Genomic DNA, 63,766 nt, shown 5'->3' on the forward strand with positions numbered 1-63,766 from the left:
CAATACACAAAAATAAACTCAAAATGGATTAAAGATTTAAACATAAGACCAAAAAGTATAGAACTCCTAGAGGAAAACATAGGCAAAACACTCTCTGACATAAACCACAGCAAGATCCTCTATGACCCACCTCCCAGAGTAATGGGAATAAAAGCAAAAATAAAGAAATGGGATCTAATTAAACTTAAAAGCTTTTGCACAACAAAGGAAACTATAAGCAAGGTGAAAAGAGCCTTCAAAATGGGAGAAAATAATAGCAAATGAAGCAACTGGCAAAGAAGTAATCTCAAAAATTCACAAGCAACTCCTGCAGCTCAATTCCAGACAAATAAACGACCCAATCAAAAAATGGGCCAAAGAACTAAACAGACATTTCTTCAAAGACATACAGATGGCTAACAAACACATGAAAAGATGCTCAACATCACTCATTATCAGAGAAATGCAAATCAAAACCACAATGAGGTAGCATCTCATGCCGGTCAGAATGGCTGCTACCCAAAAATCTACAAGCAATAAATGCTGGAGAGGATGTGGAGAAAAGGGAACCCTCTTACTCTGTTGGTGGGAGTGCAAACTAGTACAGCCACTATGGAGAATAGTGTGGAGATTCCTTAAAAAACTGGAAATAGAACTGCCATATGACCCAGCAATCCCACTGCTGGGCATGCACACCAAGGAAACCAGAATTGAAAGAGACACATGTACCCCAATGTTCATCGCAGCACTGTTTACAATAGCCAGGACATGGAAGCAACCTAGATGTCCATCAGCAGATGAATGGATTAAGAAAGCTGTGGTACATATACACAGTAGAATTATTCAACCATTAAAAAGAACACATTTGAATAAGTTCTAATGAGGTGGATGAAACTGGAGCCTATTATACAGAGTGAAGTAAGTCAGAAAGAAAAACACCAAAACAGTATACTAACACATATATATGGAATTTAGAAAGATGGTAACAATAACCCTTTGTGCAAGACAGCAAAAGAGACACAGATGTATAGAACAGTCTTCTGGACTCTGTGGGAGAAGGCAAGGGTGGATGATCTGAGAGAATAGCATTGAAACACGTATATTATCATATGTGAAACAGATCGCCAGTCCAGGTTTGATGCATGAGACAGGGCGCTCAGGGCTGGTGCATTGGGATGACCCAGAGGGATGGGATGGCGAGGGAGGTGGGAGGGGGGTTCAGGATGGGGAATACATGTACACCCATGACTGATTCACGTCAAGGTATGGCAAAAACCACTACAATATTGTAAAGTAATTAGCCTCAATTAAATTTAAAAAATTAAATTAAAAGAAGAGCTATACAAAAAAGATCTTAATGACCCAGATAACCACAGTACTGTGATCACTCACCTAGATCCAGACATCCTGAAATGTGAAGTCACGTGGGCCTTAGCAAGCATCACTTCGAACAAAGTTAGTGGAGGTGATGGAATTCCAGTTGAGCTATTTCAAATCCTAAAAGATGATGTTGTTAAAGTGTTGCACTCAATACACCAGCAAATTTGGAAAGCTCAGCAATGGCCACAGGACTGGAAAAGGTCAGTTTTTATTCCAATCCCAAAGGGCAATGCCAAAGAATGTTCAAACTACTGCACAACTGCACTCATCTCACACGCTAGTAAATCCTCAAAATTCTCCAAGTGAGGCTTTAACAATACGTGAACCGAGAACTTCCAAATGTTCAAGCTGGATTTAGACCCCATGGACTATACAGTCCATGGAATTCTACAGGCCAGAATACTGGAGTGGATAGCCTTTCCCTTCTTCAGGGGATCTTCCCAACCCAGGGATCGAACCCAGGTCTCCTGCACTGCAGGTGGATTCTTTACCAACTGACCCACAAGGGAAGCCCAAAGGCAGAGGAACCAGAGATCAAATTGCTAACATCCATTGTATCATAGAAAAAGCAAGAGATTTCCAGAAAAACATCTACTTCTGGTTTATTGACTACACCAAAGCCTTTGCCTGTGTGGATCACAACTGTGGAAAATTCTTGGAAGAGATGGGAATACCAGACCACTTAACCTGCCTCCTGAGAAATATGTATGCAGGTCAAGAAGCAACAGTTAGAACTGGACATGGAACTATGGACTGGTTCCAAATTGGGAAAGGAGTATGTCAAGGCTATATATTGTCACACTGATTAAACTTATATGCAGAGTACATCATACAAAATGCCGGGCTGGATGAAGCACAAGCTGGAATCAAGATTGCCAGGAGAAATATCAATAGCCTCAGATAGGCAGATGACACCACCCTTATGGCAGAAAGCAAAGATGAAGTGAGGAGCCTCCTGATGAAAGTAAAAACGAGTGAAAAAGCTGGCTTAACACTCAAAAAACTAAGATCATGGCATCTGGTCCCCATCACTTCACGGCAAACAGATGGGGAAACAATGGAAACAGCTAGAAACTTTATTTTCTTGGCCTCCAAAATCAGTGCAGATGGTGACTGCAGCCATGAAATTAAGATGCTTGCTCCTTGGAAGAAAAGCTATGACCCACCTAGACAGCATATTAAAAAGCAGACATTAACTTTGCCAACAGAGGTCTGTTTAGTCAAAGCAGTGGTTTTTCCAGTAGTCATGCACAGAAGTGAGAGGTGGACCGTAAAGAAAGCTGAGCACTGAAGAATTGATGCTTTTGAACTGTGGTGTTGGAGAACTTGAGAGTCCCTTGGATTGCAAGATCAAACTAGTCAATCCTAAAGGAAATCAGTCCTGCATATGCATTGGAAGGACTGATGCTGAAGGTGAAGCTCTAATACTTTGGCCACCTGATGCCAAGAACTGACTCATTGGAAAAGACCCTGATGCTGGGAAAGATTGAAGGCAAGAGAAGAAGGGGACAGCAGAGGATGAGACGTTTGCATGGCATCACCAACTCGATGGACATGAGTTTGAGCTGGCTGGACTGAAATGTACTGAGGGAGACACAGCAGGGGCAGGGCCTCAGGAGAGCTGGAGCTGATACACAGAGGGCCTGCAGGAGGCTAAGAGGGCTGGGTGGGAGAGAGGGCGGACCAGAGCGAGAGGATCCTGGAGACGTCTGTGGACGTTACAGAGGGCTGAGGATGGTGGAGACAGAGAGCTGACAGAACACCGCTTAGAAGAGCTAGAGCGTGCCTGTTTGATAGGAGCAGGGTGGGGTCTGGAAGTCACGAAGTATGAGGCCTAGATGCACCGAATGGGCGGAACCAACGGAAGTGGCCTATAAACACAAGGGCTGCAGACCGAGATACCCTGGGTCTGGCTGGAGACCAGGTCCTGCACTGGCAGGTGTGTTGCTGCTGGTGGCGTGGTGGTGGAGTCTCTAAATTCAAGGCTAGATAGAGCCCTGCTGTGACATTGAGAGCTACAGGCACTGGGCCAGCTGCCCATACCTGGCACTGATTCCATCAAGGAGTGCTGCAGTTCTACCATCAAGGATCAGTAGGTCCTCTTTGAGGCCTTGGGAGGCCTGAGAACTCAGCATTTGCACCCCCAGGGAGTGACTTTGTATAAGAGAGAGAGCATTTCCACCTCTGTGCAAGGGACAGTTTGTGTGTCTCCCATGAGGCCATCTGCACCCCAGTGGAGGCCTCTGCCCCACACATGTAGGTGTTTGCACACAAGAGACAGTGTTTGGGGCCAATGTCTATCCAGGAAGTTCTCTTTCCCATAATCCCCACCCCACCCCCAAATGAAAACTCATTTTCTGGTTATTCTGTGGTACTCTTAAATACTGACAACACTGAGCATTGCAGAGCACAAATATGGCTGTGGTGCAGAAGAAACTAAAGGTACCTTCTTGAAGGAAGCTGGGTCTCCTGGATCCCTACTTCCATCCCAGGTCCCTGATGAAGCCACATGGAGGGGGGAATTATCTTCACAAATGTGGGGCCTGCTATCTAGGCAGACTGTTCATTGTGAGGTCAGATTTCTCAGCCTTGGCAATGAGGACGTAGGGAAGAGGGCTCAGAGGTGCCACATGCTGAACCACCACCTCCACCCCAGCAATCTGTGGTCACTCCTTTTCTAAGCCCATTCCTCTTCTGTCTGCTTGTGATTCACCACTTGGCCCCCACACATCCTTATTCATGTACTATTCCCATCTTGATTCATAGACCCCCTCCTACTCACTCATCCACAAACCTTTATTAGAGACGACTCTCTGTGTGACTCCAAATGCGATGGTTCCCACATCCCTGAAGAGGGCTCTACCCTGTCCCAGGGAGCGGCTCCTATGGGTGGCTCAAGGAGTACATACACAGGCATTTTCAAAACTGGCTTTAAATACTCATCAGAGTGCCATGCAAAGGGATTGGGGTGAGAGCATGTGAATGGGGGTTGGGGTGCCCTGAGAGAAAAGGGACCCATCCCTCAGGGCAGCTGGGGTGCCCCACCCCCAACCTGGGATAAAGGAACAGATAGAGACCCTCTCGAGGGTCCCATGGGCCAACTGGGAGCCAGCCCTCCCTTCGAGGTAGATCATCGGGGAGGGGACCGAGGAGGAGCTCCCACAGTGGCGGTGACAGGTGGTCACTTCCTCAGTGGTACTGCTGATAGCTGGGGTAGCCTGGGCCTGGGGTACCCTCCTTAGAGGGCAGCTGGCCAGGGTCCTCCAGGAATGGGGGCGCTAGAAAGGAGATAAACAGGTAAATGTGAGTGGAGGAGACAAGACAGAGCATTTCCCACCTCTCCCTGACCAGCTTCACTGGTTACTCACCATTGCGGAACTGCTGGGCAGTATAGCGAGTGAGAAGGATGCCAACACCCTCGATGAGGGCCAACAGGATGCCCCCCATCATTGCCGAGCCCACCATGGCCAATGGGCCACCTGGAGAAAGGAGGGGACAGGGAGGTGGAGAGTGGTGAAAACAGGCAGAGCAGGGTGGAAGGGGCTGGGGCCTGGGGTTGGGGCACTCACTGCGGGCAGCCAGCACAGCCCCGGTCAGTGCTCCACTGGTGATGGAATTCCAGGGATCTTCCTTGCCCCGAAGCCGCACCAGACCGCAGTCGATGGTGGAAAATAGGCCCCCCCACACAGCGAAGCTACCTGTGGGGGAACCAAAGCCTAATCAGTGTCTGCAGGTAGTCCTGAGAAACCATGGCTCAGGGACTCCCAGGGCCTGAATACTGTGGCAAAGAATGGGGAGAATAACCAGACATAAAGGCAGATGGCAAACTCCTAGAAGACAATGTCCACCTGCCCCTGTGGTAGCTCCTTCAAGCTCTTTATAATCCCCATCGGCACTCCCTTCACCTTCATAGGGAGCAGATACGTGGTTCCAAGCAGACTTGTCTGCTTCAATGTGGCTTTTTTTTTTTTTTTTGGCCCTGTCATGGGACTTTCAAGATCTCAGTTCCCCAACCTGGGACTGAACCCAGGTCACAGCAATGAAAGCTCAGAATCCTAACCACTAGGCCACCAGGGAACTTCTGTCTATATGGCTTTTAACAGAGCAGCTCTGACCTTCGTAATTACCACATAGAATTGGAATCTGACCTGGGTTTAGGAGAGAAGGAAATGGGTGAGGAGAGCCAGTTAACAATGATAGTTATTTACAGAAGTCTTACCATGTGCCAAGACCTGATCTACACACTTCATGTTACTGACTTCTGAAAATTTTTATTAGTTAATATTATCAAAGTGCTTAGCAAGCAACCAGCACTTAGTAAGTACTATGTAAGTTACATAAACTACAAAACTGATTGAGGTGGTTACTGCTTTTATCATTCCCATGTTACAGGTGAGGTTCAGAGAGGTTCAGCCACTAGCCCAAGGTCACACAGACATCAGGGAAGAGCCAGGGCCTGGATCTAAACTCCAGAACTCACCCGTATGAAACTGCCAAGAAATATCACTCCCCCGGGAAGCCCCAGGCAGAGTTGGGGCTAGAATCTGGACCCTCAACTTGCAGTCTAGACTCCAAGGAGCAAGCATTCCCAACTCTGTTATCACACCTGTCTCCCCAAACCTCTCACCTCCAATCTGAGGGGCTCTGATCCTTACAGCATTGACACTGCCTCTCAATCGGTGCCGCATTCCCTGAGGGAAAGTGAGGAGGAAGGGAGTCAGAGCAGGGTTCAGGTCACTGGCAGATAAGGTTTCTAATTTTTAAGAGAGGAATGGAGGGAGGAAACCTGTTAGGGGCCTCAAGGGTACAGATGTGGAGAAGTGGCCAAGAACTAGGGCCCACTACAAGTGCTCTCAGAGCTAGGATAGGAAGTTATTCATTCATTCAGTACTTAGCACCGATGTGCCAAGCACCATGGTATATGCAGGGATACAGCAGTGAACAAGGTAGACCTGGCCCCTACCCTCTCAGAGCTCACATTATAGTGGGAGAGACAGATCCTGAATAAGGATTCAGATAAACAAGATAGCTTCAGGCAGCAATCAGGACCCTAGAGGAAATGAGATAAAGAGCTATGACAGTGGCTGAGAGGTCAGGAAAGGCCTCTTAAAGGAAGGGGGCATTTGTTCTGAGACCTTGAGGATGAGAGGGAGAAGCCTGGACAAAGATTCAGGAAAGAGAGTGCCAGGATTTGAGAGGAAGTACAGGGCTAGAGAAATTGCAGAGACCTTGGCAAGTGGATAGCATTTAAAGTCATGACATTCGATGAGATCTCCCAAGAAGGAAAAAGGGGAGTGTTGTCAGAGAGAGAGAATTGATTATGTTACATTAACAGCATGTGCTCAACTTTAAGGCTGTCCTCCTCCTGCCAGTTAAACTCCTGTCACTTCCCTTTTCCCAGGCTTCCCACCCAGAATCTGACTCTAGGTAAAATCTGACTGACTTTGCACACAATTAGGTTTTGGTTTTATGACCCTTTTGACAGCACAGCATTTCCGAGGAGCTCCAGCAAGGTGAGGGTCAGAGGTCATGTTTGCAGTTCCCCCAAACTCCCAGATCCTGGAGCTAGGCCTGCCACACAGTAGGTAAGCAGACACCAGAATGAATAAGTGCACATGACTGGCAATTCCAAGCAGTTTCAGAACAGTATCCCATGTGGTCAGGGCAGGACTTCAGCAGCACCCAGGGAAGGCTAGGACTCACGACAGGGGCATTGCGGAAGCCCTTAATGGCCTGGAAGACTCCACCGCCGATAACACCCATAGTGAAGGCTCCACCGCAATCATCCACAATTCGCCATGGGCTGCAAGCGGGAAGGGGAGGATGAGGTTAATGTGAGCGCTCCCTAATGCCAAGTCACAAGATCTCTTTCCAACTGGGAGCAATACGTCACCCAAATGAGAACTAGCACTTCAGATAATACTGGGATTATTTCTCCCCTCATTTAAGCAAAAAATAATGTGAAGAGGGGAAAACATCAGTCTTGGCCCTGTCCGCCCCTCCCCTTCTCAGCCAACCAGGGAATCAACAAACTGCTTGACTACTGTCAAAGATTAAATGAATTAATGAGAGGGCATTAATTAAAGAATTGGCACGTTTGAATTACGCTACAGGTGTTGCAGGCACTGTTCCTTAAGCAGAATGGGGTAGCACCCCTCTTTCCGATAATGAGCACGTCCAACAAAGCCACGTCCTCTTCCCTTTTCACCCTCGCACAACTGGGGAAAATCAAGCACATACAGTGCGGAGGACCCATCACCCCTCCATGACCACAATCATGGTCAGGCTCATCCAGGCCCCGCCAGCATTAACCAAAGCGACCTGGGGAAAACCATGCGTTTTTCCAGGGGATTTCCGCTCAACACCGCACCACCCCCTGGCTGGAATGGATTCGACCAGCGTGTCTTTAACAGAGGGGCTGGGAGGTACGGAATCAAGGGAAACGTGGAGTGGTCCGTCCTGCACCAAACCTTCTTCTGCAGGCACACAATTGTGGCCCCTTTTAACGGAGCCCGAGTAAGAGAAACCAAGTGGAGAGGAGCAGAAGACAACAAAAGTCTAAATGTGTTCCGAGTCTGGGACGTGGCGCTGTGTGGCCCGTGCCTCCCCCACCCGCCTCCCACCGCTGGCCGTGGCGCCGCAGCAACAGTCCCGACACCTATGCCCCTCGCTGTACCAAGGTTCCCGAGCATACTCCTCCATGGCGCCGGCGTCCGGCCGCGCAGTATCGCTAAACCCTGCCCGGGCCACACCTCCACTGGAAACGTATACAAGCGCCCGAGCTTTCCACCTATCCCAGGGCAACGGTTCTGTTGTTTCGCCAGACTTCAGACCAAAGCGTATTCTCATTGGCTAGGTAGGTTTGCGTCATCTTTTCACTGCGTGAGCGTCGTCCAGTTACGTCTAAGCTCGGGGAGAGAGAAACTCATTCTGTGCTTTGGGAGAAGAGAGTCGTGTGGTCCTGGCGCTCATAGAGACGACGAGAGAGAGGTGGCCAGTTGGAAAGTCGTCCACTGCTTGCGTGACTGTATTGGTAATTTGGGGTGGGTGCATTTTTTGGAGCTGGAGAAGGTGTTACACTGTGCTCCCCCATCCCAACGCTTTGGTTCCTCCCACCCAGCAGTCTTTGGGGGACGTTGGGTGAAACCATTTTGGGTAGTGGGGGAGCCGCGCATGGCCCCTTGGGCGATGGGCGGAGCCTGGGCCTAGGACGGGAACCAGGTGCTGCAGCCACTGGCCTGGGAGAGCGGAGTTGGTGAGAGTGTTGGTGATATTGCTGTTTACAACCCCTTCCACCTTTCAGCGGGTAGGGTCTGTTTCCCTCCTAGTGTAGATGGGGGTCCAGATTGAGTACATGCTGCGGGGAGGTGCTTGGTTACTCTTGTAACCAGATTCAGTCCTCATCTGAGCTGTTTTTCAGTCTGTCTGTCCTTCCGTAGGCCTGTCTGCCATCCGCTATGCCGCTGCCCGTTGCGTTGCAGACCCGCTTGGCCAAGAGAGGCATCCTCAAACATTTGGAGCCTGGTGAGAGAACTAAGAGAAGAGAGGCCTACCATGTGCCCGACTTGACAGGCACTTTGTTGTGGATACTGCCGCTTGATATCTAGCATGGGCCTATTGTGCACCAAGCAGTGGGGTGGCAGGCATTTCCTTGTTAACAATACGTGTTGAAAGTGAAGTCGCTCAGTCGTGTCCGACTCTTTGCGACCCCGTGGACTGTAGCCTACGAGGCTCCTCCGTCCATGGAATTCTCCAGGCAAGAATACTTGGACGGGAGTGGGTTGCCATTTCCTTCTCCAGGGGAATCTTCCCAACCCAAGGATCGAACCCGGGTCTCCCGCATTGCGGGCAGATGCTTTGATCTCTGAGCTACCAGGGAAGCCCAACAAGACGTGTTACTGACCCGTATTCCTATCCTATGAGGAGGAGGGGAGGTGGGGTGTGGAATAAACATTTCGTCCTTAACACTGACAGTTGATGTGTATTTTGGGGTCTTCTGTAGCCAAAGTTTAACCCATCAGTTAATTCCTGGAAGTGTAATAAGGATAGTAATAGTAAGCTGACACCTATGGCAGCCTCCTGTCGGCCAAGTATAGTCGCAGGGTGCTGATACTTTGTTCTGTAACATACTAGTAGATAACATTATTTCAGACCTGCTGTGGAACTAGGCACTGTGTGAGTTGTCCATACCTTATTGTTCACCATGTCAATAGCTGACATGTATTTTGAGTCTTCTTAAGTGCTTATCATACACTGTGGTTAACAGTATATAAAGTAATGATAGGATCTATCATTTAGGCCTACTGTGCTGCTGTTGCTAGTATTTATACCTTATTTATCAATAATAGTAAAAGCTGGCATCTATTTTGGGCTAAGGTGTGCCAGGTACTAGAAAACTCATCTTATTTTCACTTTATTGATAAGTGACATCTATTACAAGCCTATTGTATGCCAAACAAAGATCTTTGGTTATTAATAATATTGATAATGATACTGATATGGTATTTATTTTAAGGCTGTTTGCTACCAGGCCCTGTACTAACTGTATGTATCTTACTAACAATATTAATAATTGTAGCTGACATCTATTTGGGGCCTATTGTGTGACAGGCACTATGCTGTTGCTGACATATACATTTAATTGTTAACTATATCCATGGGTGAAATCTGTGATAGGACTACTGAGGTCCAAGTACTCATACACCTTTCTTTATTCTGTTGATAGTAACTGACAACTATTGCAGGCATCAGGAACTGAACAGATTCAGAGAAGTGTTTGGATAAATCCCTTGCTGTCCAAACTTGCTAGTCAATATATAGGAGTCAGAAACCCCATATTTGCCAGCCGTGGAAGCTGAATAGATTTGGACATATTTTTAGGTAAACCCCTTGCTGTTGAAACTCATTTTATTCAAATTTGCATAATACAGTGTCACATACTATTTGAACTCAGAAGCTGAATAAATATGGATACTTTTTTAAAAAAATGTATTCCTGTCTAAAGTCTGAAACCAGATAAGTTTGGGTAGTAGTACCCGTAAAGAGATTTGAGTAAATTTTTTTGGTAAATCCTGATATTCAGATACTTGGATTTGGAACATGAGCAGTATTTGCTCTGGCATGTGAGACCTGGCATGCATACACACACACACAGTCCACGTGAATGTGAGTGTGTCTCTCCAGGCCCTGATTGCAGGATGGGAATCTCCCTGGTTCTTACTGCTGTCCTCTTCCCTTCCTTGTCCTGCCAGAACCAGAGGAAGAGATCATTGCTGAGGACTATGATGACGATCCTGTGGACTATGAGGCTACCCGGTTGGAGGGCCTGCCACCAAGCTGGTACAAGGTGTTTGACCCTTCCTGGTGAGCCTGACGACATGGGGGTGGGGAGGGAGAGCTAACTTCTGACTTCACCCTTCCTGTGCTATCCCTCAGTTCAGTTCAGTCACTCAGTCGTGTCCGACTCTTTGTGACCCCATGAATCGCAGCACACCAGGCCTCCCTGTCCATCACCAACTCCCGGAGTTCACTCAAACTCATGTCCATCGAGTCAGTGATGCCATCCAGCCATCTCATCCTCTGTCGTCCCCTTCTCCTCCTGCCCCCAATTCCTCCCAGCATCAGAGTCTTTTCCAATGAGTCAACACTTTGCATGAGATGGCCAAAGTATTAGGGTTTCAGCTTTAGCATCAGTCCTTCCAGTGAACACCCAGGACTGATCTCCTTTAGAATGAACTGGTAGGATCTCCTTGCAGTCCAAGGGACTCTTTAAGAGTCTTTTCCAGCACCACAGTTCAAAAGCATCAATTCTTTGGTGCTCAGCTTTCTTCACAGTCCAGCTCTCACATCCATACATGACTACTGGAAAAAACCATAGCCTTGACTAGACGGACCTTAGTCAGCAAAGTAATGTCTCTGCTTTTTAATATGCTGTCTAGGTTGGTCATAACTTTCCTTCCAAGGAGTCAGCATCTTTTAATTCCATGGCTGCAGACACCATCTGTAGTGATTTTGGAGCCCCCAAAAGTAAAGTCAGCCACTGTTTCCAGTTTCCTCATCTATTTCCCATGAAGTGATGGGACCAGATGCCATGATCTTCGTTTTCTGAATGTTGAGCTTTAGGCCAACTTTTTCACTCTCCTCTTTCATCAAGAGGCTTTTTAGTTCCTCTTCACTTTCTGCCATAAGGGTGGTGTCATCTGCATATCTGAGGTTATTGATATTTCTCCCAGCAATCTTGATTCCAGCTTGTGCTTCTTCCAGCCCAGCGTTTCTCATGATGTATTCTGCATATTAGTTAAATAAGCAGGTTGACGATATACAGCCTTGACGTACTCCTTTTCCTATTTGGAACCAGTCTGTTGTTTCATGTCCAGTTCTAACTGTTGCTTCCTGATCTGCATATAGGTTTCTCAAGAGGCAGGTCAGGTGGTCTGGTATTCCCAGCTCTTTCAGAATTTTCCACAGTTTATTGTGGTCCACACAGTCAAAGGCTTTGGCATAGTCATTAAAGCAGAAATAGATGTTTTTCTGGAACTCTCTTGCTTTTGCGATGATCGGTTGGATGCTGGCAATTTGATCTCTGGTTCCTCTGCCTTTTCTAAAACCAGCTTGAACATCTGGAAGTACACAGTTCACGTATTGCTGAAGCCTGGCTTGGAGAATTTTGAGCATTACTTTACTAGTGTGTGAGATGAGTGCAATTGTGCGGTAGTTTGAGCATTCTTTGGCATTGCTTTTCTTTGGTATTGCAATGAAACTGACCTTTTCCAGTCCTGTGGCCACTGCTGAGTTTTCCAAATTTGCTGGCATATTGAGTGTAGCACTTTCACAGCATCATCTTTCAGGATTTGAAATAGCTCAACTGGAATTCCATCACCTCCACTAGCTTTGTTCGTAGTAATGCTTTCTAATTTGACTTTACATTCCAGGATGTCTGGTCCTGGGAAGAGGTAAATGGGGGCCAGTGGGGAAGAGATCTGGTGGGGGGGTCTTCCCTGTGGGGTCCTGGAATGGGGCAGGTATAGGCAGAGATTGGGGAGACGGGTTGAGGCTACAAGGAGAGCAGATCTGTGATGACATTCCTTCCCTCTCTTCCCCCTCCCCCCGACTGCCTCACAGCGGACTTCCTTACTACTGGAATGTGGACACAGACCTTGTGTCCTGGCTTTCCCCACACGACCCCAACTCTGTTGTTACCAAATCCGCCAAGAAGCTCAGGAGCAGTAATGCAGGTGAGTTGGCCTCAGGGCCTTCTAGTGGATCAAGGAGGGGCGGGTAAGGTCAGAAGGCCCAGCCCAGGCAGGGGAGGCTGCTGGAGGCCAAGGCTGCTGGAGGCCAAGGCTGCTGGGTTCCGAGGTGGGAGGAGGATCACAAGGCTTTCATGTTCCCAGACGCTGAGGAGAAGCTGGATCGGAGCCATGAGAAATCAGACCGTGGCCACGAGAAATCGGACCGAGGTCATGAGAAGTCAGACCGCAGCCATGAGAAGTCAGAGCGGAACCATGAGAAGTCTGACAGGGACCGGGAGCGTGGTTATGACAAGGTAGATAGAGAGAGAGAGCGAGACCGGGACCGGGACCGCGGGTATGACAAGGCTGACCGAGAAGAGAGCAAAGAACGGCGCCACCATCGCCGGGAGGAGCTGGCTCCCTACCCCAAGAGCAAGAAGGGTAAGCTGGGGTGAGGCGGGGCGGGGAGGCACCAGGGGCCCACAGTGTAAGGAAACCCTCGCTTGGCTTCTCGTGAGTGCCAGGACCTGGGGCCTGGCAACCACATGCTCCACTTCTGGGGATGGAAGAGCTCGGTGACACGAGACTCCTTGTGCCCCTGTGGAATACCCCACTCTGCTATGTACTTCCACAGCAGCAAGCCGAAAGGATGAAGAATTAGACCCCATGGACCCCAGCTCATACTCAGATGCACCCCGGTAAGTGACCACCCCTCAAGATCCCTTTTTCCTTGACTCACTCCACCACTGATCATTCCTTTCTTCCTCATTATCTCCTTTCCTCCTTCATCATTTGTTGGGGGCGAGGGTGTCTGACATATTACACATATTAGACATTTCCACCCCTGACCCTCTTATCACTCCCCAGGGGCACGTGGTCAACGGGACTCCCCAAGCGGAATGAGGCCAAGACAGGTGCAGACACGACAGCAGCTGGGCCCCTCTTCCAGCAGCGCCCTTACCCCTCCCCAGGGGCTGTTCTCCGGGCCAATGCCGAGGCCTCCCGAACCAAGCAGCAGGACTGAACCTCCCCCCACCCCCACCGGGGTTTTTAATAAAAGCTTTTCAGTGGATCTTGCCGATGAGACCTGAGTGCTTCCTTCTCTCTCTCACACTTTTGAGACTTCCCAACCCAAACCAGCAAGATGCAAAGCATGTTTTATTTACAAAAACTCACCTAAGAAATACTGTAGGGATAGTAGGGGCTGGAGGCTGAGGTGGTTGGGTCCTGTCTGGGCCCTCATTTAGTCATGTCAGCCCTGCATGGGAGGGGGTGGTGGGGACAGGGGATTCAGTGTCTACCTCTCCCCACCACTAATACTGATCAGAAAATTTGGTCCTGGCTGGGCCAGGGCAACAAGGGAGAGCGAGGCCAGGCCAGCGTCTTCAGTCCCAGCGGCTAGGAGCCCTTCACCTTGGTGAGCAACCTGTGGTGGAAACGGGAAGGAAAGAAAAACACAAGAGAGCTGGGGTGGGCTGGCAAGTGGGCATCCTGAGCAAGCGAGGGTGACTAGTGAGGCTGGTAGTCCGAGGTTAGTAACAGCCCACGCGGAGAAAGCAGGTCCCCTGGGTCAGAAAGCTACACGTGGACTAAATAAATACAATATCTTTATTTGGCATTGGGTATCCTGACATTTGTTCATTACAGTCCCTTAAAAAACAAACCAAAAAATCAGAACAAATTAATCAAAAATAAAGATCCAATGGCCCTATGTACATATAGCAAAGACAGCCCAGGCATCTCTCATGTGCAAGCACACGCACACACGCACCAACAGATGCACACACATACTCCCCACACACCCTGGGAGACAGTTAAGGGGTTAATAAGCTTTGGGGAGTGCAGGGGGGCAGGTTCCACATGTCAGCAATTTAAAGACACCCTTCCACATGAAGTAAGGGTGCCTCATACAGCCAGTGGGGTATCACAAGTGTGGTTCGCAGCTTTATTTTCCTCTCCGAATGTCTCAGAAAATAACCCTGCATCCAGCAACTTACAGTGTCTTTTCCATGAGACTAGGCCACTTCAAGGACCTCCCTTTTTTTTCCCATACCCTGGATCATTCATCTGATTACACCACAAACCCCCAAACCACTTACAAACCAATGGCTCCTACTGCACCCTCCCCCTGAGTGGGCTGATGCAAAAATCTCAGCTCTCATCCCCCTTCCTCTCTCTCTAGGTGCTCATAAGGGGCCCTTTTTCAAGTCCCTGTGTCAGGGAAGCTGCCCCAAGGCCACAAAAAGACTGAGCTGCTAACGATCCAGTGTAGTTACCAGGGAGGAGAGAAGGCCTCGAGCTATGGGAATCGGAACCCCACAGGTAGGCATCAGTCACTACTAAAGAGCTGAAGAATTTTTGTCCAGTTTGTCCCTACAAAGGTGGAGGGATTGCTGGGACTCTCCCAGGCTTGAGAGACAGGACACCTCTGGCTGAGGGGTTAGACTGGGGCAGAGGCGGCAGCTCTAAAAACCCCTGGCTACAAGGAAGGGTTCATGTGATGCCCCTGCCCTAGTCCCACACCCTTCTGGAAATTTCAGTGACCTGGAAGAAAAAACCCTTCCAACCCCAGAGGAGCCAGGCCCCAGTGGCAACTTGAATCCTGCAGATGCCCAACACCCTCCACCCAGAGTCCCTCCCTGTCTCCCCCCCTCACTGCCACCAGCCCTCACTTCACCAGCACTGACTTTGGCAGAAAGGGCTCCGTGCTGAGGTCTCCATGGTGGGAAGACAGCTGTGGTGGCGGTGGCTGCCCGGGAGGCTGCTGGTGAGTGCAGGGCCCGGAGGTGGGGGCAGAGGCAGAAGCTATGGCTTTGGCTGCACCTCGGGGCAGGCTGTAGAGGTAGACGGCACCGATGACCAGCCCTGCGCCCAGGGCAAACAACGGGTCCACATGGAAGCCAAAGAGGCGGATGGAGGCAACAGTGGACAGCACAATGGACAAGGAGGTGGCAAAGCCCTTGAGGATATTGTCAGCATACTTGACGACAACAGCCACCAGGAGCCCACCAAAGGCCTGGTTGAGCACCACACCCCAGACGGCAGGTGTATACCCAAAAAAGAATCCGCGGTGGGCTACGGCTGTGCCCTCAGCCCACCAGAGCCCCACCAGGCCCAGGGCTGTGCCAAAGAGGCCCAGCTGCAGGTTGCGCAGCCACACGGAGCCTGAGCTGCCTTTGAGGATCTTCTCAAAGTAGACACCGGCAAAGCCTGAGGAGAGACAGGAAGCCACCACAGCCGCTAGGCCCACCCCAGGGTTCTGATCCAGTGGCCGTGGACCCCCGCCGCCAGCTTGCTGTGCCTGGACAATGGCGACGCCAGTGAAGAGGAGCAGCAGGGAAGCCCATTGCAGCCGGGAGAGGCTGCGGTTCAGCATGAGCACGGAGAACAGTGCTGTGGTCAGGATCTTCAGCTGGTACGTCACCTGTGAGCGGCATGCAGAAGGCACTGAGGGCTGATCCCAACCCCAACATGTGCACATGGGGGATGGCGCCCACTGTGGGCCCCCAGGCACAGTGGAGGCACAGGCAGAGTAGATGACCGTAGAAACAGCAAAGATATCCAGCCGCTGGCCACTGACTGGGATGCGACTACATAGCTCTGAGGTGCCTCTCAGAAAGTACACAGGAGGATGGCTGTGCAAGGATGCCCAGACCACAGCCAAGTCCACATTCCAACCCCGTGTCCCAGCTGTGTGAAATGGGAGGAAGCACTTGCCCTGAGTCCTGATATAATCATCTGTAAATACGACTGATATATTTGAAGTACCTCACACAGCAGGTAACCAATGAATTGTAAACATCCTGATGAGGGAGGTCTTGATAAATACATATTGATAAAAAGGAACCCGTACATATTGATACAAATGAATCCATACATATCGATACAAAGGAATCCATACATATTGATACAAATGAATCCGTTATGAAATAACATCAGTAAACATTTACACAGAGGCTACTGTGTGTGCCAGGTGCGGGTCTAAGCACTTCACATGAATTCATTTAATCCTCACATAAGAAGTGTACTATTGCAATGTCCAATTTAAAGATGAGACAGAGAGGTTAAGTGACTTGCCCAATATCACACAGCTGGAAAGCAGCAGAGCTGGGATTTGAACCCAGGCAGCCTGGCGCCAGAATCCAGGCTCTTTAACCAATTAAAGAGGCCACCTGTAAATAGCCTAAAGCTTATCCATCACCAACCAAGGGCTCTTCACAGATATCATTTCTTTTAATCATTCCAGCATCCCAGTGAGTAGCTATTATTACCATTTCCCTTCCCAGTTCTCACAGATGAGGAAACTGAGGTTGAGGAAGAGCCAAGGACATTCCATTCCACAGGAGACACAGCCCCTGCACTTTGCAGTACTTCCTCCCCAAACATCCTATATCCCCCACCCCAGCCAGTTCCTCTAGGGCCATGCTGGGCTTTGGGCTCACCTGGAAAGTGGCAGCTGGCAGGTTGGAGATGGCAACATACTGGAGGTTATTCTGCAAGGTATAGATGAGAGAGGGCACTGCAAGCTTGAGTGTGTCCATGTACTGCACCAGGACAGCCTCATGGAGGAAAAGAACCAGGTGCTTCACGTTACCTAGGTGGAGGGAAGAGAGCCCTTTTTAGCACTGACTACCAACAGATGGGGATCCTCTAAAGGACAGGAGTGGGCCTGGTCCTGTGTCTCCCCACTACACTGACTTCCTGAGGGCTAGAATGAGGTCTGTGCTCAGTTTCTCTACAGCACAATGTCTCCAGCAAGCCTTTTGTATACTCAGTCTGGGAACCACAGTCCATATTTCATCACTCATCTTAGAGCCCACCTCCCTGGCACAAAGCCCCAGGGCAAGCCCTCAGTGCAGTGTGTGCAATGAAACTATCAGCACTAACTAGGAGCTTGTGAAGTAGATGCTCTCGGATGGTGGGTGGAAGGCTGTTTACCAAGAGGGATTGTTTCAGACTGAGCTTTTAGACTTTTCCTAGATCCTTCCTAGCCTGAGAGCCACCTGAGAGCAGGGGCAATCTTCCACTTGGCCACTTCTTTCCGTCAGCCTCCCACACACCAAGCATTTGCCCCTGTCAAATGGAAGAATGCAGGCTTAACTATGAAGCAGAAAGTCTGGCTGGGATCTGCTCCAGTCAATTCATGAGAATACTTTTCTATATAATAAGACCTTTACAAATCTCACCCCACTTTTTTGCAGCTCAACTTTTAAGGCTCAGCTAAGTATCCTTCCTCAGGGAAAACCCCACAACTACTATACATGGTTATTGCAGGAACTCCTGATGTTCATTCACAAAACCCTGTCCTTGCCCTTCATGGCATTAAGTCCCAAGGGTAATTATTGATCTCTAACCCCTTACACCTATCCCCTGCGCCCAGGGGTTTGGGTGTTCAAAAATGTCCAAGTATTAGGAAGGTAACATGGTATACATGCTATATATTTCACACAACACACACCACACATGTGGGGCTACACACCATAATCAAGCTCATTCATATTTCTGCAGTGATTCATGGACAAATTCATGCCAGATGAGAAAACTGAAAAAAAAAAAATTGGGTGGGGGACAGGCTGAAATCTTAGATAAGAGATGAAAGCCTGTGATTAACCTGTAGCTGTTTCTCCCTGTCTAAAATATGAGCCCCCTGAGGGCAAGATGTATGTCTCTATCACTAAAATGTTCACCTCCACAAGCCAGAAGAGAGCCTGCCACACTGTTCACTCGAACCTTCTCAGAATCAATCAAGAACACAGGAGGTTAGTACCTAAACTGTTGCCTCCCAGTGTCCTGGAGCTAACAAATGGGTGAGAATGTTTTCTTCAGTGTAAATACCTAAGGCAGAGCCACATGTGAGGCCTTTACAGAGAAATGACTGGGCAACATTTTAAAGAAGAAGGCCTTTAGGGAGGTGTTTAAATTAGTAAATAAATCCAACAACTTATAGGAAATACACAGGACAGAAGAACATGTGAAATGAGACCACTGGGAGGCACTCAGCAAAATTCAAGCTACCCAAAGTCTATAAGACAAATGATCCAGTTTCTTCAACAAATTAACTGCAGAGAGAAAAAAAAAAAAGAGTTGAGAGGGAATCTAGAAATAGCAGACCCAGAAGACACCAACCAATTACAAAGCACTGACTTTATATAAACCTGACTCAAACAAAGTTTTTAAAACTTTTATGATATTTGAGAAATCATTACAAATTTGAACGCTGACTGGGTATATGATTGTTAACTTTAAAAAGTATTAATTTTTTGATGTATGACTTCTAGATATTGCAGTTATTTTTCTAAATGTAACAAAATATTTACTCAAGATAGTAAGAGGGAATTAAAATAATTCTTCATGTGGAACATATTTCAATATAACATGGTGTGGGTTAGGTAAACAGACACATAGATTGGTAGTGAGTGGATAATCACTGATGATTATCTATTTAATTGCAGAGTGGCCATGAGATGATAATTGTTGAATCTGTGTGATAGGACATAGTTATTATTTTCTCTGATTTTGTATTTGAAATTCTCCATAAAGAAAGAGAGAAATCAATAAACCATTATGTAAGGGTCACCTGCTACCTTATAGGAACAGACCATCTCCCTCCTTCAGTGTTTATGGGCCAGTTCCTGGGGAGTTAGGGGTATAAAAATGTGGATGCAGCTACTCAGAGCTGGAGGTACAAGGCAGCCAAGCTGCACTTCCACAGTTGCCAGGAATTTTCATAGACACAGAAATACTCCCCCAACAAACCCTCCATGTGGGTTCAGGCACACACACAAACACACAGAGTACCCTCCACAGACTCCAATGCAGCCCCTCTCCCTGGCTCATACCCCTCTTCTGTGCGAAGAGCAGCAGCAGGCAGGTGAGACCTTTGAGCACTTCAGCCATGACCACAGCAGTGGTGGCAAAGAAGCGGTCCCCAGGCAATGTGCGGGCGTAGCGGATGCTGAGGATGAGGGAAGCATTCTGGACCACCAGCACGGCTAGGGATATGTATTTGAGGCGCCGGTGAGCTGTGGGGAATGGAAGGAGCAAGGGGGAAGAAGGGGTCAGAAGCTGTTGTGGCATAACCACACCATCACTCTCCCCTCTCCTTTATCAACCAGGATCCTCCTAGCCACCAGTACTTCCTCCTTCTGCCTGCCTATCCTAACCCATGTGGGTCCGATCCCTATGCCAGCTTCCACTGCTTCAGCCACAGGCAGGAAGAGCCAAAATGGGAGAAGTAGGCCTCACCCTGTTCAGCCTATACCTGGAATCCTTGCTGAGGTGTCGGGAAATAGGTGGGGCAGCCTATTTCCGCCTCAGCCCTCTCTCTTCCTCTCCTGGGTGAGAAGCAACCCTGCCCTGGGCAGAATACCAACTGCTTCCTCGACATTTATTGAGTGCTTACTGAGTGCCTATCACTGGGATAAGGGATTTATATGGATCACCTCAACAGACCCCTACACAGCTCTGATCTCTAAAGGAACTATCAGTATTCTCATTTTACGGATGAACAAGCCAAAGATTTAGGAATTATCTTTCTTTTATCTAAATTATTCTATTCTCTCACATTCAGAATGGTCTCTCCAACCCCTCCCTCCTACGATGACTGATTCCTCCCTGACCCAGAATGGTCTAACAAAGAAATTATTCTTCCACTGTCCAAAGTATTGAACACCATAGAATAAATGGTTTCTCCACTAACAATGGTCTGGGTCCTTTAACAATATAAGGAAATATTTCCCCATACACCAATCATCCTTCCACCACCGCATACCCCTACCTCCAGCCAAGGAATTATCGCTTGTCCTACTCACTCAATTCTCCTCGCTATAAGGAAGGGCCTGACACCCTCGGAATGTCCTTTCTCCACCATAGAAGGAAAACTGTATGTTCAATGCAATATACAATGAACTACCTCCATTAGGAAGGGACCCCCAGAACGTTCCTCTCCCCATATAATAGACATCCCTATCTTCAAAATGTACTAAGTCCTATAAGGGAGAAGCCGCCCCACCCTAACTCACAATAGCCCCTGTCCCTTTACAAGGAAGAAACCACTACCCTCTCTTCTGTAAGGAAAAACTGTCCCGCTCTCAGAATTGTGTCTCCCGTGTATAAGGACGGAACCCCCACAAACACACCCTGAGAATGGTCTCAGCGGTCTTAGCCTCTTTAAAGTGAAATATCCCTCTCCAACTCAGAATGGTCTCTACACTCCATTTGCAGAAAGGACCTCCATACCTTGCCCGGAATGGTCTCTGCCCCGCCCCCAAAACCCACTTCCTCCCCTCTACCCCCAACACACATAGGTCGGTCCATACGGGATGCTCCCTCTCGCCTTAGTAAAGGATCTTCCTAATCCCCCAGAGATCCCGACCTCCGGCGCGCCGCTGACCGCTCAGCCACAACCTGTCTCACCCGCACTCGAGGTCCCAGGCTCCAACGCCCCTGCGGAGACAGCCCCTGGCCCGGCCGTCGCGGTGGAACCACCAGACCCAACAGCTGCCATGTTGGCATCTGCCTGGCCCGTCCCCTCGGCAACAGCCGGTCACTTCCGCATTCGTCATTTCCGCTTCCGGGCCTCCTAAGTTGGGGTGGGGCGAGCGAGAGGCTGACCGCGTCGCTGGCTCTCCTCGTCCGTCCTGACCGGTAGTTTTAAGAGCGGCCTCAGAATTTCCAAATTCCGCCCGGATCCGGAGACTGGGCACGTAGCCGGCTCAGTTTCCCGCCGTCTTTACAGAACCTTTGGCTCATTCCCGTTACTAAACCCGCCCTCGTCTTCCCACATCACCAGCTCATTCTGTCTCCTCATCTCATTGATTCCGCTATCCGTCTCCTATCTCGGCTCTTTATTGCCACCTTCTGATGGCACCGCCCTTTCTGCATCAAAACTCCTGGGTCTTTCCCGGTTGGCCCGAAGTTCTTGTCCCTTCTTCTGGCGAGCTCCCCACCCCCCACCGCACCCCGCGCCCTCTGGAGAGATCACAGGCCTCTGGAAGGGAAGTGAGAGGGGTCAGGGGCAGGTGAGGGTCTGGCAGATAAGCGAGCAGGGCAGTTGAGGATATACCAGTGAAAAAGCACAGGAGAGTTGAGACTGAGAAGGGAAGACAATTGAGTCACCATTTAGAATGTAAAAGTGAGAAGGGGATAGGTAAGCCAGGAGGCGAGGAGCTTACAGGTTTAGCTTTATTTTTGGCCGCGCTTTTCCGGGATCTTAGCTCCCCTACCAAAGGCTGAACCTTGGCCAAGGCAGTGAAAGCACCAAGCCCTAACCACTGGACGCCAGGGAATTCCCTAGGGGCTTCCCAGGTGGCACGTGGTCAACAATCTGCCTGCCAATGCAAGAAGCATAAGAGACTTGGGTTCAGTCCCTGGGTGAGGAAGATCCTCTGGAGAACATGGCAACCCATTGCAGTATTCTTGCCTGGAGAATGTCATGGACAGAGGAGCCTTGCAGACGACAGTCCATAGAGTCACAGAGTCAGAAGCAACTGAAGCGACTTAGCATGCAGCACGCATCTTTTGAAAGCATGGCAAGAGGGTACAGCTGAGGTCAGGACAAGATTAGGGTAGGGCAAGTAAGTCAAGAGTTAAGGATTAGAGGGATGAGCAGGTAAGAAGACAGGGAGAGGTGAAAAGGTTGGGGCAAAACAGGTGACTACACCTTGGATGTTATTAGAAAACAAGGACTAGGAGGATTCCTATCGGCACTCAACCTCCACCACACCCCCACCAGTGCCCAAAAAGGGCTTTTCATCTCCCATGGGGAAGGATTTCCTCCCCTGGGGTTGGGGGAAAGGAGTTTTTTCTGCCTCTGAACTGGCCATCATTGATCTGGAAGTGTGTTCCGGATGTCTTCAATGTCTACAATATCTCCAGAGGAGCCCTTCGGCACATTTTGGGTGCTACATATGAGCTGAGGGGAAAATCAAGTTTTTCTTTGTGGTCCTCCTTGCATGCTAGGTCACTTCAGTCGCATCCAACTCTTTGTGACCCTATGAACTGTAGCCCACCAGGCTCCTCTATCCATGGGATTCTCCCTGCCCTCCTCCAGGTGGTCTTCCCAACCCAGGGATCAAACCCACATCTCTTATATCTCCTGCATTGGCAGGTGGGTTCTTTACCCCTAGTGCCACCCGGAAAGTGGTCCTCCTTAAATGAACCCATAAGATCTTCAGGATGGTACCACAAGACTGAGGCTTCCTGCAGACAAAGGAGAGATCCAATCCATCTCCCTCTTGGTTCAGCATTCAGTAGATGCTCCACGAGCAGGAAATGGCAACCCACTCCAGTGTTCTTGCCTGGAGAATCCCAGGGACGGGGCAGCCTGGTGGGTTGCTGTCCCTGGGGTCACACAGAGTCGGACACAACTGAAGCGACTTAGCAGCAGCAGCAGCAGCAGATGCTCCACCAATGCCTCACTGCATCTACAAATGGCCAGTCACTTCTGATTCTATTACGTTTATTAAATAGTGGGTTTCCACGCATGGCTTTTTAAATAATCCAGGCAGGGGGAGAAGGAAGAGGAAGATTAACAGTTGGAGCTCCCCTTCCCCAATATATAAGTATTTACATTTCAGCAACTGGACAACCCTGGCTCAGAAGGAGGCAGCAAGAATCTGAAAAAGATGGAGGGCAGGGCCCCAGGAGAACAAACAACAAGACTTATTTCCCCCACCCCATTCCCCCAAAAAACCATCCACCCCAACCTAGTGGACTCTAGTAGTGTCCATCTCCCATTCCCTCCCACATCATGAAAGTGGGGTTTCTCCTCACCAGAATAAGGGCACTTGGGATAACAGAGTAGGGTCCCCTCACCAAAAAAAAAAGCCCTGGGACAACAATAGGGCTTACCTCCCCCAGAATAAACAACCCTGGGCTGAGGCAGGCAAGCAGCTTGACTGAATATGGGACCCGAGGCTAGGGGAAAGGGTCCCTTTGCTAAAATAAGAGCCACTGGGGTATTGGAAGGAAAGCACCCTTGCCCAAATCAGAGCATTTAAACTAAGTTTGTGTGGTAGTAGCAGGAGGTGCCAGTGTAGGAGTTACTACTCATCAGAATAAGAGTCCCGGGGGGTTCAGAATGTAAGTAACCTCAACCAAATAAACATCCTTAGCAAAATGAGAAGCAAAGAAGGAGCCCCTCCAGAATAAGAGAGCATATGTTCTACAAAGACGGCTCCTTAGAAGGATGGGAATGGGAACTGGGCAAACTTGGGTTATGTCTTCTTACCCCTGATCCCCAATCTCTGACCCTAGTTAACACTGGATTTTTAGAGACCTGTAAAACCAGATCAACAGATAACCATCTATCCCTGTGGCATAGCCACGGGATGACTATTTCAACTAATGGGAGCCCCAGCCAGCACTAGGGCAGTAGGGACCAGTCCAAAGGGGTGGGACCCCCTTTGGGAGTGTTGAGGGATGCATCCTCAGCTGGTGTCTGCATCCAGGGGTCCAGCAGGATCTCCTCCAGTGAGGGTCGGGCAGAGGGTTTGGGGGCCAGGCACCGGCGGATTAGGGCACAACAATCTGCAGATCAGAAGAACACAGGAGATTAGCAGTGAGTTGGGGGCACCAGTTCCTGGGAGGGATGAAGGCTGGTGGGCTAGAGGGGGTTGAGTCTCACCTGGGGAGACATGGGCAGGGAAGTGGAGTTCAGCCTCCAGAATCTCCTGGTCTCTCTCAAAGGGAATGTCCCCACATACCATGTCATAGAGGAGGATACCCAGTGACCAGACAGTGGCTGGCAGGGCGTGGTACTGGTGACGAGAGATCCACTCTGGGGGACTGTACACCCTTGTCCCTGCACACAAACCACAAGTTAGACCATTTTCTGACAATGCCCTTCTCCCACCCCACCCTCTCCAGAAATATGGTCCCTTGACTAGAATTAAGAGAACTCACTATATGAGCAGGGTCCCCTCACCAGAATAGAAGCTCATTGGAATAAAAGCACTTAAGAGGTACAGCTGGACCTCCTTACCAGAAAAAGACTACTCAGGGTAATAATAGGATCCCCTCATCAGAATAAGAGCCCAGAGCAAGACCAGGTCATTGTCAGAGGATGGACTTTATTAGAGGGCAAGGCTTGAAAGTACCTAATATTAAAAACCAAGAACATTATAAAGGTGCACTATAGAACAAGGGTTACAGAACACCCCAGCACTGGAGGTCAAAAGTCAAGAGGCCAAAAAGATAAAAGGTGAAAACTCCCTCCACAGAGATTTAGGGAAGCCTTACTTACCATCAAAGTCAGTATAGGGTTCATCATGAAGCAGGGCACCAGAACCAAAATCAATGAGTTTGGTACAGCCCCGGCGGAGGTCCATCAGGATGTTCTCATCCTTGATGTCACGATGGACAACTCCACGGGCGTGGCAGTGCCGAACAGCTGCCACTACCTGGGCAAAGAGACAGCGGCTTCGGCCTTCACCCAATGGGCCTTGCTCTGTGATGTAGTCAAAGAGATCCTGGGCAGGCAGAGGCCGCTCAAGGACCAGCATGAAGCCCTCTGGTGTCTCAAACCAGTCAAGCAGGCGGATCACACCAGGGTGCCCACCGCCTGCACCCACCTTCCATAGCAGTGCCACTTCCAGTGGGCATGCGACTGAGTCTGACTGTGGAGGGAAGCAGGGAGAGAAAAGAGAACACAGATGTCAGGCTAGCAGCTTTGAGGCTGACTTCTCAGATCTATGATCTGAACTTAAATCATAGGTCCTCAGCCTCCTGACTATGTGGCCTTAAGCAACCCCCTTCCCTCCTGGGCCCACAGTTCTCTCATCTTAAGGGCTTAAACTCATATAGCCATTGGGAAGTTGATTCAAGCCAAAGCCTATGGTAGGGGTGGGGGAGAGACAAATTGAAGATTGGGATAGACACATACACACTACTATAAATAAAGTAGATAACTAATAAGGATCTATTGTATAGCACAGGGAACTCTACTCAATACTCTTTAATGACATATATGGGAAAAGAATCTTTAAAAAGTGGATATATGTATAACTGATTCACTTTGCTGTACACCAGAAACTAACATGCTGTGAATCAACTAACTTCAATAAAAATTAATTTAAAAATAAGCCAAAAAAAATTTAAAAAGCCAAAGTCTATGTACATCTGGCATGTAACAGGAGCTCAGTAAATTTTTTTTTTTATTTTGGTCACACCCTGTGGCTTTGGGGATTCTAGTTCCCCAACCAGGGACTGAATCTGAGGCGTAGCAGTGAAAGTGCTGACTGTCAATCACTGGACCACCAGGGAATTTCCTCAGTAAATGTTTGAAGAATAAATGAAAGTGATTCTTAACAAAAGCCTCCAGCAGAAGCAACTGATGAACACTACTTTGTAGTAATTTATCTGTTTTGTCTACTGACATAGCCAAAGAAACTAGAATAGCACCTTACACACAGTAGGTGCTTGATAAATGTTTGTTAAATAGATAAAAAGCACTTTATAGCATAGGATCTGACACAGCACTCAATAAATACTATTATTGTGTAATGGTTTGTCTGCTTTGTTCACTGACACAGCTCAAACACTAAAACAGTGCCTAGTATAGTTGTTAAACAGGTGAAATCAATTCATAGAAAAGGATTAGCACAAAAAGAATGCTCAATAAATGTAACATATTGCCAAGTATCTAGAACTGTGCCTGGCACATTCTAGGTGCTAAAATACATTTGCTAAATAGCTAAAAGTAATTAATTGCAAGGGAACTGGCATAAACAAGATCTCAATAGTGTCATCATATGATATTTTGTCACTATCACTAAGCACTTAGAACCATGTTGAATACAAGTACTTAGTGGAGCTTGGAACACAGTATGCTTTTATGATGAAACAAAATCTGAGGCATACCGTCAGCGCTCAATAAAAGGCACACATGTTACTGGCCACAAAACCCACCCCACGCTAGAAGCTTTGCGGGGACACACGGACTACCAGAAGCAGTCTTCCTGCCCGAGGTGGGGCCCTCTCCCGGCCAATCTACTGACACGCACAGTCGCAGACAGGTTTTCTCACGGGGCTGAAAAAAAACGCCGCTACTGCGCAGGCGCACCTTCTCCCTCTAAGTCCCACAGCCTGCACAGGCGCAGTTCCCCCATAGCCCACCAGGGGGCACTCCCGCCCCTACAACTTGCCCAGACCCGCCCAGTTGTCCGTTAAGAGCTCTAGCTGTGGAAAAGAAGCAGCCACCATCACCATGGCAACCAATGACCTCTGCCCCTCTTTTCTCACCAGCATGCCCTGCGGGCAGCCCCCGAGGCAATGTTTGGAGGAGGATGAAAAAGGAGGGTGGGAGGGGAGAATCCAGGGCTCTAGGGGAACAGGGGTGAGTCAGAACTGCATGGAGGTGTGGATGTCACCATAGGGGAGTAAACATGGACTGGTAGGAGTGTTCTTCTCACCGTTACACGGCCCAAAGAGTCATATAAACCATAGCAAGGTGAAATCCATCGTCAGAGATGGCGTCGCCAGGTCAATAAGGACTCAAAAGATACTCACCAAGGGGGACCAGCCCAGCACGCGATTCCGGGGGATCACTTTGATGGCCACCTGAAGAAGCAGGCTGAGGTGAGGGGGCCAGCAGATGACCCCCAGACATCTCCTAGTCTGGACCCTCACCCTAGTCTTCCGGTCCCACTCCCCCACACCACAATCCTAAATGAGCTGAAGCTTCTCCCAAGTCCCCAAAACCAAGTACACCTCTCCCACCATCTTTGGCCCCGGGCTCTCCCTTCTCAGGCTTCTCTCCTCCCCTCATGCCAGGCGCTGAGTTCTGAACTTCCTAAAACCCTAAACCCTTGATCTTCCTATCTGGCCCCAGGATACCACAACCCTGTAGCGGGGTCCTGGATCTCACGACTCCTCCCTGGACACCTGCCTCCAAAATCCCCCAAAATCTCAGCTCTAGGTCCCCACCTTCCCACATATATTCACCTCTCCCAGATCCCAAGGTCTAGGGTCCTCATGACCCCCCACTCCCCAGTCTCACTCCCCTGGACCTCCAGAAATCTTGCCCTGAAAATTCTCCCTTCCCCCATATACCCACCAGGACTTACACACACACATGCGTGCGCGCACCCGCGCGCGCGCGCGCACTCGGACACCCTCAACGACCGGATCCCGGCCCTCATGACCCTACCACTCACATAGTGTAAGCTCATTCCGTGGTCAATTAGCATCCCGGCCCCGGGGCTCCCGCCGCCACCACACACACACCTGGCCCTCCCAAGACCCTCGTGGTGGATACCTGGAGTCGGTCTGTGACGCGATGTCCTGCGAAGACGGTGCCAAAGCCCCCCTTGCCGAGGAGGGGGCCAAGTTGGTACTCGGCCTCGAACGCTTCCCGATCCTTGCCTCCTACGCAGGCGGAGGCGAGGAAGTCAGGGTGGCGGCGTGCTAAGGCTGGCCGCGACCCGCGACCCTTTCCCCCTCCCCCTCGCGCCGCCCTCAACCACTGCAGCCCGCCTGGCCTGGTTGCACTAGGGGGAGCCTCTCTCACCTGGCAGCGGCGTAGGAGTCATGGGGGCCACCGGGAGCCCCTGCAGAGGCTTAGTCAACATGGAGGAGGAGCTGCGCAGATTGAGCCCGCTGAGCCCGCAGGGTGTGGACGCCCGGGGCAGTGAGTCCGGGGAACCTGGACTAGGGGGCGCCAGGATGGAAGGTAAGGAGACTGGTGGCCCAGAAGGGCCAGCAAAGAGCGCAATGTTAAGATTCGCCGCGCGCGCCAGCCCTGACGCTACTGAGACAGGGCACGCGCCTCCCGAGAGAGTCGCCCGGGGCGACGGCCCCTCCCACTTGTCTTTGATCAATCCGGACTCAGCACCTGCTGTACCCCAGCCAATCGGAACCAGCTCTTATTTGCATACCACCCTCAACGTTTCAAGTACCCCCTTATGCAAATACATGCCCGTATCCTCTGCGGGGCGGGGTCTGCATGCACACGAGGGGACGCGTGTGGAGAGGAAACTGGTTTTAGGAATCCCTTTCGCAGCAACCGGGTTTGTTTTGGTTGCGCGGCATTGTTTTTATATGTCTGTATCTGCAGATATAAACTTGAAAAAATACACCGCCCCCTTTCCTAGGAAGTTGGTTGGCCGCCACTGCCTCGAGACTAGCGCAGAGATAATGCCAGGCCTTCTAAGGCTTCTAAGAATCTGCCTGTGGTTATCCATGACCCTTTTTCCAAAGAGTACTCTTCAAACCAGGTCCAGAGCCCTCTAGGCGACAGGTGGCCTTCTCCCGGGAAGTAAAGCCAGGGATCCTTGAAGAACCTGTTCAGCCGTTAGGAAGGACTAACCTGACCACCACTGCCGTGGAGCCCTTAACGTAGACAGACCTGACTAGACCTGGCCATGAGCCAGTCAGCAAGTACAGATTCTAGAGTAGTGAGGAGGGGTGCTTCTTGCAGGTGGGAGCAAGCCAGGGTGGTGGTGGCTTGGGATGTGTTTCTGGACGAGACACACACAGGGATGGCGGGAGCTCAGAGGGGTGATAAAATACCCTTAGCCACAAATTTGGAAACAACAGGCCTCATGCTGCAGGCAGACAGACATGCACTCCAAAGACACACACACAGGAAAGTACCATGTGAGAAATACACAAACACATTGCCAGACACATTCCCACGAGCTTGTCCTAAACACATACAGATATGTACTGTCACAGAGACTGAAATCCACTGTCAAGCAGGCATGCTGCCAGAGTTATGTCCCAGTATGACACCAGAGATGCAGTTACAGAAAGGCACTCCAGATTCACATACACCTACACTGCCATGTGACAAGGACACAAAAATGTCCCATCAGACACACCACCAAAACTTGTCACAAAGATACTTGTACTGTCAGACATGCAGTGTCACAGAAAGACTAGTACTATTCCAGAAATGAGACCCAGAGTCTGTCACAGGAAGACACACAGATGCTGAAGACACACATGCACTGCTCCAAAGACATACATATATTTATGTGATAGAGCCACAGATAGACAGTATCACAAAAACAGACATGGATCCACCCAGTCAGTCGCTCGCTCTCTCTCACGCACACACCAGCAGACATGCAGCATTGTCACTGAAACTATCCAGAAATAGCTACCCAGAATCTGTCACAGGAATACAAACGGACATTCATCCACCCTATCGGAAAGAAACCACAGATGCACTGTCACAGACAGACCCACGCAGACATGCACTTGTCTCAGAAACAGACACAAACTGTCAGAGATTGAGTCCCACACGCAGTCCCCATCTGACACACCTGGAAACAAGCCCTCATCTCACACACAACTAGACACTCTGAGATGCACAAAGGCTTGGACTCACCAGTCTCTCTCACACACAAACACTCAAAAAGCAAATATACACAGGTACTCTCCCTTATTCATCCAACATTTATTAGGGGTCTACTGTAAGCCTACAAGGCCCTAGAGGGGATGCAGATACTAAGAGATACACAGGTTAAGTCAGGCATCATAGCCCTGCCCAGGAATTTGATAGTACAGTACTGGAGAAGACGACATATCTGTAGATAAAGGTGAGAATGTAAACGGGGTCACACAGGGCTTCTCAGAAGGAGACCCTCTACCCATCTTGAAAGACAAAGTTGGAGGCTTGGGACAGAGGAAGGGCAAATTCCAGGCAGAGGCCAAGGAAAACTGGACAGAGAGGCAAGATGAAGTAGTCAGGGGCCAAATAGTGCAGAAACTTCAACTTTAAGATAATAAATAATACCTGCTAACATAGAGCTCTCAGAATGTGCCAGGCACCGTGCCATCATACATTATGTTGACCATATACACTCTCTCTCAATGCTCACAACAGAGAGAGCGTGAGGTAGTAGATATTTATCACTCCTGTCCTATACATGGGACACTTGAAACTCAGAGAGCCTGCGACTTGACCAAAGCCACATAGTTAGAAAAAGCCGGTTTTAAACCAACTCTCCAACACAGTGCTTAACCAGTGGATTCCACAGAGACATCTGCAGATAGCCACACCCTCATCTGCAGAGCTAGACATACATCCTTCCACAGGGACCCCATTATTAGGGACACTGAAAAAACAACTGAAAAACCTGGGGCCAGCCATCCTTCTTTGCCTTGGCTTTACCTCTAGGAAGGGCAGGGACAAAAGTGTCAAGAGAACTGGGAACATGAATAAAAAGGTTTAGCTATTCCTCAATTTCTAAAACTCAGCGTGCTTGTGTGGGGGGTCCACCCTCTGGTCACTTCCACTAAACTCGGGTTGCTATGAAGCGACTGTTGTGCCTGTCCAAAGCATTTCCTCATCAAATACTCACAATGAAAGAGCAAACATATTGGGGCTAGAGGCAGGCAAAGAAGTTGGACATTCAGTCCCTGCCATCAAGTTCAATTCTCTGTTCCCATCACACCCCAGGAAATAGGGTGGGCAGGCTATATCCTGTGCCAATAACTGAGGCAGGGGCAGTGGGCAAAGACAGAGCTTTCTTGGTGGTAACAGGTCCAAAGGCTGATTCAATAAGCAGTGAATCAAGTATGAACAAACTCTGGGCCTCCAGAGAGACCCCAGTGGAGAGCATATAGCCCTCAGAAGTCAAGCCCAGGTCTGTGCCATCACCACCTCTGACCAAAGGCTCACCCACCCCCTGCCCCACACAGAACAGAGGCGCTCAGGGGAAACTGACATTTGGTTTTATTGTGCCAAGGACATTACAGATGGTGGATCTTGTTGACACCTGCAAGGCATGGGTGCCCCATCTGCCGAGGCTGCTCCCACCCCCCACACTCAAATCCTGGGCGGCGGCCATGATTCTCAAAAGTACCCCCCACCCTGAGATTCCAAAGACTGGTGGTGGTGGTGGAAGCATAAGGAATGCAGCGAGGTCAGAGTCTCATTGTCCAAAGCCCACTTGACACCTGCCCCCTCCTGCCCTCCCACCCCACCCTGGCTTATACTCTAGACCCTGCCCATCTCCACAGAGCTGGAGGCCAGGTACATCAACCACATCTTTGTGCCCCGTGGCCTACCTGCCTCCAAACCAGAGAGATGTCACCTTCATAGAGCCAATGCTGTTGTCTACATCACTGATTTGATTTTATAAGATAAAAGTATATTTTAATAAAGAAAAACCTCAATATTGAAGGCTCAGACATTTTAAGGGTACTGGGAAGGGGATTTTTTTCCCACTTCTTCCTCCCACCTCCCTGGTATCATTTGTGAAGGTAGGGTGACAAGTTTCTGATCTTGGAAGGAATAGGGGGAAGGGAGACTCTGCTGTCTGAATGTCTCTCCTCCGGGGCTGCCTGGCTGCCAGTTGGTTTGTCTCTGTGTGCCCCTCGCCTACCTTCAGCACCCTTGCCCAAGTCCCCTGTGGAATGCAGGGATGGTGCTGTGCAGGGGGAAACAGGGCACATCAGCTGGCGAAGAGACAGATGGTGGTGGTGGTGGCAGCGATGAGAGGGTGTGCAGGGGTGGGCCAGCCAGAGGGAAGTGGGGAGGAGCAAAAGAAGCGGAAAGAAGGAAGAAGGCAAGAGGGAAGAAAGCCAAAGAAGGTGGGGTGGCACCGGAGGGCAGGAGTGGTGGGGATTGGGAAATGGTCTCCAGTCTCTGGGTCTCCATCAACTCTTGTCTGGGGGTGGGTCTCTGTGCACTTTGTTTTTCTTCATACTGTCTAGGTATTCCTGTTGGGACACTGCCAGCACCGAGGCTAGGATCTCATCATCATCCCAGTCATTCAGACCTGCTGGGCAAGAGGAAGGGGAAAAGAATGACACAGCACTTTAAGCCTGCTTTCTCCTTGCCCTTTGCTGATTCTTGGCTCTGGAGAGATCCCGTTCAGGCCCCTACCACTTTTTTCTCTAAGGAGAAGGCTCCTCTGAGCCTACAAAACCCCACTCAAATCCCCTCTGGAACAGACTCTTGGGCCTGAAAAACTCTCTTTTCCTGAGGAGATGTCCAGAGGCTCCAGAAGCCCCCTTTTCAGGACCAGCTGCTTCTTCCATCTCTCCCCAACTCCCAGCTGGCCCCTAGACCCTAGACAGAAGAGGCTTACCAAAGGCGGAGGGGGACATCTGCTGAATGAGGGCCCGGCACTCCAGAGCAGGGTAAAGGGACACAAGGGGGGAAGTAGCCCGGTCGGCCCCTGTCGAGAACTGGCTGCTTGTACCTGGGGCAGACAAACAGTCAAAGGCAGGGCTCAGGGCCTAGGCAGGACTTCCTGACCCCTGCATGCTCCCTATCAGCAAGTCACTGACCTGGTGCACAGGGTGAAGGAGGTTTGGCAAGAGCTAAGACAGTGCCTGGGGAAGGGGGCTTGATGCCCAGCTCAGCATGCAGCTCAGGGTGCTCAGGTGACGACGCTGAACTCCGCTGCCTTGGGGACCGGCTGGTCCACTCCTCAAGACCACTGGAGGCTGCTGCTGTGGCAGAGCTGCATGTGGCGCTGGCTTTCCGGGGCTGTGGTGAGGAAGGTGGTGGTAAAGACCAACAGCAGGTGCAACCGTCCTCTGCCCCATTCCTGAAGGGCTCACTCCCTCCCAGAATCCTGGCTATGAAATAGCTTCTACATAGGCCACCAACAATGGTCACATAATGGACCACAGGATCAAGGTCAGCACTTTAAAGCCCCTCTCACACCTTTACAGCCAGTCTGACAGGAAACCTGTTACTCCACCTTCAAAACAGATCCAGAATCTATGCCCTTCTGACTGCCTCCCTTGCCAGTACTACCATCAATCATGAGGACTACTATAGTCATCTTCTCCTTGGTGGTCTACTGCTTCCACCTTTGCCCCTTCGACTCCATTTTACAGTCAGCAGTCAGAAGGATCCTGTTAAATTCTAAGTTTCCACTCTTTTCCTGCTCATAACCCTCTCATCATTTTTGCTTCACTCAGAAGAAAAGCCAAAGTCCTCACCACAGGCCACACTGAAGGTCACAAGCCCCTTCCAATATGGCACACCCACCTTTCCGACTCCATCTACTACTACATTCTGTTCTGCCACACTGGCCTCCAGGCTGCTTCCAAATCACACCAGGTGTGCACATACCTCAGGGTCTTTGCTCTAGCTGGTCCTGTCTTCCCTGGTATAGACAAGTAATTCCCTCACCTCTGCAAGCTTTCGCTCAAATCTCACCTGGTCTGAGGCCAACTCTGACCATGCTATTTAATATTGTGAACTCCCAGCCCTACTCAGTCCTACTCATCCCCTTTACCCTGCTCTACATTTTTCATCCATACCACCTCTCAACTGATTTATTCATTATGTTTATTTCGTTCCACTCTGCATAAATGGAAGCACCACAAAGACAGATCTGGGACTGCCCAGCTCACCAATGTACTCCTATACACTAAGAACAGTGCCTGGCATAGACCTGCAATAAATACTTGTTTAACGAATGAGTCAGCTCTTGCCAACATCTATTAATCACTCTATAAACTCCTTGTGACTCCTCAAATACCTGGCTGCTCTGTCTCACTCCCTGCCCTAAAAATTCAACCTTTCCGTATAAAGACTGACCAGATCCCCCACCTCTACTGGTCTTCCAGTCAGAGTCAAGGGCTCCACTGATGCATGTGTCTCCCCATCAAAAGACAGGATCACTAAGGCTGGAGCATGCAGGACCTGATTTTACATCCTCAGCAGAGTCTGGCACACAAGAACATTCAGCAAAAGCTTGTCCCTCTGAAACTATCCATGAATCTGGCATTTCACCATCAGTGGCTGCCCTCCCTCACTCCTCAAAAAAAAAAAAAAAAGAGCTTGTTCTGCACAGGTGTTGAGAGTTCTAAGGCACAATGCCAAGACTAAGGCCAAGACGAGGTACAGAAAAGGCTAGGAGCTTCCTTCTCTCCCACATGTCAGAATTGCTTAGTTTTTTTCTGCCTGTTTGGGGACAGAACATGGGAAGTAACAGGTTCTTCGCCAGGCTAGTGACAGACCCCAGGACCCACCTGGCTGGGGCCACGGACTTGGCGAGCTTGTTTTTCTTGATCCCGCAGCCACTGCAAGTAGGATTCCCGGGCCACCTGCTCCTCAATGGCCTCATTTGTGGCCTCCCAATCTGTGGCCCGCTTCTTGTCTTCCAGCATCTGCTGTTCAATCCATGATTCCTCTGATGTTTTTATGGCATTCTTCATCAGGGACTGCTCTGCAAACTACAAGGAGTGGGAGAGGAACAGAGATGTGAGGTAACACTCTGAACTCTGGCCAAGAGCCAGAAGTGGCTCAGGGAGGTGGGCTCACAGGCTCAGAAGAGAGGCAGGAAGGCAGATACTCTTACTAAGCACCCCCTTGGGCAGGCTGCCTATTCATCAGGGACTAGGGGAAGGCAGGCTTGGGTTGGGGGACTTGTCATTTCAAATTCCTATATTCAGAAGTCCTGCTGCCACCCCCAAGATACCTCAACTGATGTACTAAGTCTGGGGCAGTCAGGTGCCCTCCAGCCAGGGTTAGAATTTAAAGACACCTCACCGATTGATGACTCAGTTGTTGAGGCCTTCTTCACCTATGCCCAGATGGGACAAGGAGAAAAGATCACCTAAGAAGTTGAGTCCTGTGTGCACAGGGTAGATTTGAGTATTGGGGCATTTAAGTAGACAAGAGGACAGTGTCAGCATGGTGTGGGGTACTATGAGTTGTGGAACACCGTATGAGAGTGTCAGGCTGTGAGACATAACAGATTTTTTAAAAAGGAATAATGAAAAGTATCAGTGCATACCCCATGGAATAAAAGTAAATTTTGTTCAGTGAAAACTTATTTTAATGCACATATACACACCATAACCAACGTGTGTGTACACTAATGGTGTAAAATATAATTTTTTACCCATGGATAACAGTCCAAAAAGAATGCAAAATGCTATTAGAATAAGCCAATTAAAAATGGGCAAAAAAGTCTAGACACACAACTTCATCAAAGAAGATAGACAGCAAATAGGCACATGAAAAGATGCTCAACATCATTTGTCATTAGGAATTGCAAATTAAAACAAGGTGCCCCTCAGTTAAAGGTATCAGTAAGAACCACAGTGTCATACAGATACTTACATACAGAAATATTTCTAGACATGTGTATACACATAGGTTAGTTTATACATATATTTTCTTGCTCTATCAGCTGAAAGGGCCTAAAGCAAGGATACCCCAATAGCAAAGAGCATACTCAGCACCCAGATCTTGGTTTCTAATATAACATTCTCCAATAAAAGGAACTAGGGCTCCTTGGAGAAATGGCTGGTTCTAGAAATGGGGCAAGGAATATACAAGATGAGCCTCTAGCACCTTGTACTGCCAGAAAGTTAAGTATTCAAAATAAAAATGAAAATGAAAAATAAAATAAAAATGAAAACAAACAAGCCAAAAAACAACTCCTCACAAACACCACCACAATGATGGGGATATTTCAAAGAGATGCAGGAACCAACTAAAAGAACTCCCAATAGCCAAAACTGGAAAAACTTGGGCATCAAAATAAAAACAGTACTGGATTATAACCCAAAGTATAAAAGTATTAAATAAATAAATATCCATCATCCACAATGATATAAATAAATGACTAAATAAATGGAGAATGAGATTAATCTCCCTTGCAGAAGAATTTCAAATAATTTACGTAAATACTCTGCCCTCAAAGAGATGGAATACAACCTTCACCTTTTATTTGTATTTTTGCACTGCACGGCACTGTACCCAGGCCTTTGGCAGTGGAAGTGTGGAGTCCTAACAACTAGTCCGCCATGAAATTCCCTAATCCCTACTTCTTTTTTTAAATATTTATCTATTTATTTGGCTGAACTGGGGTTTTCTTAGTTGCACCAGGTGGGATATAGTTCCCTGACCAGGGATCGAACATGGGCCCCCTGCATTGAGAAGGTGGCTTCTTAGCCACTGGACCACTAGGGAAGTCCCCCTAATCCCTACTTCTTAACTTTGGAGTATAGATGACTTCCTTCCACACAGTATAACATGGAAAAGGAAGTGGGGGTAGGGAAGAGTAATTTTACAGTGGAGAAAACTTGATAAAACTACTTCTGCCAGATGATCAAGGTCAACATCAACAATTACAAATCATGTTCAGGGTACATACTGTTGATATGATGTGATAAGAATGGCACTTTACCACTGTGATCCCCCTCTCTAAAACCCAAAACCTCAAGTCTAATGAGAAATACATCAGACAAACTCCAAAAGAGAAACATCCTACAATATACATGACTGCTGCTGCTGCTAAGTCACTTCAGTCATGTCCGACTCTATGCGACCCCATAGATGGCAGCCCACTAGGCTCCTCTGTCCCTGGGATTCTCCAGGCAAGAATACTGGAATGGGTTGCCATTTCCTTCTCCAATGTATGAAAGTGAAAAGTGAAAGTGAAGTCGCTCAGTCGTGCCCAACTCTTAGCGACCCCGTGGACTGCAGCCTACCAGGCTCCTCTGTCCATGGGATTTTCCAGACAAGAGTACTGGAATGGGTTGCCATTGCCTTCTCCGATAAACATGACTAGTACTCTTCAAAACTGCGAAGGTCACCAAAAACATGAAAATGTGAGAAACCATCAAAAACAAAGGAGCTAAAGAGGTATGATGACTTTCAGTTAATAACAATGTATCAATACTGGTTCATATAACAAATGTATTAGTCATCTGACATGTGTGAATAATAGGGAAACTGGGCAAAAGAGGGGAAGGTATGTGGGAACTCTGCACTATCTTAATTTTTCTGTAAATCTAAAACTATTCTAAATAATAAAATCTATTTTTTTAAAAAAACTTAGGGCACTCAGTTTTAACAAATGGAAAAAGAAAAGACACAAGTGGTCAAACCACTAAAAGTCAGGAGTGACTCTTAAATGCACAGTGTTACCTAAAAGAAGCCATTGAAAAAACTATATATTGTATGATTCCAATTATATGACATTCTAGAAAAGGTCATAGAGTCTGTAAACAGATCGAAAACAAAGATATTCGGAGAAACTGTCACAGCCAGGAGGAGCCAAAGGAGACATGACAACTAAATGTAATACAGTATCCTGGATGGGATCCTGGAACAGATAAGATCATTGGGGAAAAACTGAGGTAATTTGTTTTTGTTTTATCCCTTTCTGAAGGTATCATCATTTACTGTTGTTGTTTGGTCACTGTTGTGTCCAACTCTTTTGCGACCCCATGGACTGTAGCCCTCCAGGCTCCTCTGTGCATGGAATTTCCCAGGTAAGAATACTGGAATGGGTTACCATTTCCTTCTCCAGGGCATCTTCCGCACCCAGGGATCAAAGCTGTGTATCCTGCATTGGTAGGTGGATTCTTTACCACTGAGCCACCTGGGAAGCCCAATACTGAGGTAATTTGAACAAAGTATGGTCTTTAGTTAATATATCAATATTGGTTCATTGACTGTGACAAACATACTATGCTAATATGTTAATCACAGTGGAGTATATAGGAATTCTCTAATCACAATAATTACATAAATCTAAATCTGTTCTGAGATTAAAGGTTTATTTAAAAAAATGAAACCAAAAAACCTCTATGGGGACTTTTGGTGGTCCAGTGGTTAAGACTTCACCTTCTAATGCAGGGGGTACAGGTTTGATCCCTGGTTGGGGGGCTAAGCTCTCACATGGCTATCAGCCAAAAAAACTGAAACATTAAACAGAAGCAGTATTCTAACAAATTCAATAAAGATTTTAAAAATGGTCCACATCAAAAAACCTCTATGTTGGAGGGTATGCTGGTGTTAGGGTGTGTTTCCTAAAATGAGGCAGGAGTACTTTTGTAGGAAGTGAAACCTCAATAGAAGATAGCAAAATCCCCAACAGATAACTGTTTGAGACAGAGAATGAAAATCTGTCAGTGTGTGCTGAGAAAATCTACTGCCCTTTCCTGAGCACCTAACAGGTACCAGGCCCTGTGTTAGGCACTTTCTGTATCACCCAAGCTCCCAGTCAAATCACTTGTACAACCTGACTTAGATACCAAGGCCAGCAAGTGGTAGGGCCAGGCCTACACTCCAAGTCTCTGTGACCACAGCTGTCTGTCCATGCTGGGGTTTGAAGGAGGATCCATGTGGGTACCAAGACACAGAGACTGAGCCCTGGTTCACAGTTCCCAAGTTTGACTCCATATCTCAAAATGCCAACTCTCAACAGGCACAAAAGATAGGTGAACCAGCTCAAACAGTCAAACTGAGACCACAAAATGAGCCCTGAGGGATCACCTTGGATAACTTCCTAATTTCAGAGGTGAGACCTTAAGGGTGATTCAGAGAGGTTAACAGGACACTTTTGTGGGCAAGGGGCAAAACTGAGGCCCCAACATCAGATTTCTGGTCCATCTCCAGTATCCATTCTAGGCACAGGGATCTGCTTACCCCCGGTTTGAATGATGGCAGGCCCAGTCCCACGCCAATGGTGGCCTTGTTAGGATTCACTACTGAGTTGTAGTGGATATTCCTATGGTAGCTGACACGAATGGGTTCATCCTCATTTTGATGGATCCCATGGAATGTATTGATGGGTTCTGCAGAGAAAGAGGAGACAGGATTCACAGTGGGCTGGGTGGAACAGGCTCAGACCAAGAGTGGTCAACTGCTCACCTACCCACCACAGAAGTACCTGTGCTGTACTGGTACACCTCCACAGGCCGGTTGTACATCTCTGCCATGGCCTGCATCTCAATGTGGTTGCCATGGCAGTTGTTTTTCCGCTTCCGGTTGATGTAGGTGGTAAAGTCCTCTGTGACATAGTTGGAGAAGTAGTCAGCATTCTTCATCTGCAGAAAAGATCAGAGGATCAATGTCTATGTGGAGAAGAGATCCTCCATTCTGCCCTCGCCCCAAGGTCTCTGCAAGGTCTCACCAGATAGTCCATGCAGTGCTTTCGAACAACCTCATGCATGTCCTGGTCTCCATATACCTGGTCAGCTGTGGGGACAGAAGGAGAGGCTGGAGTCAGAGCTGCCACCAAAGAAGAGTTCTGAATCAGAACATCCTTGTGGGTGAAGGGCTGGGGGCCAGGGAAACTCCCTTACCTACCCTAAGGAATGGAGAGTTCTTGGCTTTGTGGGCTGGAATATGGTCATGAAAAAAGAGACAGGCAAGGATAGTCTTTAAGAACAAGAGTACAGGTAAGAGAGACAGAACCACAGGCATCTTGTGTAGATAAGCAGCCTTAAGCACCATCAATTCCACATATACCACTCTTCGCTCTTCACATGAGGACACTGAGGCTCGGGGAGTTTGTGATTTGACCAAGGTCACCCAGAAGTCAGTCCACGACAGATTCAACTTTAGAATTCAGTTTCCTGACTCTCAGGAGTCATTATGGCCTTTATAAGGTGAAAAAAGAGAAAAAGGGAAGGGAAAATAACTGGGCTCTAAGCCCAGTTCTATTCAGTTCAGTTCAGTTGCTCAGTCGTGTCCGACTCTTTGCCACCACATGAATCGCAGCACGCCAGGCCTCCCTGTCCATCACCAACTCCTGGAGTTCACTCAAACTCAAGTCCATCGAGTCGGTGATGCCATCCAGCCATCTCATCCTCTTGTCATCCCCTTCTCCTCCTGCCCCCAATCCCTCCCAGCATCAGAGTCTTTTCCAATGAGTCAACTCTTCTCATGAGATGGCCAAAGTACTGGAATTTCAGCTTTAGCATCAATCCTTCCAAAGATCACCCAGGAATGATCTCCTTTAGAATGGACTGGTTAGATCTCCTTACAGTCCAAAGGACTCTCAAGAGTCTTCTCCAACACCACAGTTCAAAAGCATCAATTCTTCGGCACTCAGCTTTCTTCACAGTCCAACTCTCACATCCATACATGACTACTGGAAAAACCATAGCCTTGATTAGATGGACCTTTGTTGGCAAAGTAATGTCTCTGCTTTTTAATATGCTATCTAGGTTGGTCATAACTTTCCTTCCAAGGAGTAAGCGTCTTTTAATTTCATGGCTGCAATCACCATCTGCAGTGATTTTGGAGCTCCCAAAAAATAAAGTCTGACACTGTTTCCACTGTTTCCCCATCTATTTCCCATGAAGTGATGGGACCGGATGCCATGATCTTTGTTTTCTGAATTTTGAGCTTTAACCCAACATTTTCACTCTCCTCTCTCACTTTCATCAAGAGGCTTTTTAGTTCCTCTTCACTTTCTGCCATAAGGGTGGTGTCATCTGCATATCTGAGGTTATTGATATTTCTCCCGGCAATCTTGATTCCAGCTTGTGCTTCTTCCAGCCCAGCATTTCTCATGATGTACTCTGCATTTAAGTTAAATAAGCAAGGTGACAATATACAGCCTTGATGTACTCCTTTTCCTATTTGGAACCAGTCTGTTGTTCCATGTCCAGTCCTAACTGTTGCTTCCTGATCTGCATACAGGTTTGTCAAGAGGCAGGTCAGATGGTCTGGTATTTCCATCTCTTTCAGAATTTTCCACAGTTTATTGGGATCCACACAGTCAAAGGCTTTGGCATAGTCAATAAAGCAGAAATAGATGTTTTTCTGGAACTCTCTTGCTTTTTCCATGATCCAGCGGATGTTAGCAATTTGATCTCTGTTCCTCTGCCTTTTATAAAACCAGCTTGAACATCGGGAAGTTCATGGTTCATGTAGTACTGAAGCATGGCTTGGAGAATTTTGAGCATTACTTTACTAGCGTGTGAGATGAGTGCAACTGTGCGGTAGTTTGAGCATTCTTTGGCATTGCCTTTCTTTGGGATTGGAATGAAAACTGACCTTTTCCAGTCCTGTGGCTACTGCTGAGTTTTCCAAATTTGCTGGCATATTGAGTGTAGCACTTTCACAGCATCATCTTTCAGGATTTGAAACAGCTCAACTGGAATTTCATCATCTCCACTAGCTTTGTTTGTAGTAACGCTTTCTAAGGCCCACTTGACTTCACATTCCAGAATGTCTGGCTCTAGGTGAGTGATCACACCATTGTGATTATCTTGGTCATGAAGATCATTTTTGAACAGTTCTTCTGTGTATTCTTGCCACCTCTTCTTAATATCTTCTGCTTCTGTTAGGTCCATACCATTTCTGTCCTTTATCAAGCCCATCTTTGCATGAAATGTTCCCTTGGTATCTTTAATTTTCTTGAAGAGATCCCTAGTCTTTCCCATTCTGTTGTTTTCCTCTATCTTTGCATTGATCGCTGAAGAAGGCTTTCTTATCTCTTCTTGCTGTTCTTCGGAACTCTGCATTCAGATGCTTACATCTTTCCTTTTCTCCTTTGCTTTTCGCTTCTCTTCTTTTCACAGCTATTTGTAAGGCCTCCTCAGACAACCATTTTGCTTTTTTGCATTTCTTTTCCATGGGGATGGTCTTGATCCCTGTCTCCTGTACAATGTCACGAACCTCCGTCCATAGTACATCAGATCTAGTCCCTTAAATCTATTTCTCACTTCCACTGTATAATCATAAGGGATTTGATTTAGGTCATACCTGAATGGTCTAGTGGTTTTCCCTACTTTCTTCAATTTAAGTCTGAATTTGGCAATAAGGAGTTCATGATCTGAGCCACAGTCAGCTCCCGGTCTTGTTTTTGCTGACTGTATAGAGCTTCTCCATCTTTGGCTGCAAAGAATATAATCAATCTGATTTTGGTGTTGACCATCTGGTGATGTCCATGTGTAGAGTCTTCTCTTGTGTTGTTGGAAGAGGGTGTTTGCTATGACCAATGTCTTCTCTTGGTACTAGTAAACAAAATGACCCAAGTGTTCTGAGCTTCATATGCCTCAAGTGTAAAATGGGATCAAGCTGGGTAACTTCCTGGCAAGCCTATTGTGGAATTAATGAGATGATAGGTGTGAAGTGACTAGCCTTAGTCTTGGGACAGAGCAGTCACTCAGAGACCCTGTCCCGTAGTGGGGCCTGAATGTGGGGTACTATGAAGGTGACCGAAGTGAGTAAAATTCTGATCCTATCCACAAGAAGCATGTGGTCTATAAGAGAGATAAGACACATATGCACCTAACTTAATTAAGGTCCAGGCATCACAGGGCTTTGGTCACAATAAGAACCAGGCTCCCTCTGCCTCAACTGAGGATGTTCACACATGCTGTTTCCTCTTTTCAGGATGTTTTTTCCATCTTATTTGGCTGCCTACTTGTCAAATACCCATGCACTCTTAAAACAGTTTCCCACTCCTCCAAGGCACCCCATCACCAGATTTATCAAAGATGCATACAGACTTTGCCTGACCACATTGGGCTCCCACTGAGGGCAGAGGGCAGTTCATATACAAGTCCACCCCCAGGCTCAGAGCCTGGTGCGGTGCAAGAAATGCAAGTTTGCTGAGTGGATTGGGGAGGCTAGGGGAGACAGGGAGCCTTCTCTGCGAGAAATTAAAGTGGGCTTGAAGATGAAGCATGCCTGATGTCCACTGGCTAAGATGAAGAGGGAATGTCCCTTTGTCTCCTCAGAGGACTGTTGCTCTGATGGGATATCCCTGTGACACTGGGGCAGGGGCAGGTCCCACAGCGAACACCGCAGAGCTCTTCCATGACACAGTCTACTTCTGCAAAGAATCGCCAGAACACCCTCCCCCCTTCCCCCTCCGTGAAGGGTTCTGTGAGATAAAGAGAAAAAGGCAGCTCTGAGATAGAAAACGGGGCCCATGCCTGTCTCATGTCCTCCTGGAGGTGCAGAGACCAGAGGGTGATGGGGAGTTGGGAAGGGGTAGCCCCTTTACCGATGTAAACAAGGATGTGGGTTCTGTGGCCACACTCTCCCTCACCCTCCTCCCCCTCTGCAGCACTTCCAGCAAGTCACATGCCCTGTGCACAGGCTGGGGGGCCCCTGCCACTGCCTTTCTTAGAAGCCAGGACCACAAACCCACTGTGGCTGCCGGAGCTGCTTGAGGAGCTATTTCCGTAGAATAAACCTGGGGTGCTGAAGAGGCAGTGCTGTTGGCAGCTGCAGTAAACAGGAACTGAGATGGGAGTGAAGGGGTTAAATAGGGGATGGTCTGCCAGGCTCAGGAAGGTGGCTGAGATGTTCCCAGGCAAGCATCAACAGGCATTTCCAGTCCTGGGAGGTGGATCTACCCAACCGAGATGCCAGATGTAGGAAGTCAGGGGAAAGGGGAGACTATGGGTCCGGGAAGAGAGCTGGGAGAGAACCTTCCCAAGAAGTTCCCATTTCCCTGCCATTGACTCCCTGCTTGACAAAAAGGCTCTTCTGCCCCGTGTGGCACTGGACAAGGCCTTAACCTCTCTGGGCTGCAATGTCCTCAACTATAAAGTGGGGAAAATAACTCCTTTTCCTCTCATGGGACGTTGTCAATACTACCGGGGATGGTCTGCCAAATACCTAAGGCATACTAGATATTCAAGAGATGGGGTTCCGTTTGTCATAAGGAGAACGATGACTCCTTCAGATAGCCAGTCACCCACAAGTCAGCTAGAATTTCACCAGAACCACTTAAGTCCTTCCTCATTTCTGCTGCACTTCATCAGCCAGAGGAAAGTCCCAAACTCAAAGTGTAGGTTATCTCTCCTCATGCAGGCAGAACTGGTTCTCTACCTTTGCTGAATCCAAAGGTCCATTAGCCTACCTTGTGCCCATAGTTCAAATCTTTAGCAACCAAATTAACATCAAATCAGTAACACAGGCCTCACAAAATAGGGTCCTTAAGTGTGGGCAAGGGATGACCTTCTCAACTTACCTATAAAATGTAAAATACCACCTTCTCTCTTCAATTCTAAGATGCACCAATAGGTGATACAGAACATGTATTTAATCACAGCTTTTGGGAGAGGGTGGTTATAAGACATACCCTAGATTGGGAATCATCAATGTGGAAGAAAATGTGCATCTCTGAACCAAGGAAAGAGAGCAACAATACCTTGCCAATGAAAGAGAGTAGAAGGACCTTCTCAATGACATAAAAACACCCAGTGCAGGACTAAGAACACAGGAAATCCTCACTGTGGAGATGCTTGTCTCAATTTGCCAGCCCCACCTCTGTCCTCCAGAAAGCCCTCCTCCCTAGAGATTGGCACATGGAACTAGGGACTGAGCTGGACTTCCCTGTGGGGGCCAAGATGGAGGAAAAGAGCCCAATGGTCCTGCAGAGGTAGGGGAATTCAGAGCACTTGTTTTGATAGAAACTGAAACTCCTCCTCTTGCTGACACTGCACTTGTGGGCAATGTGCACCTGCTCTCCCCTCCCAGAGTCCAGTTGGAAGGGGGTCCCCCACTCCCTCACCTCTGTCCCCAACCCAAAGAGGGCTCAGAAATCTTCAGTACATTACTACAATTGGTTCCGCCAAGGCCTTTTCACATCCCAGCTCATTCCATCCTTACTCTAAAAAACCCTACTTTATACAGGAGGGATACTAAGGTACAGAAATGTGGCACAGCTGGCCCAAGGCCACACATTGGGGAGGTTGAAAGAGAGGCCAGGCTTTCAAGGAATAACTGGTAACTTTGAGCACTGATGCCGAGGAGACATTACCACCACCAATCTGGCTATCACCTTAGCCACCTGACTCCCTAGGTCAGAATTGTCTGCCTCAGTTTCCCCATCAACACAAGCAGGAATCAGCTGGAACCTAGGAAAGGCCTGCAAGTGGTCAGAGATTACAGATATATTAGGACCTGTGCCCCTCACTAAGGCCACAGAGGTCAGCATGAACATTCCCTCCCCACACCCTATTATGTCCTTTCTCTGAGCATACAGAGACACCAGCACAGAAATGCACATGTGCACGCACACAGTCAGTAAAAGATGTTCCTTGAAGCCAAATACCCACGCAACAACCACAACTACAGGGAACTGTCACATTCAAAAAGTAGATGCCCTTGCCACCCTCAGTTGGGGAGCCAGCAAAACTCAGCCCTCTCAATAGCCTGGTCTCTCAGATGCCTGCTCCTCTACTCAAGAATTCCCACCGCAAAGATGGAAAAACTGAAGGAGGCAGGGCAGAGAGGTCAACAGAAGCTGGTGTACATGGTGGTCCATAGGATTCTTCTCCTTCTGGCCTGCTTCAACCTCAAACACGAATGTCTGATACTGGCTGTATGACCTAGATAATAAGGCCCTGACCTTCTCTTGAGGCCTGTTTCCCATTTATAAAATGACAAATTGATCTAAGATCCATTCCTCCAATGCTGATAGTCCATGTTCCAAGACCAAAAGGCCTTGAGCAGTGGACCTTGCTGTTTCTGGGCCCCATCACCGAAATATGCACAGCCCCAGCTGCATCCCCACAACTCATGCAGACACCCACACACACAGCCACCACTCTGCCCACAGAAGCCAAGGCCAGGGCCAGAGGTTTTTGCTGAGTCAAAGCTGTATGCAGAGAGGGAGGGAAGAGAGATGCAGACTCACGTTTCCAGGAGAAGGTTATCTGAGCACAGCAGGGGCAGGGTGGACCACAGGATACCTCTGGGACCCAGGCTCCCACTTTCACTCCACCCCAGCCTATGCTGATGCCCACGAGTCTCCAATAGGTGGTGGGCGAAAGAACTGTGCACAAGCAGACACCCAGATCTCAGAGGCAAAACAGAGGGCAAAACCCACCTGACTCAGGATTCCTAAGAGTAGAGGGCCACAGGCTCTTTGCTGCAAGAAGCAAGGCCCTAGAGATCAGGGAATACAGCCACAGTCACCCAGGCAGTGACCTAAGAAGCTAGGGCTTTCCTAGGATAATAGAAAGAATGTGTCCTTTGGACACATCTGGGTTCCCATGCCAGTTCTGCCACTACTTACCCTGGGCACATCACTTCCCCTTCCCGAGCCTCAATGGGAGGCTCTTCTCACCTGGTTTCATGGGATAAGGATCCCAATTTTGCAGGTGAACCTGAAGTACCACGTGGAATGCCCAGCAATCAGTCAGGGTCAAGGAACAAGAGTGGTCTCTTTGTCTCTCCTCATTCCAACTCCAACCCTCAGTTATGTGGTCCTTCTACTATTCAGTGTGTGACAGGAAGTTAGAAATTGTTACCCTTCTCACCAGAGCCTAGAGCAACTACCACCTGCCCCTGTCCCAGTGAGGCTGGAAGGAGAGGGGTAGCAGAAAGCGTGAGGATAAAGTCCCCTTTGGGGTTACATGTCCTGTGCACTGTGCCCCAGGGAAACCTCCACATGAGGCCTAGAGACCCAGGGGTCATGTACTTCTCAGGGAGAGGCCATGGGGCTTCTGAGGTTTTACAAAGAAAAGCCAAGTGCAGCCCAGTCAGAGGAAATGTGTAGCCATAGTGCTGATAGGGAAAGGCCTTCAACCTGTCATGGTCAGCTCTTCCTGTAAGCTTAGGCCCCTTACTGGAAGGTCTCAATGAGGGGGAAGGGTCAGAATGTGTTTGGGAAGAACAGCCAGATGAACACACACTTAAATTTTGTTTCTTACATGGGTTACTGCCAAGCCTGGTCTTAACTAGGCCCAAGGCCCACCTCAAATAACACCCAAGACACAGATGCCCAGCTGCATTCTCTGACCCTCACTCCACCAGCAGCCTTGCCCTACCCCACATTCAGATTAAGGTCTTGGCACAGGCCTAACATCTAATGGGTCCCCACCTATTCTTTCTTTGCATTCCTTTGGTCCAAGATGCCCCCAAACCTATTTCTTTCTCTAGGAAACATCCCTGGGAGAACATGGACTTGAGCCACAGGGATAAGGGAGTTGGAATTTTCCCAGACCACCAAAGTCCACTGCCTGAACCTCTTCTGCTTGGTAGAATAGGGAGACAACCACTCACCCCACCAAACTTTCTATCACCCACTCAAACATTTGTGACTCTGAGGCACCACTAAGAACTGCAGAATCAACACCATTTCAAATATGGGAAAACGGAAGTTATGAGTCAGGGGGAGTACTGAAATAAAGGGCTTCCGACTCTCAGGTCAAGGCTCTTATCAGAGGGGATGTTTCCTTGAGAGACAGCAGAGCTCCAAAGGGAGTGAATCACACTCTCAGCTTGTCCCTTGGATACTAGCATAGAACTTCAAAATTGCTTTTTGAGTCACCGATCAGAGCCAGAGAAGCTTCAAAGATCTAGCTCAGATTGGACAGCAGATGGTATTAAGGAATTATTAATTTTGTTATGTATGTAATGGTATTTTTGTTATGTTAAAAAAGAAAGAGTCCTTCTTTGTCACAGAAACATACAGAAATATTTACAAATGAGATGATCCATGTTGGGATTCTGTTTTAAAAATATTCTTGTTTCAGGAGAGTGAAAGAGTGGGTGGGGTAGTGATGAAATAAAGTTGGCAATATGTTAACAATTATTTTGAAGATGAGTGATGGGTACATAAAGGGTTCACTATTCTACTTTTGTGTAAGTTAAAAAAAAAGTTCTGTGATCCCAAGGTGACAGCTGTGTGCTGCAGTTAAAAGCACAGGCCTCACACTAAACTAACCCAGACTCTGCCTCCTGACCGTAATATGTACTCTCTGAACCTAGGTAAGTCACTCTCTATTTCTGAGCTGCTTTTCTCATCTGACAACTGCCAAGCAATGGTTCTTCACTTATCTAGCTTGGAGGAGAATTAAAAAGTTTTCCTCTAGCACCTGACAGAGCAGTTTGTCCCCACTGCGGCTGCTGCTGCTAAGTCACTTCAGTCGTGTCCGACTCTGTGTGACCCCACAGACAGCAGCCCACCAGGCTCCTCTGTCCCTGGGATTCTCCAGGCAAGAATACTGGAGTGGTTTGCCATTTCCTTCTCCAATCTGTCCCTAAATAATGTTATTTTCTCCATCTTTATTACTACTGTTATTATTACTTTCACACCACCATACTGCCTCATGACCGAAGGCTAGAAGCCAACTACTAACTTAGGCTGAGGCCAGGAGTCGCTAAAAGACCAGCTAACTCTGCCCCCAACCCTGTCACACAAGTCACTCCTGACAAGTACAACATAGTTCAGGGGCAGCCCTAGGCCCTTGAAGGCTAAGGCAAAGACTCACCTACAGCCCGGAAGAGACAGGCACCATCCTCCTTCATCTGCTTGATGATGAAGCCCTTCTTGTCTCGCAAGGCCTTTTCAAACCAGTGCTCCTGCTGGAGGGAAGAGGTAGGGATCATCAACAGGAAAGACCCATACCCTCACCACCAAGGCCCTGTCCTTGAGCTCTTAAGGGACCCAGATGATTGGCTGAGAGGACAACGGACAAGGTCCAGTTCTCTGCCCTGCTAGACCACTCCATGCATGTGGAGCAGGAGACCCTTCTAGTGAATCAGTCTCTGTGTAAGCAGAAGGCTTGCTCCCAGAGGGGCCTCAGCTGCCCTGAGAGCAGAAGCCTCATCTGTATTCTAACCCCTGCTGACCATCCTGGGAATCCCATGTTGGGCCTATCCCCTAGGCAGCCAGATGCCCAGAACCAGCAAGTGCCTAGGGGGAGAACCTGACTTGACCTAGAGGAGATTCACCTGGGGACCTTCTAGTCACTCAGGGTAGGGGAGATATTGAGGAAGGAGTAGACTGGCAAGAGCCTAGACCCAGAACCCCACATACAGCCAAAGAATTCCAAAATATACTGTATAAAGCAAAATATATGCTAAGTACAATCTCACTTGTGACATTTAACATATATATATATATATATATATGTATGTATACAAACACATATGCACACAAAGTTGGAAACACTTAACACAACAAAATATTATCCCAAAGTGTTGGTATTACAGGTGATTCTACTTCACCATCTCATTTATAAGAGGTATATAATGTTATCCAAAATTCTAAAAGCTTTTAAAAGCAAGTCTTTATCTAACTCATTTAGCATCACAATCCGACCTGAGCTGACAAGAACCCATCTATTCCACTTAAAAGCAAATATTCAAACATTTCCATGCAGAAACATCCAAGTGTTTGACTTTGAGGTGCTGCTATAGACCCCATGGCAAGTGTTACATAATACACAGTTTATATCCAAGTGACTTTCTTAAAATTCTGAAATATTTCTAAATTCCAAAGTACAGCTCGCCCTAAAGGTGTAGGTTAAGTGAACCTGTACAAATGTGTATTTGCGAACGTTTTAATGAATAGGTGGAACATATAGAATGTTTAGGGCAGTGAAACTATGCTACATACTTCAATGGTGGTTACATGTCATTATACAATTATCCAAACCCATAGAAAATGTACAACACTAAGAGCAAACTCTAAGGCAAACTATGGACTTTGGGTGATTATGACGTGTCCATGTAGGTCCAATGACTACAACAAATGTACGACTTAGTGGGGGACACTGATACTGGAGGAAATTCTGCATGTGTGGGGTCAGGAGGTATATGGGAACTCCCTGTACCTTCGGCTCAGTTTTGCTATGAGCCTATAATTGCTCAAAAAAATAAAGTATATTAAAAAATGTCCACGTGTCACTTAAAACATTTTCCATCTCAACACTAAACAAAGCAGAAGCAGCAGACCTTTCCTAGCCTCCTCACGCCATCTGCTGGTCACCAGAAGAAGTCAGCCTGAGCCCGCATCAGGCCCAGGGGCCAGAAATCTCAAGGCTGCTCCTCGGGCACACCATCCAGCCCAGGGATTTATAGGATCTGGGCTACTGCTGATCAGACAGAGGGGATCACCTCTTTGCAGGCCATTTTTAACTATCTCAGATGAGATAAATTTCTGGCAAAGTAGGAAGCATAAGGTCTAGAGGATAAAACCTCTGGGTCCAAGCCCAGCTCTGTCACTCATTTGCTGCATGAGTTTAGGTAATCTACCTGAACTCTCCAAACCTCAGTTTCCTGTCACATGGGGGATACCTGAGCTGCCTGACAGAGCTGTCAAGAGGCTTAGAGAAGTTTCAGGAACTGAAAAGGCTTTCTAAACAACATACCATGCACTGGTGAGGTGGTCAGAAAGAGAAGGGACAAGACCAGCACACACACAGGTGACGTACATCTGAGAGGCCCTCAGAAAGTCCTAGGTGAGTGGCTAGACAGGAAATGAAGCACGAGGGACAAGAGAATACCCCATAGCGCCACCATCAGGGCCCACACCCCAGGAAGGTGTGGCTGGCTTTCCCGAGATGACAAAGGCACCTGGAAGCTCTTAATGGGCTTCCACAGGCAGCACAAACTCTTGTTTATGTACAACATTCCAGCAGTCCAGGTGTCCCTCCTTCCCCAGAGGCTGTCACACTGGACTAGCCTGCTCCAGCCAGTTCCCCTATCCCTGCCCTGCAGGTCAGCCATCTTCCAATACCATGGCACCTGCAGAGAAGCTGCAACTAGGACTACAATCCCAGACTGGATAGGAGACGTTCTAAAGAAGCAGTGCACATAGCAACTTCCTGACTTCAAATATGGGGGGGGGGAAGAGATAGACAGGGGAAAAGGGGGTCAAAGAGCACGAGAGGTGCTCCTACCTATTCATCCAACAAAGGTTTACCAGGCAGCTACTAAGTCAGACCCTGGGCTGGCAATGAGGACAGAAAAATGAATCAGGTTTGGTCTCAACTGTGATAAATTCATAAACTACTAGGGGGTGGGGAAATAGGCAATGTCCACACACAAGTGTGAGCAGGGCTTTAAAAGAGGTGAACACAGGGTCGCTGTGAAACAGAGCAAGGGACCTGGGTCAGTCATTAAGCCTGGCATCTGAGAGAAGGTGCCACCTGAGTAAAGAAGTAAAATATCAAGACCTCCAGAAATGCTTAGTAATCACTTCTGTAATTCCAGGGATGCCAGAGACCCAACAATAAGTCCAGTAGAGCCAAAGTCCTGGAGAGGACTAGGCAAGTAAGAAGGGGAGAGCCAGGAAAAAAATATGAATTCCTATTAGCCAAATGCCTACCATGCCAGCTGCCAGATGCAAAAGGTAATCTCATTTAACTGTCCTCACCACAGCTCAGTGGCAGGAAGCATTATCTTCATTTTATAAAGGCAGAAAGGAACTGGGATTCGGGTATTAGCAAAGCCTAGTGCAGAGGCAACAAGAAAAGCTTCATGAATCACAGCATGGAAACACACCTGGCAGCCCATTTGGGAAAATCCTGATTTGTCCTTAAAAGTGGAGAAGGCCTGCGTGTTCCCCTCGCACAAGCAAGGCTTTGGTCCTGGGGCAGCCAGACTGGCATCTGGGCCTGGATATGGAGGCCAGACAACTAGTCATCCACTGCCTTTGGCACCAGCAGCCTTTGGAGCAGGCTCTGGCTGAAACCCCTTCTCTCCCGCTGTGGGGAGAAAACAGGGAGGTCATGGAACTGGGCTTCAAAGAGAGCTTAGAATCCCAAGAGATCCAAACAGTCTTTTCCTTTCCCCAACTAGACAGGAGCCTCCAAAGAAGATGCCAACTTGGATGCTGTTTAGGAAAATGGCCCAGGAAGGAAGGGTTGGCGGAAGTAAGAGGTGGGAGCAGGCCCAGCCATAAGCTATATCAATGCCCTGGCCTAAGAAAGTCAAGTCCAGACCCTGGGATTTCACTGGTGGTCCAGTGGTTAAAACTCTACAGGGAGCATGGGTTCAATCTCGTCAGGGAACTAAGATCCTTCATGAGGCATGGCATGGCCAAAATAATAATCAATTAAAATTAAAAAGTCCAGACCCTGAATCTTACAAGCCCACTGCTGAACCTGAGGGCGACTCCCTCCACATCTCTGAGCCTCCAAAATGGGGCTCGGTAAAGCTCTCTGACACGACGGCATCTGAGGTACAAAACTGTAACCTACTACTTCAAAAGTTCAAGAGAAGTTGAAGCAGCCTGTGGGACTCAACCAACGTAGGTTCCAATCTAACTCCAACAATTATTAGTCAGTGATTAACTGCTCTGAGCCACAGTTTTCCTATCTGTAAAATGGGCTAACAAGCCTCCCAATAACAGGGATACTGGGCAGACTCAAATGTTACAAGACTGTTCAGTACTTCCCTAGTGGCTCAGAGGGTTAAGCGTCTGTCTACAATGCGGGAAACCCAGGTTCGATCCCTGGGTCAGGAAGATCCCCTGGAAAAGGAAATGGCAATCCACTCCAGTACTACTGCCTGGAAAATCCCATGGACAGAGGAGCCTGGTAGGCTACAGTCCATGGAGTCGCAAAGAGTCGGACACGACTGAATGACTTCACTTCACTTCACTTCAGTATGACAGCACTTAATGAGTTCCCTTCCTTGCCCTGAAGGGAAACAAGAACATCCCTGAATAACCACCACCCAAAAATATCAGGCCCTAATCCCTGGGACCTGTAAATATTACAGGGAAAAAGGGTCTTTGCAAATGTGGTTAAGCATCTTGTGATGGGAGTTTATCTTGGAGTAGGGTAGGACCTAAATGCAATGCAATTTCAAGTGTCCTTAGGACAGCAGAGGAGGATCTGACACAGCCAAGAGAGACCGCCCATACACAGAGAAGCCAGGCAGAGGTCAGAGTGATGCAGTCAGAAACTAAGGAATGGTAGCAGCCACCAGAAGCTGGAAGAGGACTGGATTCTCCCCTAGAGACTCTGGAAGAAGTCTGGCCCTGCCAATGCCTTGATTTTGACCCAGTGGAATTGACTTTGAAATTCTGGCCTCCAGAAGAAAGAAAGAATAAATTTCTGCTGTTTTAAACTGCCAAGTTTGTGGTAATTTGTCACAGCAGCCACAGGACACAAATATAACACCCTTGTAGCACTCCCTGGTGTGAACTGCGAGGCAACATGGCATGGCTCCCACCCCATAGGATCCACCTCAGCTGCATCCCACGCCCAGGGAAAGGGTTAGAATTAAAGCTGCAAGGGCCTGGAAGCCCCCCTCCTAGCCTGGGAAGCTGCTGACCCTGTCTATCGATGAATGAGTTGCCAATGAAACGAGGAGGCAGGGGGAGATGGCAGCAGCAGTGGTAGCTCATGGACAGACAGATGTCTAGGAAGAGCCCACAGCCAAGAGGTTTTTAGTATTCTGGACTACACAGCTCTGTCCCAGCAAGTCTGGTGCCAAGACCACCCCTCTCTCCCCCAAAACACCCAGAACACTGGCTCTGCTCCACGGGCTAAACATAACCAACCGATCCAGTGAGAAATACAGACAACACACTGCTCTTTAAGGACTAACAGAAGCTCTCCAGGGCAGAGGAATCACAAAAGAGCAAGACCACAAACCTACTACTAGGCCACTGAAGGGGGGAGGGAATAATTAAAAAACAAAGATGCAGGGGACTTTCCTGGTGGTTCAATGGCTAAGACTGCACTCCCAATATAGGGGGCCCACGTTCAATCCCTGGCAGGGGAACCAGATCCCACATGACACAACTAAGACCGGGTGCAGTCAAAAAATAAAAATAAATATTTTTTAAAAAATGAAGATGCTATTATTCTTCAACAAAAATAAATTAAGTCCTGATGCATGCTACAACATGGATGAACCCTGAAAACATTATGGTAAGTGAAAGAAATGAAGTCACAAAGGACTGCATGGTGTATGATTCCATTTATATGCAATGTACAGAAAAGACCAATCAATCAAGACAAAAGTAAATGAGTGGTTGCCAGAGGCTGAGAAGGGATGAAGGGAGAGGGGATGATGATGATGCAGGGTTTCTTCCTGAGATGAAGAAAATGTTCTAAAAGGGACTGATTGTGATGACAGATGCAAAACTCTGTGAATACACTAAAAGTCACTGAATTGTACATTTTAAACTGGTGAATTGCATGATGTGTGAATGATGTCTCAATAAAGCTGTTAAACACACACACACACACAAAGGCCTACAGCACTGGCTGGGCAGAGGGAAGCTGGTAAGTGCTTAAAACTTCATAGCATACCCCCATAAGCCAAGGAGCCCCACTCAAAACTTTCACAATGGATGAGGGGAGTAGGGAGCAGGGAATTAGAGAGATTACAATGAGTACAACATCTTTCCTCATCACTACCCATTTTACGGATGGAGAAACTGAGACCCAGAAAAAGTAACTGCAGAAGATACAGGACTCAACCCCAGACCCCCAGGCCGAGTCCAGCCATTTGCTGCTATACCACTCTGCTTCCTGATCAGAGGAATCAGCAGGTTCATAGGTCCCAAATGAAGTTGTTGCAAAGGCTCCTAGGAAAAACCCAGATGATCCTGGGGAAACTGCAGAAGAAAAATCAGCCAGGTTCAAGGTAGGCAAGGTCAGATAATCAGTCAATAACCCTGGGCATGGATGTACTTCTGGCAGCTAAGCAGGAGTCCTAGGATTTGAAGTCAGACCCGTCAGGTCCAAAGCCTAAACTTTTTCTACACACAACCCTACCTCCACACCATCCAACAGGCCTCCTAACAACCCCCAAGCTAGCTGGCCACAAAAATCACTGTGAAGCCAACCCTGAGCTTCACACTTACCAGACTGTTTGTCCTGACCACCAAGCTTGGATGGCTGAGAGGGAACAGAGGAGCAGGGGAGGAACCCAGTTCTTCCTTGAAAGACACCTACCATACCCTATCACCTCCAGGCCCAAAGGGCTTTGGTGTGAGCTCCCTGAAATCCCAAAGTTAAACAATGCCCCACCAGCTTTTCCCTGACCAATGAGAAAACTGTGGCCCAGGAAGCACAGGCAGAACAATTCTGGTTCATCCAGAAAAGCCCCAGCAGAGCCAGAATGGGAAACCTGGCAGCTTGACTACAGTGCCAGGTCCACCTTCTTCCACATCTCAGCACACAGGCCCCCTTCTCAAAATGCTCTGTGGGGTCCTCAAGCTCAGGACCCTCTCAAGTCATTGTTTTCATAGGGGAGACTCTGGCAGGCAGCCATACCTAGGAAAGGAAATCCCTGACACCACCACCTTCCTAGCACTGGGACCTCTGGGGTGTCAAAAGGGCTCCTAAAGGCAGTAGATACAGTAACAGCACCAGGTCAGACAGGAAATCTGGGTAGTCACAACAAGGACTAGAGTCACTATGTGGACTCCTTCTCAACAACTCTCCCCTTTCCCCAGGGTCTAAATGGCCCTCTAGGTCACAAATGGCCCCAGTGATGATTCAGGCCTAGGGCAGCAGGAAGAATCTCTCGCATTTTCATCCCCTAGTTGAATTAGGTGAGGCAAGAAGCATCTTCTTTGTCCTTTTGTCCCAAAAAGTGAGGAGACCATGAAACCTCTCCTCTGTCACTGGGAAGGGAAGGGATCATGCAACCACAAGTTTTACTTTCATGTTCTTATGGGGACAATAGAAGGGAACAACTCCTAGCCTAAGAGATGACAAAGGGGATGTAAGGAGGTGTCTTTCTAGTCACCATGGTGGCACATGACTTTCTCTGTCCCTGAAACTCCTTATTTCTGTGGAAAATAAGGAAAAGGAAAGGCACACTTTATCACGACCAGCGAAAGAAGAAACAACTCCTGGTCCAGACCCTGGCAGATGATTCATCCTGCCAGGAGAAGTAGTAATGGATGAAAAGGGAACAAGGATAGGGGCTCAAGACAAGGCCTTGGCCCCTGTGAAGAATAGAAAGATTTACCTGAGCCAAGTGGGGAAAGAGTGTGGGTGGAGAATCCCCTGCAGTGGGGATGTCCCAAACCCCTTCCCTTCCTCTGGAAGAAAAAAGCTATTGAAAGCTATTCAGGAAACTCAGAATACTTCTCGGATCCAGAAAATTAGAAGCATAGCTGAATCCTCCTAGTTCTTGAGAATAGGAGTTCTTTCTCAATCCTCATGTCCCTGACAACCTTCTCATAGAAAGTAAGGGGGACTTCCTGGTCTGAGCTGGCTCAGACAGGCAATTCTTATGATTGTGAAAAGCATCCAGGTCCTCTGTCCAATAAGGGGTGGCCTCAGGCTACACTGCGGTGACATCATATCCTTCTCCCAGATGAGAAAGAATTGTCTGGTTGGGGAGGGAGGGAGAGCCTCATACCGAAAAGGGGAGCTCAAGCCCCTCCCTAATGGAAAGGATCTCTTGTCCCAGAGGGGAAGCTCAGACCCCTGGGAGGAGATTCAGACCGCTTCCCTCAGAATCCCATCTTACCCATGTCCCCAAGGGGAATGAGCAGCCAGAAGGATTCAGTTCAAAGTGGAAGGTGGGCTTAGGCTCAAGTCCCCAGGGCAGGAAATTTTATGACCCCAAAAGGCCTCTTAAGACTTGGGTACACATATGCTGTTTTAAGTGAGGGGACAGTTCTTTCAGGGTAGGTTCAGTTATCAGGTCCTAAGGTGGGGGAAAGATCCTAAGGTGGTTCTCATGAACCCGAGGCAAAGTCAAACTCATGATGGGAGATGCAGAACCCTATTCCAGACGGACTCTATCCATGCCCCAAGGGAAAGGTCTCAGGGCTCAATTCTGGTCCTGGGAGACCTCCTGCTCCCATGGAGTGCCTTAAGTTCCTTGAGGGGGAAGCGTGGACCTCATCTCTAGAGACATGCTAGTTAGTGAGGTATGTATGTATCTCTTATTCTTGAGGGAAAGCTCAAGAATCCTTGGCACAGTGGGTCTCAGATGCCCAAAGAGAATACTCAGACCAGTCCCTGAGTAGTAAAGTCCCCGAGAGACCTCTGAGGAGGATATCAATTTCCTGAAGAGGGCTTCAGACCTAAAAGCCCAGTCTATAAGCAGGGGGAATCCTAGGCTCCAGTATACAAACAGGGAGTCTCATTTTCTTGAAGAAAAGGTTCAAGCCTTAAAAAAAGCTTAAGCTCCTAGAGAAAGATTCAGACTCTTGTCTCCAAGGAGGTCTCAGATCCCTTAGAGAAAGCACAGACCCCTGTCACTTAGAAAGGGATGAATCTCATGTACCCTAGTAGAGTTTTTGGTCCCAGGGTGTTGGTTTTGATCCTAGTACTCAAGTGGAAAGAGATCATAGGAGAATATGTATTTGTGTGTGTGTGTGTGTGTGTGTGTGTGGTCCCTTACTTCTAGAAAAGGGAGTCTCAGACTCCACTCCTGCATGGTCCTGTGCTGTATCCCCCTGAGGAGGAGAAAGGGTTGTCCTATATAGTGTCTCAGACCCCTGAAAAGGATTTAGGTATCCTGGGGACACTCGTATCTCTGAGGTAGCCACCTTACTTGTATTCCCAGGAGGAGGAATCTTAAGAATCTCATTCCAGGGGAAAAGAAATTTCAAGTCACCAAACACAAACCAAGGTCCTTTGGAGAGTCACGAGACTCTCCTTGCCTGTCTCTCCTGGGGAGTGCCTACCTACTGGCCCTACACGATGAGGCCCCAGGGCCCACAATCAACTATGGGTCCTAGAAGAGACCACAGACTCCATCTTTAAATCCTCCATCTTATCTGGGGCCTCTAATCCAAAATCCCTGGGGGGGGGGGGGAAGGGCGGGGTGGGAGAGTATATCGCAACCCCATCACCAGGGAAAAGAGTGCCAGACTCAAGGGAAAAGACATAGGCCCCTTGGAGCAGGCTCAAACAGCCTTCCTTGGGTTCCTAGCCAGTCTAGGGATCCCGTCCACCACACTCAACTCACCTCCCCCATCCCAATGCCCATACCTGCTCGACGGTGGCGGGGTCCATGGCCTCTATGCGCGCTGCAGCCGCTTCATATTCATCCTCACTGTTGTAACCTGCGCCGACCTCCTCACGCTCAGGACTGCCCCCGCCAACCGCACCAACCCCGGGGGCCTGACGCCGCCGCTTGCTGTGACCCGGCCCTGAGCAGCAGCCGCCCACACCCACGGCACCGCCCACGCCCACCACCACACCCGCCGCGCCCACGCCCGTCGCTGCTGTACCCAACGCATCACCAGGACCGCCGCCGGGACCTCCGGGGCCCCCGCAAGGAGGTGGAGAGGCCTGCTGTGGCCGAGGACCCGCCACGGCGCCGGGCGGCACGGCCAGCGCCCAGCGGTGAAGCGCACCCGGTGGCCCTGGAAGAGGGCCTTGAGGCGGTGGCGAAGCCCGGGGACGGGCCCCCACGACGCCCGAGTCACGGTCGCGGTCGCCGCCGCCCACACCCGTGCCGCCGCCGCCCACGCCTACACCCCCGCCGCGGCGAGGCGCCGGGGGCAGCGGTCCGGGCGGCGGCGGCTCGTTGGCGGGGTCGCCGTCGGGAGGCGGCGGCTTCTTTTTGGGGAGAATAGTCATGGCGGCACCGCCGAGTAGCCCCCAGCAAACCCGCCGCGGGGGACGCTGGGAGAGGACCCGGATGGGGGGGGGGCTACAGTGGTGCGCGAAGGACGACGGGATCGCCGGGACCCGGATAAAGAGCTCGCTGCACCGGTTCTCGAACCGTCGGCGGAACGCGGGTCACGCGGCAGGAGAACCCGGATGTGAAGTCCAAGACTAAGGCACCGCGGCGAGCTTGTCGTAGCCTCTCCAAGTCCAACAACTTTATTGCTACGCTCGTTCCGGCCTACGGCTTCAAAGGAAACAGAACCAAAACAAGCAACTCTTCGCCCCGCCCCCTCGCAGGTTCTTGAACTACCGGGTGGGGCCTGGAACGTTGCGCAGGCGCGCCGGGGCACAGCCCCGCCTCTTGTTCGGAAGTACGTGGGCAAAATCTTCGCTGCCGCCACAACAATTGCGAGCACCAACCAATCGAAGCGGTTGCGTGGGTGTTCGATGATGACCACGGGCCAATCAGAAGCGGACGTCGCCCTCCCCTGCCCTCCGTCTCAGATTTCAGTCAAAGTCGGCACCCTTGTTCCTTGCCTTTCCCTTCACTGGTTCCGTCCGGCTCTTCTTTCCCCGAGGCTCTGGCTCGCAGGCGCGGGCACTGCGACAGAATAGCGTGGCTTGCCCACGCACAAGTTTAAAGTCGCCTCCCTTCCAGGCTTTTAAGTTGGCCGAAGTCAGCCGGACTGACTGCAAAAATATCAACACTCCCAGAGCTTAGCTAGCCCTTGAAGCGTCAATTCCGGTTCCACCCACCTACAAATTCACATCCGGTGGAGAGGCGGGCGCCGCTTCACCCTGGCAACAGGCCGAGTTCCGCGGTGATTGGTTAAGAGATGCCACCACTCAAGTCGGACGGGCCAACCTTGGGACAGACATGCATCGTGGGGACAAGTGGGTGTTTGGGAAGCAAACACGCCCTCTCTGGCATCCGCGTACACTCGCCCTCGCGTTGACCTCCCCGCCTCCGTGGCTAGCGCGCAGGCGCGGCACATAATTTTTTTTTCTTTTTTTCCCCCTCCTCTGAAACTGTTTACCTGAATCGAGCAATGTTTATAAACCAGCTCGGTCACCAGCCAGCGTCTTTACTGCAGGAATTTTACCTGCTACTGAACGAATGGAGAACTACAAGCTAATCCTAGCTGTGCCTCTTCAATCTGGGTGATCTCTGACAAGTCATTTAATACCCACCCCATCCTTAGTTTCTACTTTTCTGTAAATGGCAATGATAATCCCAATTTAAGATAAAAGGTTAATCCTTGCAAAGGGTTTGGTGCTATGCCTGGCACATCACTAATTAGTCTGTACTGTGGTGCAATGGAAAGGACCCCAAGCTTTTGAGTCAGGAAGACCTCAGTTCCAGGCACACGTGGACCATTACCACTGCATGACCTTGAGGAAGTCAGTGTCTCAAATTTGAGGTTGCTGCTGCTGCTGCTGCTGCTAAGTCGCTTTAGTCCTGTCCGACTCTGTGCGACCCCATAGACAGCAGCCCACCAGGCTCCCCCGTCCATGGGACTCTCCAGGCAAGAACACTGGAGTGGGTTGCCATTTCCTTCTCCAATGCATGAAAGTGAAAAGTGAAAGTGAAGTCGCTCACCCATGTGTAAAACAGGAATGATAACGCCTGCCCAGACTACCTCGAGTAGTTATGGGGGTGAGTTGAGCTCATGAACGAAGAAAGTGTTGTGAGATGCGAGGGCTCCTTGCCAGTGTTAGGAGCCAAGCCATATAATAGGCCATCATATAACTCTCTTCAGTGCCACCTAACCTTCTCCCTTCAGATGCCAACCCTAGTTAAAGGTCTTCCCTGAAAGGTGTCAGTAATAAATAGACTATAATAGTATTTTCTGCTTATGAGACTAAATTGGAGGAGAAGACTCACATTTACTGAGCTTATTGTGTTTAGGGCACTGTGCCAAATGCCTATGCAAATTATCACACTGAATCTTCTTATGACCATCTCACTTACCCAATATTTGTCCAGCACTATACATATAGAAGTGAACTTATGATAATAATTGTAGTCAACCTTCACCAAGTACTATGTGCCTGTCACTGTGTATTCAACAGCTTTGATATTCCTTTTGCCAATGAATGAATGGCACCCCCCTTTAGTCTTTGCCCAAGACAGAAACCTGGGAGTTAACCCTGTTTCCTCTTCCTCAAATCCCACATACCTGTCAACCCCAAGTTTTGCCAATCCTGTCTCTGCAATCTCTTGACTTTCTAACTCTTGCTGCCACCTACCTGGTCTAAACCACTATCATCTGCCAGCTGGACAACTGCAAAAGCCTCATCACTTTCTTCCTCCAAGACTGGTTCTCTGTAATCCACTCCCCACAGTCAGAATAATCCTTCTGAAAAACCTCAGGATGACTTTCCTGTTTATAAGCCTTCAGAGGTCCCCATTATCCTTAGGATGAAGTCCACATCTGTATCATAGCTTCAAAGGCCTTTTGTTATCTGGCCTATATCTTCACCTCCATCACAGCCTCACACTCTCCTCACCAGCTGTGCTGAACCACTTCAGTTTCCCAAGGACCTGAGCTGGTGCTGTAACCTCCAGGTCATTGAACATGCTGTTCCCTCTGCCTAAGACATTCCACTCTTTGGTCTTTTGCCTGGCCAATTCCAATTCATTAATTCAGCCAGGTTAGATTCTCCTGCCATCCATTAATCTTGGTTCTACTACACTATGTTGTAATTGCCTTCCACACTCATTCCTGTAGATCAGAGCTGTCTAGTTTGCCCATTTTTGTACACCTAGGGCTAGGACATGATATGCAGTTAATAAATATTTGGTGCATAAATGAATGATTATTTCACAGATTAGCAACTTGAGGCAAGAGAAGATAAGTGATCCTCTCACCCAGGGACTGGAATCCATGTCACCCTGAATCCAAGGGGTGTCTTCTCTGTGCTCCACAAAGCTCAGTTACACTAGTCTAGAATATCCAGTGGCCCAAAAGAATAAAGGTAGGGGACATCCACAAGGAAGTGGAATTCGCCAAACAGAGAGATGCTTTTCATCGGGGTTTAATTCAAAGCTGTTTGCTGTCAGGAAGCCTAGTTTTAAGTCTCCTCTAAGCAAGTGTGTGCTGCCTTGGTTCTCAGTTTCTTTATCTGTGAATGAGGGGCTGGAGCAAATTATGTTCATGGGGCATGTCTCAGGATCTCCTAGTCTGTCTCACTGGCTGTAGATTTACCTCTTCTAAGCACCCTCTTCCATTTCTCCTAGATTCCTGTCTTCTAAAATACACCAGCAACCATGCACCTCCCATAACTTTTCCCACAACAGCCCTTCTACTAGTTAAAAGGAATTGAAATTGGAGTATTTTCAACCTCCCAGTCCAACCCAGCCCCAAATCCACAGAGCCAGGAGGTGCTCATCCTCATCTCTCCTCTCGGGTTTTATTGACTGATGGAAACTACATCTTTGTCAGCCACCAACTCCACAGGAACAGTGCTGGGGACAGGGAACCTGAGATGATGCCAGATTTCAGCCTGAGAGCAGACAGAGAGTTCTGGAAGGTGACCCAAGAGGGAGAAGAGAGAGGAATATGTGAAAAGGCATTGTGGGGTTGGAGAAGGAGGTCAAGAAGTTTCTCCTGCCACCTACAACTCCTAGAGTTCAGGAATAAGCTGGGCCTCAGTCCCTGACACGTCTGGACTCCTGCCCAAGAACATGGAGTCAGCCCATGATCTCTAAACACAGCCCAGTTCTTGCTGGCTGCCAGACCTTTATCTCAGCCAGTCCAGACTCCAGCCCAACCCAGGAAGGAGGTAAACCAGAGAAGAGAGAAGGAGGCATAGTTAGAGGTGGCCCCTGTGATTAGGGCAGATGTAAATGCTGCAGCAAACTGGGCAGAGGCTTTGCATAATGTCACGGCAGCAGCTGCTATTGCTAGAGTTCGTTGGTGACCCAGTGGAGGACAGGGTTGTGGGGACCCATTTCCAGCAGCCAGGGAAGGGGATTGGTGTTTGTGCTATCTGTGTGTTTGGGGAAAGGCAGCCTAACCCCTCAGCCAAGGTTTAGGGGTGGCAGGTCACTGCTGAGACCACAGCCTATGAAACCTGTGGTTGCAGTCCAAGCTTCAGAGTTTGGGAGTTGTTGGGCCTGGTGGAGGGTGGGGTCTTCTTCTAGAGGCCAGATCATCAGTGAGAGTTCTCTTCTCTGAACCCCCAAACCTCCATAGCTCAGCCAGAGAGAAGAGGAAGTCTCACCTCTCCTTCTTGTGTCAGAACTGGGGAGGGGAGGAGCATGCAGGAGGCCAGCTTGGGTAGAGAGGCCAGTCCCAGTGTGCTGGGGCAAGGAAGTTGAGGGTCTGAGGAAGCCCAGCACTTCAGCTCCCACAAGGAAAACTGTCTGGGGTAGGGGAAGTTTTCCATTCCCTGGCTATTTCCCCACCAGGTAGGCCATTCCATGAAACTCCATTGCATAGTTCTCAGTGGGGGGGCAGAAGGGGTCCCCAGGCCTGCCCTTCTCTCCACCATCCCACAATATGGCTTTGGAAAGGAGTCCCCAGGAATTGGGAGGGCACTCTGGATGGGCAGGCCTTCCTGTCATAAGGAAGAGATCTTGACAGTCTCGGGAAGGAGGCAAGGGGTACCCAGGCTGGAGTTCCTGAGGGTGCTGCTGGCCCCACCACCACCACCGCCAGGGGAGGAAGGTTGGCTCTCATCTGGGGTGTTGGCAGGAGGGGTGGGGATACTGATGATGGCAGCCACGAAGTCCCGGCTGTCGCAGGTCAAGTCAAGGCTGTCATGGGGCTTGGCATTGAGGCTTGAGCGGCTGTGGATAAGGGTGGGAATATGGAAGGTTCTTAAAAAGTCATCTTAATACTCGCCACAGCAATCATGACATTTACTGAGTGCCTGTTGGGCCCCTGGCCCTGAGCTCAGTGCTTCCCCTGCACCCTCAGTTATGGTGGTGCCAAGTGAGTGCTCTGGAGTCAAACAGTCCTAACCCCACTTTAACCACTCTAAAAACTGTCTTCTCTCATCTGGAGCATGGAAATAATATTTCCTACCTCAGAGAGTTGTTGTGGGGATTAAATAAGATAATAAATGGTACAAAGTGCTCAGAATAGTGTCTGGAACACAATGAGCACACACATAAAAGTGTTCTCTATCGTGGTTACTCCTTACAGTGTCAGAGTCTTCACAACAGTCTACAGGAAGATGACACAATCTAGGTCCCT

General features: G+C 48.7%; 5 protein-coding genes across 18 annotated transcripts; 1 reads left to right on the forward strand and 4 right to left on the reverse strand.

The window, feature by feature from the left end:
• Nucleotides 1–4,134: 4,134 nt before the first annotated feature.
• Nucleotides 4,135–8,168, reverse strand: TIMM17B (translocase of inner mitochondrial membrane 17 homolog B (yeast)). 2 transcript variants are annotated; one of them, XM_005700777.3, is made up of 6 exons: nt 8,036–8,168; nt 7,063–7,162; nt 5,987–6,050; nt 4,929–5,057; nt 4,728–4,838; nt 4,135–4,637 (listed from the first exon to the last, which is right to left on the reverse strand). In XM_005700777.3, the coding sequence occupies exons 1-6, from the start codon at nt 8,059–8,061 to the stop codon at nt 4,549–4,551; spliced, it is 519 nt and encodes a 172-aa protein (XP_005700834.1). In that variant the 5' UTR covers nt 8,062–8,168; the 3' UTR covers nt 4,135–4,548. The 2 variants fall into 2 exon arrangements, with proteins under 2 accessions (XP_005700834.1, XP_017900566.1); XM_018045077.1 differs by having other exon boundaries at nt 8,054–8,113.
• A 71-nt stretch (nt 8,169–8,239) lies between these two features.
• PQBP1 (polyglutamine binding protein 1) lies at nt 8,240–13,669 on the forward strand. Of its 6 annotated transcripts, none has more exons than XM_013976448.2 (7): nt 8,240–8,614; nt 8,799–8,883; nt 10,611–10,722; nt 12,481–12,593; nt 12,753–13,031; nt 13,228–13,288; nt 13,458–13,669. In XM_013976448.2, the coding sequence occupies exons 2-7, from the start codon at nt 8,817–8,819 to the stop codon at nt 13,612–13,614; spliced, it is 789 nt and encodes a 262-aa protein (XP_013831902.1). In that variant the 5' UTR covers nt 8,240–8,614; nt 8,799–8,816; the 3' UTR covers nt 13,615–13,669. The 6 variants fall into 6 exon arrangements, with proteins under 6 accessions (XP_013831902.1, XP_005700829.1, XP_013831900.1 ...); XM_005700772.3 differs by having other exon boundaries at nt 8,241–8,614; nt 13,225–13,288; XM_013976446.2 differs by having other exon boundaries at nt 8,241–8,402; nt 13,225–13,288.
• A 60-nt stretch (nt 13,670–13,729) lies between these two features.
• Nucleotides 13,730–21,552, reverse strand: SLC35A2 (solute carrier family 35 member A2). Of its 4 annotated transcripts, none has more exons than XM_005700776.3 (5): nt 21,006–21,175; nt 19,430–19,612; nt 17,033–17,184; nt 15,278–16,014; nt 13,730–14,016 (listed from the first exon to the last, which is right to left on the reverse strand). In XM_005700776.3, the coding sequence occupies exons 1-5, from the start codon at nt 21,094–21,096 to the stop codon at nt 13,989–13,991; spliced, it is 1,191 nt and encodes a 396-aa protein (XP_005700833.1). In that variant the 5' UTR covers nt 21,097–21,175; the 3' UTR covers nt 13,730–13,988. The 4 variants fall into 4 exon arrangements, with proteins under 4 accessions (XP_005700833.1, XP_013831898.1, XP_017900564.1 ...); XM_013976444.2 differs by having other exon boundaries at nt 13,731–14,016; nt 15,278–15,424; nt 21,006–21,552; XM_018045075.1 differs by lacking the exon at nt 19,430–19,612 and having other exon boundaries at nt 13,900–14,016; nt 21,006–21,193.
• A 1,480-nt stretch (nt 21,553–23,032) lies between these two features.
• On the reverse strand, nt 23,033–29,875 carry PIM2 (Pim-2 proto-oncogene, serine/threonine kinase). Its single transcript, XM_005700764.3, has 6 exons — nt 28,099–29,875; nt 27,847–27,956; nt 27,099–27,149; nt 24,835–25,207; nt 24,217–24,393; nt 23,033–24,119 (listed from the first exon to the last, which is right to left on the reverse strand). Exons 1-6 carry the CDS (start codon nt 28,157–28,159, stop codon nt 23,956–23,958), a joined length of 936 nt encoding a protein of 311 aa, XP_005700821.2. The 5' UTR covers nt 28,160–29,875; the 3' UTR covers nt 23,033–23,955.
• A 101-nt stretch (nt 29,876–29,976) lies between these two features.
• Nucleotides 29,977–59,318, reverse strand: OTUD5 (OTU deubiquitinase 5). Of its 5 annotated transcripts, none has more exons than XM_018045083.1 (10): nt 58,181–59,317; nt 57,939–58,012; nt 48,501–48,591; nt 39,440–39,504; nt 39,197–39,353; nt 38,953–39,101; nt 34,536–34,739; nt 32,835–33,036; nt 32,633–32,746; nt 29,977–32,323 (listed from the first exon to the last, which is right to left on the reverse strand). In XM_018045083.1, exons 1-10 carry the CDS (start codon nt 58,530–58,532, stop codon nt 32,199–32,201), a joined length of 1,533 nt encoding a protein of 510 aa, XP_017900572.1. In that variant the 5' UTR covers nt 58,533–59,317; the 3' UTR covers nt 29,977–32,198. The 5 variants fall into 5 exon arrangements, with proteins under 5 accessions (XP_017900572.1, XP_017900570.1, XP_017900569.1 ...); XM_018045081.1 differs by having other exon boundaries at nt 48,501–48,594; nt 58,181–59,316; XM_018045080.1 differs by having other exon boundaries at nt 57,939–59,318.
• Nucleotides 59,319–63,766: the final 4,448 nt, after the last annotated feature.

Source organism: Capra hircus, unplaced genomic scaffold (assembly GCF_001704415.2).
Source record: "Capra hircus breed San Clemente unplaced genomic scaffold, ASM170441v1, whole genome shotgun sequence".
Taxonomy (NCBI): domain Eukaryota; kingdom Metazoa; phylum Chordata; class Mammalia; order Artiodactyla; family Bovidae; genus Capra; species Capra hircus.

Excerpts from the sequence above, each read along its gene's own strand:
- TIMM17B (XM_005700777.3), bottom strand. The coding sequence starts at position 8,061 with ATGGAGGAGTATGCTCGGGAACCTTG. Across the intron at positions 7,163-8,035 it reads GAGTATGCTCGGGAACCTTG|CCCATGGCGAATTGTGGATG; the intron begins GTACAGCGAGGG and ends TCCCGCTTGCAG. Across the intron at positions 4,839-4,928 it reads GGCTGTGCTGGCTGCCCGCA|GTGGCCCATTGGCCATGGTG; the intron begins GTGAGTGCCCCA and ends TCCTTTCTCCAG.
- PQBP1 (XM_005700772.3), top strand. The coding sequence starts at position 8,817 with ATGCCGCTGCCCGTTGCGTTGCAGACCCGCTTGGCCAAGAGAGGCATC. Across the intron at positions 8,884-10,610 it reads CCTCAAACATTTGGAGCCTG|AACCAGAGGAAGAGATCATT; the intron begins GTGAGAGAACTA and ends TTGTCCTGCCAG. Across the intron at positions 13,032-13,224 it reads CTACCCCAAGAGCAAGAAGG|CAGCAAGCCGAAAGGATGAA; the intron begins GTAAGCTGGGGT and ends GTACTTCCACAG.
- SLC35A2 (XM_005700776.3), bottom strand. The coding sequence starts at position 21,096 with ATGGCAGCTGTTGGGTCTGGTGGTTCCACCGCGACGGCCGGGCCAGGG. Across the intron at positions 19,613-21,005 it reads GCCTGGGACCTCGAGTGCGG|CTCACCGGCGCCTCAAATAC; the intron begins GTGAGACAGGTT and ends CATTCCCCACAG. Across the intron at positions 17,185-19,429 it reads GCTCTTCGCACAGAAGAGGG|GTAACGTGAAGCACCTGGTT; the intron begins GTATGAGCCAGG and ends CCCTCCACCTAG.
- PIM2 (XM_005700764.3), bottom strand. The coding sequence starts at position 28,159 with ATGTTGACTAAGCCTCTGCAGGGGCTCCCGGTGGCCCCCATGACTCCT. Across the intron at positions 27,150-27,846 it reads GCGTCACAGACCGACTCCAG|GTGGCCATCAAAGTGATCCC; the intron begins GTATCCACCACG and ends CTGCTTCTTCAG. Across the intron at positions 25,208-27,098 it reads TGCTGGGCTGGTCCCCCTTG|TCAGACTCAGTCGCATGCCC; the intron begins GTGAGTATCTTT and ends TTCCCTCCACAG.
- OTUD5 (XM_018045078.1), bottom strand. The coding sequence starts at position 58,532 with ATGACTATTCTCCCCAAAAAGAAGCCGCCGCCTCCCGACGGCGACCCC. Across the intron at positions 48,595-57,938 it reads ACCCCGCCACCGTCGAGCAG|CAGGAGCACTGGTTTGAAAA; the intron begins GTATGGGCATTG and ends TCTTCCCTCCAG. Across the intron at positions 39,505-48,500 it reads CTGTCTCTTCCGGGCTGTAG|CTGACCAGGTATATGGAGAC; the intron begins GTGAGTCTTTGC and ends CTGTCCCCACAG.